Raw genomic sequence first — 71,727 nt, forward strand, 5'->3', positions numbered from 1 at the left:
CTGGACAACAGTCAGAGAAAGAGTGGAAGAAATACTCATTACAAGCCTTCTTCCCAGAGAGGCAGTACAGAGTGAATAAACATGATTTCCAGTCTAAAGCCAGTTATAGACTGGTTAGGGTTGCTTTTGTTCACTCTAAACCCCCACCAAGAACAATTTTTCTCTCTGACATACTGAAATGGAGTCAGCTAGTGCACATGTAATTTCCTTTCTCACCTTCCCAAAGGAATAAAACGTTCCAAGTTGCACTGCAACAGCTCCTTGACAGATGAGTTTATTGAAACAATTTTTTAAAAGCAGGTATTTCTGAATGTACTCCATCAATCCCAACAGTTCAGAAAAACAATTGTTCAGTGTCAAAATGAAGCCTGCATGTTACAGATTGTACATTAACATACTCATTTATACCACATGACATGAGTTTAAAATACGATGATTTCTTATGTTATTCAGTATGCCAGTTTATTGCTACGGTTCCCTGAAAGAGTAGGGCACACGTGGAAATAGCTCTTAATCCAAGGCTATTACAGCTATTCCCATGCCTTGGACCCCAACAGTGTTTGATATAAATCACCAGATTTTAAAAGTGTTTTCTTTTTAATTTACATTCAAATTAAATGCCTTTTTTTTTTTTAAGACTATTTGTAGACGGTATTTGGTGGGAAGTGTACCATTAGATTATTTACTATAAATATTTCAAATCATGGGATATAAAATTTGCGTCACCTTCATTTTGCTTGGTATCTTTAGCCATACCGATCAGAAAAAAAAATCAGGTTCCATGTATGAAGCTACAAAAACCAACCAAACCCCCCAAAACAAACACCCTCAATCCCATAAAACCCAACCCCCAAAACCCAAAAGACAAAAAAATGTGAATTTAACCAACTTGCACAAGAAACAAGTGTCCAGAGTTCATGGGTAAACTATTATTCCTAAAAAATGAAAAATGAGGGTTAGGAAGTGCTGTCATATATACTTGTGCAATAATCACAAGTATAATACAACAATCTCTTTGTATGCCTCTAGTAAAAAATAATTAAGTTATGATTGGGATTTCCTTCCTGTTTTGGTTCCAAGAACACTCTTACGTGTTCCATAGTCTGAATGCGAATTATTTTTTGGCTATTCCAATTTGAGTGCAGCACAGCTGCCTTTTAAAGGTCAGGTTCCATCTGAAAGTGTCTCTACTATTTAGTTCAAATGATTTTCACATATTGGAATGTTTTGCCAGCCCTTTTGACCAATAATATGATCACTTTATTGTCAAAATAAGTAATTTTGAGCAAATGAAAAGCTTACTCCCACAGTACAAGATCTCTATATCCAGTGTGAAAGCAATGTGGTGGTATTAATATATGCATACACATAATTGTATTACACATAATATATTATACATATTCCAGTTAACCATGGAACAATTACCAAGAGCAGATGACTACTAATCATGGGTACAAAGTATTTTTGTAAGCAAGATTTTGAGACACTTTAAGGAAAAATCTGATTTCTGGAAAAATGACAATCTTGGGATTCCATTTTTGTTTTCAAAGAAGTATTTTTTTTTATTTTTTTTTAAGGATGCTGTATATAAGAATGCACTTTGTATTAAAACAAAGATCAATACTTTACAGTTTAAGAAACTTTACATATGTACATAAATTACACATCAGGAATGGTTTTAAAGCTCAAAATGAGTTATCAGAAAAGTCTATTTTCCTTCTATTAAAATCTTTAACTCTTTTATGTTGTGATCATTTGCAACTGTCACAGCATGATCCAGTGCTCGGATACTTGCTAGAAGCTTTATGATCTGCTTTATGTGCTCCCTAAAAAAGGGGAAGGAGAAATCAATACAGGAATGGAACGATCATGTACAAGTAGTAGTATTTCAGCAGAAGACTACATTATGAATCCATATAGCAAATCAGTTTCAGATAACTTCACATCATCCTCTGCCCCGCTTGCTTAGTCTGATAAAATTAGCTGGGTATCAGCTTTGTACTGAGACTGGAAAATGTATTTTGGGAGTAGGAATTAATCATACATATGGTTTAATATGAGGTGCAGTATCATCTCAAGAGAAAGTCTTCGATTACTTGTGGTATTGTGCAGTGAGTCACAGCTCCCTTGATAAATGTTTCAGCCAAAAAAGAAAATAAAATCAAGGCAACAAGTATGCTTTAATGCATGTCTTAAAAAGGCTGCATTACAATTCAGGTCAATCTAGGAAGCTTAAGAGTGAACTAACTGTCAGGAGGACTGTACTTCTTCAGCTGTCGAGAACAATTTTGGTGCCTTGCTTTGGGGGTGGACATGAAATTTAGACTGGTCTCAGTAAAAACAACAGAAGTAAATCAATCGTAAAAATGAACTTAGCTGATCTGTGAGAAAGTATCCAATGTTTGGAAAACATAGGTAAAGATACATTTCCCTCTTGGCAGAAATGAATGCCTTTGTAGTTCAAACAACTGTCCTAGGCTTTATAAAAAAAAGATACGACATTCTTCACTTATAAAAAGTAGTATTTCTGCTGCAGACTTATTTCATCTGCTTAATGGAGCAATGGCAATAGATTTGTTAAATGCCAGGAAAAAAGTAGGAGGACATAAGACAGAAATTATATTAGAATTCACTAGAAAAAAAAATTGTTAATTGGATGTTTCTCTTCCAATGCAGAAGTTTTACCAAATTATCATTCCAGCTGGTAAAGAAAGCTCTTTCAAATTTAGGAACAGTCTAACAAAAAAGAGGAAGTTTTAATCTCTACCGGATTCTATCTCAACTCCTTCATTTCAATTCCAGTATCATGCTAGGCAGGGCATTCTGGTTTTAGAAATGAAGTAGTATTAAGTCCTTTTGGAATTTGAATAGTGGAGAAAATTAAATTGCTATGTGACACTACTGTAGTACTTTGGACACAAAAGTTCTGAGGCATAACCTGAAAGCAGATGAAAAGCAACCCAGCGTGGCACAAAGCTCAGTGTTCTCTGAAAACTAGATGATTCATATGCCACAGCCAAAAGCGGCTCTGAAAAGTGTCTAATAACCAACATGGCAACTGGAAAAAAAAACCCGACACCAGAAAAAAGAACAACCCAACCCTCTTAACCAAGATTTCTCAGCTACGGTTTAAGGGGAATTTCTGTCTCTATGATTCAGTGCTGTGCATAAGATAAAAAAGCAAAAAAGATCTAATCCCCTGGAGAACATCAGTAATTGACAAGTAATTCAACAATGGCTCAAGCAAGTTCAACTATCAAGAATGATTAATGCAGGTAGCAAGGGGGTTTGTCATTCCAAGTTTCAGGTTTGCTGGAACAACAGAACTACTGGCCTTGAAACCTCTGCTTCCCATGCCACAGCACAGGAATAAACAATCTTCCAGTCTCAACACAGTCCTGCATATCAGTGTAATAACTTGTTTTTCTAAGTTTGAGTGTAGGACGCTACACCCATAGCATTTCACGTTACTTGGCCAGCAGAAACATTTATGGATCTAATCTGAACTTTTAATTATGCTGGTTTTCAGATACCAGTAAAATGACCAGGGAAAACAGGTTCATCCAGCTGGCTGTGTAAATAAAGTCAGAACTTTTGTACTGTATACAAAAGCACGGTTTGTAATTTAGAAGCCATTATGCAGGAATTGGCAGCAGGCTCACAAGGTGGAGCAACCCAAAACCAGTAGCTACAAAATCTGCCAGAATCAGTGACACTAAGCAGCAGTGCAAAACATACTACAGATGTTTCAGGATTCCAGCAGCTGCAGTTTTACACCTTAAAAATCTCCCCATCTACCATACCATAACATTTCTTAGGTTTGAATTCAAAGAAGTTTCAAAAGACATGCAGCACTATAAAGATATTTACCCATGTTTGAGTGCATCAGCAAAATAACACAAAGCACAAGAATTTCAATTGCATTAACTCAAAGGAAGTTACCTTGCATTTCTTTTCTCCACATCAGAACAACCAATACTGTTTCTATAAATTGTATCGGCAAGATGAACAAGGTATCTACAGAAGTTTTCTAGCTGAGAAATAGTTTTGTCTCCTTTTAGATTAGTGAACCACTGTTTAGGAAAGCAGGCAATTACCTAGACATAACAGGAAAAAGAACATTAAAAAAAAATTCTATTTTTCACTGACATTTTAACTTTGGAATGTGAAAGCCAAGACATCATAGGTAACCTAGCTTTAACTACATTTTTCCTTCAGTTGAAATGTGAATTACAAGTCATTTTAAACACCGTTTGATTTTACTTACACTTTGAGCTTTCTTAATGCTGTCCTCTCCATACTCAGAGTTTTGAAAAGCCATTAGTATATATCGGTTTAGCAGACCATCTATTGACAGTTCCTGAAGAGTTTTGTTTGAAAGGATTCCATACCACTGGAGAAAGTTTCCTAATAACTGAAAATACAATACAGGGAAAATAAGTATTTACAAATGTATTGAAACTTTGATCAAACACTCTAGAGCTTTTTTAAATGCAACAGCATGGCTAAGGTAAGCAGTGGAAATATGCCTTCTGTTAGCTTCAAAACTATTCAGAATCCATAAAGTACCAGCCTAGGGTGTTGTGAATTCTCATACAACCACCACCATCTCAACTTTGCTCATGTTTTGCACAAGAAATCATAAAATAAAGATTAAAGTTTTAAGCCATCTTGTTCTCAAAACCTGGCCATCGATGGCAAGCCAAGTGATGCCCAGCATATGCCATATGGGGGCAAATTCATAGCCACCTTGTCAACAAAAGCCTTACTTCCAAGGCACAAGTGACACAAAATGTTACCAGGGACGGTGGCTAAGCCAGCTGGTACAGCTGTTATTCCCCACTGGCATGCAGCCTGTGAAGAATTGCTGCTACCCTCATACAAATGAGCCTAGCCAGGAGTGTAGAGCTGAGGCACATCATCAGGAAATGGTAAATAAGCACTTGCCTCCCAGCTTCTACTTCTGCTCATCTTTGATACTGTAACTGACTTGCTAGTGCAAGACAGCTGTATTTTTAATGCTTCTCTAAAGTAGAAGCATTTGTGCTGTTACCACTGTTTTAAGCTGCCCAGGCTTCAACAGATACTGCCAGAGGCAGACAATTTCACCCTTAAAAGACACACAAGCCCTAAACAAGCAATCTGTTTTAATAACGGCATTTTAATAAATGAACCTTGTGCATTTTTTGTTCTAAGCAGCATTTATGAAGTTGACTTTTATTTCAAAGTGTAAGAATTCAGTGCCAAATATTTTAAGTAAAGGAAGTGACTGGAAGCTTATTAGGAATACAGTCTCCCTCACTGCTGCAATTTGAATAGAAAATTCCAGATAAGATTTCTGTTTGCATGATCATGGAGATCAGCAGATCAATCACCATGGGTCTCTGCCCCTGGCATGGGGGTTGGAACTAGATGATCTTTAAAGGTCCCTTCCACCCAAACTATTCTCTGATTCTATGACTCATACTTTACTTTCCTGTGTAGTTGGGAGTTAATTTTCTTCACAACCTTTTATTGGAAATAAACTACAACAGTCACAGATTCTTACAGACCTTTGCAAACTCTGTACTGCATGTTCCACACACAGAGACTTTTTCTTTCTCACTCTTTATTGTTTCAGTTAAACTCAAGATTACAAATGCTCTGATACTTTACAAATAGCAGTAAGCTTTTGAAAAGGAGCCAAGTAATTTTCATGGAGATTCTCAGACTATATGTAAAAAAAAAACAAAACAAAACAAACCAAGCTCTCTCGTTCCAACGTAAGTGAAATAAAAGCAGCATATTTTATTCTGACAATGACATTAAGCCCAATGACATTAAAAAAAAATAGGTTGAGTATGCTAAATAAACCCACAACATACAAGTTAAAATGATGGCACTTTCACTGGCAACCTTTTGAAGAGGGCACAGTGCATTATCAAAGACTAAGAACCCTAATTTAGAGTTCTTTCAAATGTAGTTAAAGCAATTTCCATCTACCATTTTTCACAGATTTGAAGAGGATTTCATTGCTACACTGCCTAGATGAAAGATTTACCAGATGTATTTACTGACTTACCTTAACAGAGGACCAAAACTGACGTTGGAAAAACAAATATGGACCAGAGTTCTTGTTTTCTAAGATGCTGGAAAGTAAGAGATTTCTTTAATGAATAACCAAGATCACCTCTGTCTGGAGTTTGCTGGCTTCCTCCTACCCACACACAGTTCATCTCTGTAAATATTCCCTTCCATCCTGTTTGTCTTTGCTAAATCTTCACAGTATGATAACGAAATATCTCCTGTATCCAGCCAGTGAACCATACTGGGAAAAAAACCCTGTTAACTATGGACCGAAGACACCAACTTGCAAATAAAGATCTAACACCGTAGTTGAAAGCAAACTTACTTTTTTGGATATAAGGGCATGAATACATCATCATCTAGTGTTCTCCTCATTCTTAGCAACAATGCCTTTAAAAGCATCTGAAACAGATAATTTCATTTTTTAAAGTGTCCAATGCACTGCTTAGTAGTTACCCACTCAAACTGATTTTCAAAGCAACAAAGAACATTTATGACCCTAACAGTAGAAGGTAGGCATACTTAGCACATTATATATAGAAAATCTTAGAAAAACCTGTAGTAATTAACAGAGGCAATTTGACAGAGGCCATTTTGAAATTTGACTCTTTCAATAAAAACTGAAGGCAATGGAACTACTTTATAGTTAAGCCTGATCACACAGCTTCTAGGAAGTCAGGACTTTTGTAATTTTTAATCTTCCAAATTCTCCATACGCATGCACTTTGGCCTATCTCCACTATTCTAAAAGCAATTCATACACTGCATCAGCTATGGCACCTGAAGTCATGACATCAATTCCTGCATTCACAGAAGGTAAGTAAAGCAATCAAATTTCAAAGCAATACATTTGAAAAGGTTACAAAGATTTTAAAAAAGAGAAAAGCCTAACTATTTGTAGCTGGCCCTAAAACCAAAACTACAGACCAACAACTCTTAGTACATTTGATATCTCTTTTTATATCTAGCATCTATTTTGGGGAGACTTCACCAAGTTCCTCCTCCTAATTTATCACCACTTGACTCTCCATGACAAGGCTGCAGAGCATTAAATAACTGCAAAAGTCTTTCCTGCTCCTCACAAAGCATGCTGTGTTCTCCAATATAGTGTAGAAAGAATATATCCGAATTTCTTAACTTATGCAAGATACTTAAGAAAAAAACAACTTACCTGTGTATTTTTGTTTTCTGCATTCACCACTGAAGGATATCCATCTACTAGCTTCTGTACAATTGCTACCATTCTGGACGTTTGTGTTGTAGAAAAAGGATCCCATATATTTTCAGAAATCACTGTAAGAGATTAAAGAATATACTTCTCTTTGCAAATGCTCAAATACAAGTACTAACAACAGCCAGGCAACCATTTACAAAACAGTAAGACCCAAAAGCACAAACATCAGCTTCCACACCCCCGCATTTCTCCCCATTTTCTTTCCAAGACTATACCTGTTAATTTAGGAAGAACAACTCTCTCTACAATGGTAGGCAACAGTGAAATATCAGCATCATCTTTCACTTGTTCCTGTTCTTCACAGCCATAAAACAGCAATGATTCAAACCACAACATAGTCTCAAAATCTCGACACTTGCCCTAGTGAATAAAGAACTGAGGTTGGATTTCTAAATAGAGATCTGCAGTCAACACATTAAAGAAAATAAAAGTAAGAGTAGTATATGTGCAAGTATGATACACTCACAAAACAGAACAACAACTTCAGGAAGTATGCTAAGCAGGCAGGGCAAGCAGCAAGTGAGCACAATTCAAACCTAGTCCCTTTTCTTTACACGTCAGATACTCATCTGCAGTGGAAATTAAACAAAAAAAAGAAATAGTGCCTCAAGACCTGAGTGCCTCAAGTCTCTTAATCTGTCTCAAGGGCGAGTAAATTACTTCACGTGCTCCCCTACTTCTGAAGCAATGACACTACTTCCTTAAGAAACACAGGCCAGCCTGATTCCTGAGAAATGAAGAAAATGTTCTGCCTAGAACACGCATTTATGAGAAGCACACATCAAAATTTACTTTGCTCTGCAGAAGTGTGAAAGAACCACTTTGTAGAAGTTGCTTGCAGAGGACCTTACCTCCAAAGGAGTCCAGATAAGCAGCTGAAGTCTGATTAAAGGGTTAAACAGCTTTGGTAAACAAAGGCCAATATAAGCATCCTTGTAAGAAGCAAAGTACTTTGAGCGCCAAGCTTCAAACTGTGACTTAATGCAATCAATTGAATAAAAGTTTTCCAAAACATCTTCAAAAACTTTGCTGGATTCTTTCAATATACGATCTGGTGGGGGAGAAAAACAGTAAGAAGATAATAACCTATTCCCTGTAATACCTCTTTCAAGAGCGACTTTGATACTCACTGGCATAAGCAAACTCCTATAAACAAACAAAAACCCCATCATGTTTAAAAGTTCTGTTACTTCTGTCTCAGGAATACAAAGTAATAAGAACAAGAGCACATGATTAGTCTCTGATGTACTATTTTATCACAGATCTCACTTTTAAGGGTTTCATACAATCAGTGTGTACTGGGCTGTATTCAAGTGTTGACCTAACTCTGAAGCTGGCCTTGCTCTGCATGGGAGTTTGGAACAGCTGACCTCCAGGTCCCTTCCAACCCAAATTATGCTATGACTTTGTGCATCCAAGTGCAAGTACAGGAGGGCAACTCAGATAAGCTAACTGAATCAGCACGTCAGACTGAGGGGGCACTGGTAGACACCAAACTAAACTGCTGAACATAACATGGCTCTTAGCACTGGGAAAGTATAACAATCTCTTAGCACCTTCCTTATGTTGTTTTATATTGACAGTACCAGTATTCTGTGCAGTCCAGAACATTTTCTCCATATATTACTTTCCCTTCATCTTTTCCACTTCCTAGGGTTAGTTTCATTTTCATCAGTCATTTTTGCTGCAGCCAGTTTTAAATGTTTAGTTATAGTAGTAACCTGTACACAACTAATGTAACTAGTACGCTTAGAAAGTAGAAACAGGCCTAAGGGAACCATAAGATTATGTCATATAAACACATTTTTCACACTGGAATCAAGAAGAGATGCTACAAATGAAGTCAGCAGGCACAAAGCGCATCCCTCTGTTCCATATAGCTCACTGCTCATTCTGGACTAACATGAGAGCTACAAATGATTAAAAATAAACAATCTTTAGAAATACTATGCTTACTCAGAAACTGATGAAACTTCCCTCAGTTCAAGAAGGACAGGGACCTGCTGGAGAGAGTCCAGCGCAGGGCAACTAAGATGATTAAGGGAGTGGAGCATCTCCCTTATGAGGAAAGACTGAGGGAGCTGGGTCTTTATAGTTTAGAGGAGACTGAGGGGTGACCTTATTAGTGTATATAAATATATAAAGGGGAATGTCACGAGGATGGAGCCAGGCTCTACTCAGTGGCAAACAATGATAGGACAAGGGGTAATGGGTACAAACTGGAACACAAGAGGTTCCACTTAAACTTGAGAAGAAACTTCTTCTCAGTGAGGGTGACAGAACACTGGAACAGGCTGCCCAGGGAGGTTGTGGAGTCTCCTTCCCTGGAGACATTCAAAACCCGCCTGGACACATTCCTGTGTAACATTATCTAGGTGTTCCTGCTCCGGCAGGGGGATTGGACTAGATGATCTTTTGAGGTCCCTTCCAATCTCTAGCATACTGTGATACTGTAAAAGGCTTTAGTACACGTAAAAGTGCCAAGCTGCAAAGAGCAATTCAGCCATGCTGAATTTTTAATCTAGATCATTTAACTTGGCAAACTTAATTATAGCACCTAACAACCCTGAACAGTTGCTTTGTTTATGAAAGAGCTCTCCCTGCACCCCCAGTTTTGGTAACTCAGCCAGGAACTAAAGGTGTGGAAACTGTTTGCACTTCTGAAGGATCCCACTGTTAGACACTTCATTTAATTGCTTTTTTTAATCTGTTCACACTTTGGATCTCCACAGCCTCCTACAGCAATGACTTTGGCATTTTTATTACACTCTCTGTGGGAAGTGACTTGTTTACTTTAAACCAATCCTACCAATTCATTTCATGCCCCCTAGCTCTCATACTGTGAAAAGTCAACATTGTTCTCCTAGCTGAAGATTGTAAAACTGTTTAATCCTCTCTCATACACAACATAAGCAATTCTTCATGTGTGATCCTTGCTGCTCCCCTTCTCCACATTTCTTCTAAACTGATTAAATTCTGTTTAATCAGAGATAATTATAATTGTACTAAGGTTCAAAATAAGAGAATGGGATTACTATAGTGATGCTCCACTTTCTTCACTACTGGTTTCACAGCAGCCACTGGAATAATATTTTAACTGCTGCTGTAAAAGATAAAAAAAGGTTTCTAAAGGTTTCTAAAGCACTGAGGTTTTCAGAATTTCACATGTGAAACAAGCCGAGGTTTGAAGAATGATAAACCATGTTACAAATTAGAAGTATCCACTTGAAGGTAGAAAATCTTACTGCTTGCCAGAAAAAGAATATTTCAATTAAAGAATCTCAGTAAGGATGGGTACTTTGTCAGCTGCAAGCTGCACAACAGCCTGGTGAAACAAGACTGGTTTTGTCACATTGATGATCCAGCAAGGAATAGTTCCTAAACTTTCTCCAAAATATGGTGAAATATATGGACAGGGCTGCATTTGGATCAATTCTTCTTTTTTTCTGCCTTTTTTTCTGAATTTTGTTACATAAAACTTCAGAAGCTTTTCTACCTCGCTCCATGTTGAAGTTTGTAATATCTGTCGAAGTTTCCTCATCATCACTGGAAAGGCCTTCAAGGTGATCTGCCATCTTCCCAGTTTGCTCTCTTGCTTGTCTACGACGAGTTCTGAAAAAGATCAGCAACATAAACCAGTTATTACTGGCTTTTTTTTTACCCCCATGCAATGTGCAGATCCACCTAAGCTTGTCATAACTTTCAATGCAAGGAAATCCAGGCTAAAACCCCCTCCACTTTCACTACATTACCACAGCTATGTTGCTGCCTCAAACAATGGAAGGAAGAGAAACCAGCAGTGACAAGATAGATACAGAATGGGTCTACTATGTGCTCTTTTAGTGATTTTATATCAGTATTATGTCATAGAGCCTTGTTTTGTATACTTGCAGGGTAAGCAGGAATACGTAAGAAAACCCCTGCCCAGCTTAAGTGTTTTTTTCCCTTTGCAGGAAAGGAGCAAACATTGCTACTTACATTAGTAAGTGACACAGGACAACTGTATTCTGCAAGCCAGCAAAGACTCCTAACAGACAAGAAATCACTCTACCTTCTAGCCTCTCTTTCTGCAGTTCGACGCTTTACTTGCTCTTGATAGATCACTCTGTCTCGTCCAAAAGATTCAAGATTTGGTGCCATCAGTGCTTTATCTGTAAAATTAGATGGATGAAAATTAAAATGCTTACCTATGATTATATAAATGTGTTGCAGGCAGTGTCATAAGAGCCTTTTACCTACTTTAAACTAAGAGTAATTTGAAGCAGAAAGGTTGAAGTTTTAAAAAAAGATGCACCCAGAAGCCTGAATTCACATGTATAGAGGTTAAAAGAGGAAGTAGTGGGGTTTGGAAAAACCTCCACTTAAACATCAAATAGTTTTCACCATACCTCATTCTTGTCCCTCTCACAACAGTGCCCAACAATATAAAAGCCAACATTTAAAAGAAATTGCTTAAATTGAAAGTTCCACAACAGAAGGCGCTCCTTACATAAACATGCTCACCATGTATCTTTTGAAAAGAAAAGGAACAAAAAAATAGCCAGAAAGGAGTCACCAGAGAAGGAATATATGATATTTGGGAGTTCTATTCATTGTCATTTTGCTTTAGACTGCCTAAAGTTTTAAACACACCAAAAGCTACAGGAAAATAAACAATCTTCCCTCCTCTAAGCTGCATTATAGACATTCCTGATTATAGAAAACACCACCACTAACCAATGAAGCTGATCGCCAACCAGCAGCCAGACACAAAAGTATTTCCAGTTCATCCTTTTTGGGTAAATTTTAGAAGTGGATCGAGTGCTAGCCAGTGCTCAAGCCCACCCACAACAACATAAACATCAAGATTTAAACAAAAGCCTACCCAAACTTCACAGCAGCAAATTTAATGTTTTACCTAAAACTATTTACAAATCCATCATTAAAAATATTAACAATAATCTAAGTAATTATTCCAAATCCGTATCGGAACTACTAAGAGCCTTATACTGATGAAGCCATCAGTTGTTCAATTCTTAAAATGTTATTCCAAGCTCAGCTGCTTGTCTTTACAGAGAAATAAAGCAAAAGTTGACAGACAAACTTGAATCCACTTCTAGCCCTTTAGTGTTCTGACACTGCATGAAGAAAAGCAGATTGCCTGTGTCTGTACATGCACCAAATCAATTTCTGGCATCAAATCCTAGTTTCTGTGGTAATTTCAGAGACAGAACAGAACTATTTCTAGACACAGTGAAATTCATTCTCAAGACTCACAGATACTAAATGAAATTTCTCTTTAAAACCCAGCCTTGACAATGACAACTATTTCCACCCCATAATTAAATTCCAGTCCAAAATAATCTATTCCAAGCTTCTTTCAGGAAACATGTTTCTAGTACATTAGGTTTCTAATTTTTACAACAGCATTTTCATAGTAAAACTGCAAGACCTACATGTGATGCCTGCGGCTGCAAATAAAGTCCTAAAAGGAACCTGTATGCTAACCACTCTGTAAAGGCATGAGCAGCTCTGATGCCTTAGCACTTTATCACCCTTAGTAAGTTCTAGCTAACAGTATTATCAAAATTTCATCTCTGGACACAATGTGAAAGAATGGAAAGTGGCTTTTATTATAGGATCTTATGTCAGCAATAGGACAGACAAGAAAACCATTTTTAAAAACAGAAAGCTCTCCAAAGCAGAAAGATGACTACCATTAATATATTTACCCATCATGTAACATGCTGAATAAAACCTCCTCCAAGGAATGTGTATTTCCATCCAAGTTAACATTTATACTTTCGTAGTTTCACATACTGAAGAGCAATCACCATCAGAAAACTCCTCATTGAGAATCCCCCATCCACACAGTCACAGTAAGAAGGTATTTTAACTGACTAATCTTAAATTGTAGGGTCATTTTGTACTAATCTGATTTTTAACAATGGCACCAGTCTCTTCCAGTTCGTTAGTTTTACCAGTTAAGTGTCTGAAATGAAATACTTCTGCTGCCTACAAATAGAGCATTAGATAGAAATCAGCTCTAGCCCAGTGCTTCATGGCTTTGTACAGAATTAACTGTAAGTGTTACAGGAAATTTATAGATGAGGTTATGAGAAAAAAGAAGTTCTGACAAAAGAAGAAAATCAGGAGTCACATGCTACCACTACTACCACTGCCACCATGCATACATTTACAGTGCTAGGAAAGAGAAAATCCAGTTAGGAGCAAAAGAAAGGAGAGGTAAAGTCAGAGTTACAAGTGGCTCTGAGTTTAAAACAAAACAGATTAGAGAACTGTATCTAAACTTGCTTCTACCCATGTCAAGAGTAAGGATAAACATTAAGGCAGTCATACTTTAAACATTTACATTTAAATTAAGCCATACTAAGTAAACAAGGTTGTTTAATGAATAATAAAAACCTTCAAGATGGACTGACTTGAATGGCTTGAAAACTCCGAAGATTCATCTTTAATATCATCTTGTCGTCTTTGGACAAGGCGGGAAGCTCGCTGTTTGTACAGCTGGTGCATTGCGGACTCAAGTTCGTTAATCAGAGGCACCTGTAAAAATACAACACACTACGTAATATCAAGTTCTTCAGGTGCTTAGTTTCTGGGGTTCCATACTATTCCGAAGCATAATGCTGTCACTGTACTTCTAGCAGCACAAACTGTTTGCTTTAACCCACTGGTATCATTTGGACCAGTAAATAGTTCAATGTGATGAAAAAGCATGCATTTAATGCCGACAGCTTTCAACCATAGCAATAGCGTTCTCAAAGTAACTTCTGTTGATTGAGTCTACACAGCAAGACAACCATTTTAAAGAGCTGAAATGTTACTTCAAGTACCCTTGTCTTCTCTACCAAGCATGTTACATACTGTGTTACGGTGCTTACAACTCTCAGACCTCTGTTTCTTCTCTACCTTTAAACAAGAATGTTGCAGTATTCTGTGCTTTAATGAGAAAACAACCTGACTGTATACAGTAAAAAAACAAACCAAACCAACATGAGCCTAATCTCCTGAAGCCAACAGCTTTTGTTTTGCTATAACTCCTATTAGCTTATGCTGAAATACTATCATTGAAATGCAATAAGCTGCTGCGTAAACATGTTACCCCAACAGGTAAATTCAAATCAGTAGAATCATTTAAATTGTACAATTCGTGTGAGTTATGCATTAAGTATAACCTTTGAGTGATACAGACTTAAAGTCAGACCAGGCTTGCTACTTTGCCTTTGTTCCCCCTGCCAAGTGGGCTAAACTTCAGTAGCAGCTATAACAAAAACAGATGATGTTGTCACATCTGGAAATCTCCTGACATTAAATATGTAAGAATCACTGCACACTTTTGCAAAAATTAATTTCCTGGGACAAGTGAAAAATAGATTATTATAAATATTCAGATGCAAAAGAGAACTTTTCACAATCTCTTTATTTGCAAAGGCATCTCCTTTCGGTATGAACACGTTAAGTCCTTACCTCCGAGACATATGCTTTAGTCCACAGTCTTACAGCCTTTTAGATAAGTATTTCATTGCTGCCTACCAGACAGAATTAAGGTGGGGTTTTTTGCAAAACAAAAGATAAAAATCAGAAATGGTTTCCTGACGTAATTTAGAACATGACTCAGCAGCTATTGAAGAAACTCCTCCAATAAAATGTAAGATTATGAGATCAGAGCTACAGGGTCAGTTCAGCCATCTGCGAATGACACACACATCAGAGGAGATATCAAAAGGATGAAGTATTAGTGCTCTGCGGTATAAACTGGCCTACGGGGATTAAAATAAAAGCAACTGCGAAACAACCCAAACTACACACATCTTTTGGAGAAAATAGAGTAGAGAGAAATTGGAAGTCACAATATCCCAGCATGGGAATTTGGTATTTGGTATTTAAGACAATTTTGAAAAGAGAAATATTAAAAAAACCCAAACACCTAGTTTCACTGTAGTTTACCACAAAAACTACAGATTCTTCCTTACGAGTGTACAAGGAATTCTAACATGGACAAGTTCAATGAAATTTTCAAAGCATCCCTAGAAGTTTTTTCTATAATTGCCTCAGGTTTAAAAAAAAGCAGCTATGTATTCAGTTATATAAATCAACTCAAAACACTTCCTATTTAAAACACAAGAGACTTAGAAGCTGTTATTCTTCTATAATCAATACTGTGGTTGATGAATAACTGATAATTTCACTGACTCCTATAAAGCTACAGCTGTCATTTATTGTTTTATTTAGTCAATACCTTGAATTCAGTGGTTTGGGTTCTTTTTTCTTCACTTTTACTGTAAACAGTGTTAAGAGGAAAAGTGAAAACCTCTCTGAATGTTTAGACTTCAAGCATAATTTCAACCTACAGTCCCCCATCTCTGACACACTGTGTTTTGGTAATCTGCTTCTGCAGGTAAAATAACTGTTCATCTAACTGTGCTGTCAAAGACACGCTCAGAACAATTTAATCTTTCTGTATCCCTTGCATGTTGCTACATTCACAAGGTAAAGATACTGTTATCACTTTCTAGCCTTCTCAGAAAGCCTAATTTTGACAGTAATTACTTCTGAAGGAACTCATGCAAGCAGCTCCCACTTCACTGGCCTTTATCATTTATTGGAGAGAAAAAAATCATAGAGGATTTGACATTTCTATTGCTTGTTACTAAAATCTGCATAATATATATACTCTCTGCTGCACCTTACCAGTGAACAAAGTGTTTTTAACATTCAGATTTTCTTCAAAACAGTAAACATGGTTTTGCTTGGCTGGGGGTCATGAAGGGTTGAGAATGCTGAGTAGGTGCAGAAATAAGATGGGTAGGGGGAACAAAGTCTAATTTATAATGACAGCTTTGGTTCTCCAGAACTAAGCCATTAGACATACAAGAAATCTCTAGGGGAACAGACTCTTTTGGAGTGGACAAGTATATTGTGAACCCATTACTACTTCAGCAAACCACTTTTTCATTCAGATCAGCACCAATGTGAATTTGTCTAATAACTTGTCTAAAATTAAGAGAAAGCATCAAAGCATCACATTTGAAAGAAGAGGGAGGGACCTTGTTCTATGCATATTTAGGTTATGTGTTCATATATGTGCATATGCACACACACATATACACACTTATTACACACATGGATACACATTTTATATACTTATGTATATTACAACTACATACATTATAGATTATAAACATACACACTTTAAATATGTAGTCAGGGCCACAGGTTATACAAAAAAAGCTGAAGTTAATTTATTTCTACAATTGAAGAATTTACTGTCCTGCTGCACTTCATTATTTCATTTAAATAAAACCTCATACTGATTTTACTACTCTATCCCCTCCCTCTGCCTCCTTTTTACAAAACTCTGCAGTATCCTGTGAGCTACTGGTTTTGAATTTGATAGTACTTCTGTCCTGCTGAAAGCACCAAATTCTAAAATAGATGATCTGGCCAAAGAACTGAGGGATATATAGGACATCACAATAAATGAAATGCTCCTGTTAAACTAACATCACCTCCTAATTTTGTGACTCATTGTACATACAGGTAGTGCAGCAGCCTCCAACTGAAAACAACAAAACACTGTGATTGCCCCTAAGAATCACAGACTCATAAAATAGTTAGGGCTGGAAAGCACCTTAAGATCATCTAGTTCCAATCCCCCCTGACATGGGCACGGACATCCCACAATAAAGCATGCCACCCAAGCCTCTGTCCAACCTGGCCTTGAACACCGCCAGGGATGGAGCATTCACAACCTCCCTGGGCACCCCATTCCAGTGCCTCACCACCCTAACAGGAAAGAATTTCCTCCTTATATCCAATCTAAACTTCCCCTGTTTAAGTTTTAACTCGTTACCCCTTGTCCTGTCACTACAGTCCCTAATGAACAGTCCATCCCCAGCATCCCTATAGCCCCCCTTCAGATACTGGAAGGCTGCTATGAGGTCTCCATGCAGCCTTCTCATCAGATGATAAACACGCCTTAAAAGTTCAATGGACTGGCATGGCAAATGGGGTATGGAGAGGGTGGGAAGGGTGAGGAAGGTGTATGGGTGTAGAATTCTTAAAAGACCAACTACCCGGAAAGGCATATTGTAAGAAAACAACTATAACAAGCCTGTTTATTAGATTATCAGCAGTTAAATTGCCATTAAATGGCTGGAATTTATTTATTTACTAGTATAGCTAGGTAAGTCAGTAACATTTCTACATACTGAACTGAAATTGTTAACACTATTACTTAACAGTAAGTCGTCCCACTTAATACAAAATCTGAGAGACTAAAAGGCTTGGTTTATACTCAGAATGGTGTCTTCAAGAAAAGACTTGAACAAGACTATCAAAGAAAACCTCCAGACATGACTTATAGTTACTCCAAGAGAGATTTAACAAGAAGTCTTCAGAAAGCAAATGCTGAATAGAGATGCAGGTGTTTAACTTGTCTCCTGAAATACAAATTTATCTCAGAAAAGAATATAAAAAAGTATCTTCAAGAAGGAATTTAGGCATCTGGGCAACCAACACTGACACAGCTGAAAAGGCAAGTACCTTTACTACCCTTCAGTAGATAATGCCAACACAGACGCAGGACTACTGCCTCTTCAGTGAACAATACCTATTTTAACTAATCAAGAAGCTGGCTGAATTAACTGGTCCACACTTCCTGGATTTAGCTCATGACACAGCTATTCTTCAGTTTACAGGATTGAAGATGGGACTCTCCCAATACCAGTAGTAATGCTGGACAATTCCTCTCTAGCCAATCAGCAATCAGAATGCTTTCATATTCTTCTTCCACACCTAACGAGCTAGAGAAGCAACAGCTTCCACTACTCAAGTAATTATGAGAGCTAATATATTAAGAAGACACAATACTTTTGTATTCAAGTCAGACAACAATAGCCTAGGTAGTGCTACCTGAACTTTACAGCTCCTGTGTGGAATATATATGTATACATATATATAAAAAAGTATATGTAAGTATATATATACACACACATATATATATATTTATATTTTCAGGATCTCCTGTTATACTTACAAAAAATAACTAAAACATAATGAATACCACAAGAAAGGAAGACCAAGCTTTCAAGTTAGACATACACAAAAGTATCACACTACATGAAAGGAGTGTATTTTTAAGTCTGGGTGTCTTCAGACAGCTATACTAGTTTTAAAACTCTCCTTCAGACACGAGAACAGTACCAAATACATGAAACTGCCTGGCAGGAGGAAGTCTTATAATAACATTCAAAATACAAGTCTTTGCTAGTTTCTGGAATGCTTTTATGAACACAGTAACAACGCTGCAATTCGGCCCTTACTTTTGTTAACCTGATATTCAACACAAGTAAAAAACAGCATCTTGAGTAAAGCTGAAATGCCGCAATATCTACCAAAATTCTAATGACATACAATCTAAAGCTTGTTTTAGGCAATCTAAAGTCAGCAACCTCTTACACTGTGAAAGATTGGCTCCTGATCACAAGTTTGGCATGATGAAAATTTATCTTTTCAACCCTCAAATAACCAAACCTTTAGAAGAACATGTTCTCAGGGAACATTTTTCGCAAACAGAAGGAGATGGTGTTTGGCATGTACTAAGAATCCCCTTTTTTTCTCTTTTTTTTTTTTTTTTGAAAAAAGATGAATGTTTTTTCATCCTTACCTTTTCACTGAAACACTCAAGCAAGTCTTGGACATACCCTCGCATTTCTTGCAAAAACTTATACTGTTCACCAATACCCCCAGAAGACCCTTCTAATCTTTCAATTGCCTTGGTAGAGTCCTCTCGGCTTTGCTGGTGTTTCTCATATTGCTGTCGATTAGCTTTGTGCAATTCTTTCATAGAGTCCAACCTGAAGGGCAATGGATAAATAGCAAATTTACATCCAAAAGTCTGTATTATTTCAGACCATTGAGATATTAAACAGACAGTGCAAGGGCCAAGCACTATATATGGGAAATACTGCAAAGACATATTCCCTAACTTCCATTTGTTGCTTTCTCTCCTGTCTAAATAAACAGCAAGGCTAATGGTTTAAATTAATTTGCTAGACTATGCTGAGTGCCTTGCACTGCCCACTACCACAGCTTTTTACAGGATGGGTAGAATAGTACAAGGCTGGCCCAAAAGTACAACTGGGAAGGAAGGTTTGGGGCGGTGGTGGTGGGAGAACTATTGCTTACACAAAACAGAGTTATTCCCCTACTAACTTGATGCACTGTCAAAGGCTCTAACACTACAAGAGGCATACAAACCAATTTTGAAGACATGTAAAGTGCAAGCTGTTGATTATAAATGATTTCTCACTGCAACTGGGTTGTTCACTTAGTAGGATCTTTTCCGTACCTCACAAGCAGATTAGAGTGTTTAAACTAAAAAGAAAACCCCTGTATACACTATAACTGTCTCCTGAACGGGAAAAACCTGATTCACAGTTTAAAGGAATACAACTTGACAAGCTAAACACCTCACTGGCCTTTCCATTCTTGACTATAAGCCTGTCCAGTGTCCAGAAGATGCAACTCAGACCTGTCTTCAACAAGATCAATGGCCTCATATTTAAAGCTTCACTTCCATAGAAGCAATCCAAGGAGATTTTCGAACAAAATATCAATGTCATCTTCACTTTGAGCTTTTTTTGTTTGCCTTTTTTTTTTAATGGATGTGCCAGTCAGTACTTTTCCAGCGATGAAACTCTGTGTTTGCTCACCGAGACTAAAAGACACCCGAGGAACAGAAAGCTAGGGGACAAGTCTTTAAGTCTAAAAAGATGGTCTGTCCTACCTGTCTTTAAGCTGTTTCTTTACCAAATCAATAGTAACAGGAGTCATCTCATTACTGGGAGTTTTGAAAGGAACTGTATTATCTGTTTTTTGAGACTTGGTTTCCGATGATCCATACGCAGTGTAAGTGTATGGAACGCCATAGGATGAACCATAAGACAGTGTCTGGTAAGTGTTCTGGTAGTACAGATTATTCACTTCAGCAGGCTGACTTGGTTGAACCTAATGAAAGAGAAAATAAAATTGTACTCTATTAGATTTTAAAGAAAAGAGAAACTTCCTTTCACACATAAGTTATAAAGCAAGAAATGTAGGCAGGTACTTTTACAAAATTTAATTATCAAGTGTAGAACTTCCAACAGAAACAAATTCACTCAGATGCACCTTCTTAAATGGACACATTTAAGTACCTTAGTATCATTATCATATGAAATAACGATTTTAACCAGCCTATAAATCCAAGAATAACCAAGTGTTTGGGACTATACTCAACTTTGCTGTGGCTATTTAACAGAATGACACAAGTTCTTACAATCAGTGTTTTCGTTGTGATTTTGCAGAAATGTGGGGTGATGGGTTTTGTTGTTGTTTGTTTTAAAAGACAACTATCCTCTTAAACTGAGTGGCAACTTCATTATGAGTGTGCAGGCAACATATGGTGCAACCTGCTACTAATTCCAACTCTATGCTGCAATGCAGAATACAGAAACAAAGAAACACACACTGTTTACACAGACTCTATGAACCCAATGATAAACAAGAACAGAGGTGTCTTCAAAGTGGCATTATTCTAGCTCTGTCTAGCTGCAAATAAATGCCTGTTAACAGCACCACAATCAATCAGTATCTACCCAGAACAGAGACACTAATGAAACTGATACCACTGGATACTTAAATCTGACCTCTTCTCTTTGAAGAATATCAGAAGTTACATATGAACTTCTCAGATGAAACAGCCTTCTGTAAATTGCTGAAGCTTGTAATGGATTTAGCCAAAATATGCAGAAACAAACCAAAAAGAGTTCACAACTGAATACATGCCTGAGGTATGTTGATGCCTTTCCGTATCTGTTCTTGCTCCCATCTACTGAGTTCTTCATCTTGCTCCCCTGCCACCAACGCTTCGTCATCACTTCCTTCAATACCTTAATACGAGTATAACAGACAGGTAACAAAAACGAGAAGATAATAGTAAGGGCCATGAGTTCAAAACCTTGAGAGACCATGCTTCAGTGGGAACATCCCAGAGCATCTTCCTTTCCTCTTCACGAGGAATTAAGGACACTAGCCTGTGAATTATTATCACAGATGTTCCACTTAAAAAATCCAATGGGTAAATTTGCAACTAACTGCTGGTAAAATCCTCTAATGTTAAAATCCTTTGTATCTCACTAATTGTTCTTTTCCAGAGTTATTCTACCTGCTTGTCAGCAAAAAGAATGCTACACCAAAGAACTAATGTTTTTCTTTTCCAACTATATACTTCCTAAAAAACAAAGTACAGGAACAATACTAACTGATTCTTAGTCTAAGTTTCTACCAGCTTCAGAGGAGTCTGTGCTTGTAAGCACAGAAATACAGTTTGTGCTCAAAATTTTATACTTAGATTCCATTATGCAGTACTTTTCCTTAGAAACAGAATACAACTCCAGATTCATGCCCATCTGAAAAAAATGCTGTTCAAAAATGTTGAATGGGAGCACTTGCAGTGAAACAATATGAAAGGTTATCAGCTGTCCTTCTTAAAAGGTTTTACCTATTTCCTCAGCAATCTTTTGCCTTTGGGATTTTTCCTTCACTGTAAAAACTATCCTCCTCTTCTCGTCATCATCTTCATCATCACTGGCATCATTTTCATCTTCTCGAACAAGGCGGCCTTTACCTGGTTCACTGTCAACGGGGGTAAAGTCTCCAAGTTCACGAGCCATTTGACGCTTTTTCCTAGCGGCATGAATAAAAGCAGCATCTGGAATTTCTCCTAGAGATAGATGTTTGCACCATTAAACAACCGTTGCAACAAAAACTTCTTATTAATCTCTGCCACCCTAACAAATTAACTTTGTAAATAGAAAAAAATGTGACAAGAACAAAAATCCATACTCACAGAAACATTTGCAAGCAACTTATAAGCTGCATATGCAAACTTTCTGAACAGAAACCTTCAAAGCTGGGATATACCCAAGAAGTCCAGCTCTGCTTCCAGCAGCTCACATGCCGTAACAGCAGGAGCTTGATGTTCCTGTGGGAAATATTCCCAAAGAAGAGGACGTCCTTTACATGAGCTGACTATTGCAAAGGGAGGAAGAAAATTACATTCTTTACTGGGTCACTTCCTGCCCTGATATCGCTCCTGTTTTTATTTTGCATGAACAAAAACCATCAGCCATTTCAGCAGGCGATAACAGCTCACAGATTAAGAGGACACCAGACTGGACAAAGCTAATATGAGAGATTGCACAATTGAGGAAAAACAAGAAAAGCAGACATAATAAAAAAATATTTGAAATCTCTAGCACAAAATTAATCCAACTTACATACATCATATAAAGAAGTCCCCCAAAATCAATTTTTTTCAAACAATTTTTACCACTACTTTGATTAAGCATGCAAAACCAGTTAAATTTCAGGTTCTCTTTATACTTGCACGAGATACTCTATCCAAGCAAGCATTATCTTTAGAGATGCAATAATGTACCTATGCCACTAGTTTGCAATTACCCCTAAAAGGAAAAGTTATTTGGTAGTCAACTAGAAAATCCTTTTTCTCTTGAAACATGGCCAAGGCTGTGGAGAGCAGGCTACCATGAGTGAGCTAACAGTTTGTAAACCAGTTTCAAAAATACTTTCTCAGACTGATTTCTTTGGCCTCAATGCCTGACCTAGAACCTCCTGAGATACATTGCAGACCTGTAACCGATACATTCGAATTAAAGACAGAATCTTAATAGACAGCAGTTAAAATTCATGGTAAGTCGCCTCTTCCAATCCAGATTTTCTTAGTTTGTCATCACTCAGACAAAAATCTTGACATTACGATGAAACATTCTGTAGTAAAACATTTTCTCTTAATAAGGCTTGTAAAGTTGAACAGGTTTGGAAAACAGCAGTTTCCTGAATTCCCAGATGCTTGATATACTGCTGGAAAGTATTTCCTAATCTCACAAGTTAGTCTGCTGTAAAAGTTGGCTAAAGATTTTGTTAATATATTAGACATACTACAAAACCAACCTGGGCGGAGAACATTCAATGACGACAGAGCACTGGAAAAAGCCCCACCAGCTTTGGGTTTTTCTTCTTCCTTCTCACTTTCAACTTCCATTTCTTCTTCACCATGCTCGCTGTTTGCAGTCCCATCTTCTTGACCTATATCCTTAATCTGTCCTGTCTTTTCTAGTGGTGGTTCTACTGGTAAGACAACAAAGCCCATGTTTTACTCTTTTTATAAAGATCACTCAAAAGTTAGTGTTTTGATTTTTTTTTTAAGGCATAAAAGCCAAAAGTAAAAAAAACCCTCCAAACAAACAAAAAACAAACAAACAAAAAACCCCACAAACCAATAAATGAAAATGTTAAATGATAATTTCATTGTTCTAGATCTAGTAAAATATGACCTCTTACCTGTGACTAAGTCACTGACATCCTCTCAAAATAAAACTTGACAAAGCACACGCCTCATCAACCACTAAATATTCTCAATATTGCCAAGTATTGAAAAAAGTGAGGGAACTCAGTAATTAAGATTATACGTGCAACCTTCACACAGTCTCTTACGTATGTAATTAGAAAGCATTGCCTGTGTTACACCAAATCTTTCCACACGAAGAGACTCATTCCAAAAGAACCCTTTCATTTTCCTCTTGGGCTGGGTGCAACATTAACCAGCATTAGGTGGGTAACATGCAGACACAGGCAGCAGGTATAAATATTAAGTAAAAAAATGCATGAGAAATCCAGGTGCACATAGCTAGTTTGCGGACGTTAGCATCTGCTTAGAGAATCCAGACTACTGACTCAGTAGCAGCCATGAGATTTTTGCACTATAACCAAACCAACTACTGAGACTGCAAGACAGACAAACAGAAAACAAGCACGCACTAGCTGTGTGCAAAATGAAGGATCTTTGTGACAGAAGCCAGAATTAAGATACAAGTTTTCACAGATCACCTGAACATTAGCCAGAGAAATCATTTCTGGTTTGGCTCATGCCCCACACCACTGCATAGGCAACTTAAAGATTCCAATAAAAAAGAACCAGTGGGTTTCTTAAATGCAAACAAAGCCTTTTAAAAATATTTAAGATTACTTAAAAAAGGGCAATTTTCTGCATGGGACCATGCCCTAATCTCACATGCTTCAGCTATACCATTGCTATCATTAGATCATAAGCCCCTCAGCTCGTTCTCATAGTGTTGTAGGTTATTACTCTACACAAAAAAAAACAACAACAATCAAAACTGTAAAAGGAATCGCTACACTTTACCAATGAGCTTCCCAAAAAACAGTAACAGAAGTACAATGGAATTTAAATCCCAGGCTCTATTCCAAGCTCTGGAGGACTGTACATTGTTAAAAGATCCTTCTGCTCCAAAATTTTCATCCTGTCATTTTAATCAGCAAGTCTGCTCTAAGGTCCAAGTCCTCAAACAGGCAGCTGTTGAGGACTTCTTATTTACTCAGTAACAAAGACCACTCTTGCTCACCCCAAAATCTTCCTATTTCAGATGTGTTACAAGGACATTTCCCAGCAGATAAACAACAGACACACTTCTACACTAATTCCTTCCTAATTCCATAGGGAGAAATTTATCTGACGTAAACAGAGCTGCAATACAGAAAGTACTGCAGTCTACTGGCAATTGTGTAAGTAGCTGACAAGTTTCATCCTTCTACATTCATTTCCATATGAACTCTACAGCATTTGTAAGGTTTAAATGAACACACTTAATGCTTGCCTCAGTTCTAAATGCTAAATCCTCTAGAAAACTAACAATTCATCCTGAAAACAAGTAATTTGCGTCTACAGGACTTAATCTTTTCCATTACAAAAGGTACTGTCAGCTTTGCAGTTACCATCTGTTGGAGAATTGACCTCTGTTCTAACTTTTGATTTTTCAAGATCTTCTTTGTATTCTTTCTTCAATTGTTTCACAATCTTTTTGCTGTAACTTGACTTCTTCACTTTAAAAACTTCTTCAGTTTCTTTAAAAGAGAAGTTGGAAAACATTACATTAGACCTGCCAAGAAGTATACTTACCTATTAAATCTGTTAATTTTGCACCCAGAACTTAGTAAATGCCACTAACAACATAATTTAAGGTGACGTTGTATTTGTACTGTTGCAACAAAACCAGTCCGATATCCTTTCATGTGGACTCATGTCTACCCCAATTTTTTTGTGGTCATTTTCATGTGTATGCATCCCACTCACAGCACAGATACAGAAAATAAGGCAGAAGTTACACAACAGGGTACATACATGGCCTGCTTTTATCTAACTGTAGAAACCTTCTTTTTAAAACCAAAACCCAGCTGATCCTTCACTGTTACCATGCGTTTTGGAAGAAAACAACATGAAGCCACAATATTTTGGGTCAAGTCTTTTCATAGCCACACATATGCACAAATAATGAGTAAGGGAATGGCTGGTGTTGGCTGTACTACCAGTTCAAATGTCTGCAGCACTACAACCTACCAAAAGGTATGCAGTAAGTTTAAGAACTAAATAGCACAGGGAAAAAAAAATAAAATAAAGAAATCAATCAAAGTTTAATGTAGGAAACCCACAAGTGTTTGGGTGTTTTTAAGTCTATAGTGTGATTCCATGTTTCCAGTATTTCTGTCACGATTTCAAACCACCAGTCTTAAAATCCATGTCCCAATGATTACAATACAATTCCTTCTAAGAAACTTCAAAATGCATATTAACTCTCCTGCTGACAAAAGGTGTAAGAAAAATATGTTCCTCATTTTATTCATCCCGAACTTCTGGGATGCCACAAACTCTGGAGTTTGAGGAGTGTTTTTTGATAATTTTCAATATGTAGTAACCATTATCCATAGTCAGACTGAGTGTGAATAGACCAATTCATGAGTATGGTACCTGCTGGAACCCAGCAAAATTATTAGCTAAAGCACTGGACAATTATGTTATTTTTACAAAAGCTTTGGTTCAGAAACTGCTCAGCCACTTCTTCCACCATTTGTGAAGGTTAACCTAACAAAACCTCGTTGGCAGCTTCACAACTAACTGCAACAAACCACCGGTGGCTTCACATGAAGTTTGCTAAGACAACAGGCAGTCCAACCTGTGAACACCAGCACACCAGATGAAAACAAACTCGACACCAAGCTGCCAGAAAGATGCCCCAGCCAGCACTGCCGGTTCTGCGGCGGACGAGGAGGGCTGCACAAGCGATGGGCCCTGTACAGCGTACTACACAAACCCAGGTAAAGCCACACAGGTGCAACAGGCACGAACCGGCAACACCGAAGCAGGGACAATCTGCCCCACTAAACCGGAATTAAACACTCGGGGACACCACCCCGGTGCTGGGAGCACGCTGGCCCCGCAGGAGCCGGGTCGCGCTCGGGGCCGAAGGCGACTGCCGATGCTCCCTGCCCCTCCTCACCGCGTCCTCCAGGGCTCTACCCCTCCGGTGCACCCGCATCGCCCCCATCCCACACGGGGCAGCCCCACTGCCTTACAAATACATAAACCAAGAGGCCCGCTCTCCCGCGGGGTGGTGCAGGCTGCCCGGGCCCCTTCCAGCCCCAAAAGGCGGGCAGCCGTTTCGCCTCACCCTCCTCCTCATCCTGGAAGCTGAGCAGGCTGGCCCGAGGGACCTCTTTGTTCTCCCGCGTCCGCTTCTTCTCCTTGGGACGCCCAGGCCCCGGCAGCCCGTTGCCCTGCTGTTGCTGCGGCGGTGGCGGCGGCGGGGGGGGCAGGAAGGCGGACGCCGACAGAGCCCCCAGGCTTGCCCTATCGCCTCCCGCCAGGCTCAGCCCCAAGCCCAGAGCCGCACCGTAGCTGGCGGCGCAGGCGAAGGCCGCGGGGCTGCCGGGCAAGGCGAGGGGCACGCAGCCGGCGGGCAGCGGCAGGAGCCCGGGGCCCGCCGCCAGCGCCATGGAGGCCTCGCCGGCTCCTTCCTCTACCACCCCGGCCGCCGGCGCCGGTTCCTGAGACGGCTCCTCGTCGCGCTCCTCATCCTCGTCCTCCGACTCGTTCCGTTTCCGCACGTTCACTCTCCGCGCCTTGCGGAACATCCCGCCAGATACCGACCCCCCTGCACTGCACTGCACCGCACCGCTCCGACGCCGCTCGCTCCCGCCACCCCGCGCCGCGGCCCAGGCCCGGCTCTCCGAGCATGATAGCAGCCTCAAGGGCGGCCACAGCGTCCCCTACCGGCCGCTGCCCGCCGCCGCCAGCCTGCCAACGGGAAGCGGCCTCCCGACCATAGAGAGGCACCGAGGTCGGCGGATAGAGTGTGCACGGCTGGGAGCGTAGAGAGTCTGGCTAGAGCAACCCGCCTCGCTGTTCGCCACTCCTTCCCCTTGCTTTCCGGGTGCCGGTGCTGCCGCCATGTTGTGACACCAGCCAGAGGCGTTCCGTGGGGGTTGCGCCATGGCGGAGGTGGGAGGCATCGTGGCTGATGCTTCCCGGTTAAGGCACAGGGTGTTCCCCGGGCAAGGGGACGCCGAGCCTCGGCCTCCTCGTCCCCCCCTGTGTGGGCACGTTGTCCGCAACCAGCCTGTGGATGGCGGCGGCCATCCGGAGAAATCGTGCAGCACCTATCCCTCGCTGTATCCGCGGCGGGCGGGGTGCTCGCCTCAGCCGGGTCTCGGCCCTCGGCTCTTGCACGGGTTGTGCGGGACGGCCCCTGCTCTTCCTGAGGAGATCGTGGCTTCTGGCCGGGACGGGCGAAACAATGTGGGCTCGTCACCAGTTCTGAATAGTAGAGTCTTTCATGTGTTGGGCTGTTTGAGTTCGGTTCGCCTGTGCTGGGGACAGCATCAGAAGTTGGTCGAACCGGTCTCAGTGGCCACTGTTGGCTAGAAGAAAAGATACGAGCTTGGTGGAAGATGGCAGAAAATCGGTGGTATTTTAAAGGCAGCCTCCCCAAGTACAAGTGCTGGGACCTGGAGGGACTCTTCAGCCTTCCCACCACACCAGGAGGCACAGACTATGCTGCAGCATCCCCCCAATCCCTGCCAGCCGGCTGGAGGTCTGCCTAGGAGAAGATGCCGGGGGCTGGCTGGTGTCCTGCATCCTCTCACTGTGGCTGCACAGCGAAATCTCCCATGGGAATAAAAATCACAGAATGGTTTGGGTTGGAGGGACGTTAAAGCTCATCCAGTTCCAACCCTGTGCCACGGGCAGGGACACCTTCCACCATACCAGGTTGCTCCAAGCCCCATCCAGCCTGGCCTTGTACACTGCCAGGGATGGAGCAGCCACAGCTTCTGTGGGCAACCTGTGACAGTGCCTCACCACCCTCATAGGGGGGAGTTTCTTCCTAATATCTAATCACATCACTTGTGCTGTTCTCAATCTGTTCTGACTCCCCAAAGTCACACCAGAATTACTGGTAGGAAGGAAAACTAAATTTACAACTGCTATCTCCATTTTTTTTTCTTTCTGATACAACCCCCCTCCCCCTCAGTTTCCATTGATTGGCATATCGAGTAATTGTTAAAGGCTGAGAAATAGGTACAGGTTGAACTTCCATACATGGAGAATGAAACCTTTGTGTATATAAATATTAACTGCTATAAATATATAATCAAATGCTCTACAGTGTTAAGTGTGAGTATCTTACACTGGGATTTAAAACAGATTCACAAAATCACGTAATTGTTTCTGCAGAGTGATGCTTAATGTACCACTGTATGTAGTTCACAGGCAGGTAAAAGAAACCTGTGCCAACAGAGCTAGTAACATTCACAACAATTGTGGAACAGGTTGCCCAGAGAAGATGTGGCAGCCTGGCAGCGTTCAAGGTCAGGTTATACGGGGCTTGGGGCAACCTGGTCTAGTGGAAGGTGTCCCTGACCATGGCAGGGGGTTTGGAACAAGATGATCTTTAAGCGTCCTTCCACCCCAAACCATTCTACAATTCTGTGAGTCTAAGATATGTTTTATACGAACAGGGGAGTTGAAAAGATCACTGCAGCATTGGTGCTGTGGTTTTCTGCTGCACATGTAGTTGAGAGGAGGATTTTTTTCCTGATTGCAGCAAAATCTCTGCAGTGCTTAATTGGACACAGGAGTAAAAGGTCTTCTGCGTCAGTTTTACTCACAACACTACAGTGGCAAAACTAAAAAACTGTAGTTTGCAGTGTTTAAAAGCCCATGGAATTATTAATCATAAGGTTTCTTCCCAACATTCTCATTTACTAGTGCAGGTGTGAATTTTGCACAGTAGCAGCAGCCAGACTGCTGTCAGAGCAATGTGAAAGTACTGTGCTATTCAGCACATTGTTTACTAGAGGGCAGCAGAGCCTCAGTGAATTCGCTGAAGCTCATTTAGGTTTGATGAGAGCGTTGACAATATTCAGAAATCAGTAACTTGTGTGTGCCAGCTCTGGTTTTTATTTACAATAGTATTCTGTGCACGATTAGTGACTAGCCAGTTTGTGAAGGCAAGGTTAGTGTTCTTGGAGGCACTTGGAGCATGGGATGCCTGGGGGAGACAGTAAGAATGGTTTGCCTGTGTCTGTATTACATTCCAGGCATGTAACGTGCCTAGAACACCACCACCCCACTGTCACCAATCTCTGTCAGCCCAGCTCCTGCTCCTGTCATGACAGTTGTGAGAGGTATCACCAGAAATATTTATGATGTGGGAAGAAGGCTTGCAATTTGTTGCCCAGGTGCTGACAAAGGAAATAAGGCCTTTACAACAGCTGATTTAATAGTTGTCTGGTTGAGTTAAACCGAGTTCAATCTTCAGCCTTCAAACACTCATGTGCTTAAATCTGTTAATTTGCAGTTGCAAATAAACTCCGTTAATTCAGTAGTTACCACATGGTTGAGTTGAGTGGGAGAACTCACAGTCATGGAAGGTGTGCATGTATTTAAGTGTTCTGGAAGATTAAGTTTTGCTTCCTGGCGAAACTGCTGTGACATTGATTGCAGTTACAAAAGAAGTCCCTCTTTAAAGTTGTTGAAGCAACCTCATTGGTTCCTCAAAATCTTGATAGCCATTCCCTTCAGTACACATATTTTATCACAATTTCATGTAATTCTTTGCTGGCAATGACAGACTGTTAGGACTTAGTATTCCAAGGCCTGTATTGTACTGTATGGATGGTTCCTGGTCTTATTTGTACCTCACAGAATGCAAATGCTGCAGAAATGGGCAAGGAGCAGACTGTGTGCTACATCAATAGTCCCAGCATATGTTTCCCTCAATGCATCTAAAAATTGTTTGCTACATGTCTGCCAGAAGCCTCGCCTCCCTTATCAGACAAGTTATTGAATGGGATTTTTCTGCTTTCTTGTAGAGGAGAACATTGACAGAGCTTGCCATTATCAAAGAAGGTGAAGTCAAGCTCCTGGCATTTGGGGGGGAAATTGCAGGTGTCAGCACACTTCATGTGCAAGGGACAGGCATTTCCCTGGGAACACCTTTGTGAGCATGGTGTCTCACCTGTCAGGTGGCCTCCTGCCCAGTGCTTTCCCATGCTTTGCCATGGCTTGGCAAAGAACACAGCTTCCTGGTCATCCTCTAAACATGCCTTTACTGGGTGCTGAGGTTGGAGGGTGTCTGCATAGCCTGTCCCTGCTTTCACAAGAGGCTGTGTCACACAGCCCCAGTAGAGGCTTCCCAGCTCTGACCAAGTACCAGAGGGTAAGGACACCTCTGCACTCCTAGTTTGAGTAACCTGTAACCACCTCACACACATTGAACCTGCCAGCAGTGGGCTGTATCAACAGGTGCATGGCCAGTAGGTGGAAGGAAGGGATTATTTTCCTTGTCCCAGCACTTACTAGACTCCATACAGAGTACTGCAGGCAGTTCTGCCCCTCCCAGTGCAAGAAAGATATGGATCAACCGAAGCAGTCCGGTGGAGAGGCATCAAGATGGTCAGTCCGTGGCTGGTGCATGTGACATTGAGAACAGTGTGAGGGATCTGGGCTTGTTCAGCCTGAAGAAGAGGAGGCTGGGGTCCATCCATGGAAAAAAGTTTCCCCAAGAGGACAGGCAGGCAGTGGAGCAGGTTGCCCAATGAGGTTGTGCAGGCTCCATCCTTGGGTTTTGGCACCTGACTGCAGAACCCCCTGAGAAGCCTGATCCCAGAGTTGGCTCTCCTTGGGGCAGGTGGTTGCACTGGACACCTCCTGAGCTGCCAGCTAACCGCAGTGACTCTCTGGGAGGCTCAGGTTCCTTTACAACTGGAGATAACATGGTTATGTCTTTTTCTGTCTGAGGTGCAACCTTAGAACAAAACTTGTCTGTAGATATCAATTCTTAGCGTACAATATATAGAAAGAATTTGTATCAATGCTTTCTAAAACAGTCATTTCACATTTTCTTTGTTCTTTAAGAAGGCATTTACTGAATCAGTCTGAGTCTGTCTGTCTTAAAACACCTCCTTGTAGAGTGCTATCACAGAACTGTTCATCGCCTAACAGCTCCTCCTGGCCAAACGAGACAGACTTAAAGAAGTCTTGTCAGTCTCTTAGCAGTCTAACATGCCTCTGACTACTGAATATGTCAAATAACTCAGTAGATGAATGTTACAATATAGCTCTTGTTATCTGAGGTTGAGGAAACATCAGAGTACAGCAGGCTGGGAAAGTGTTCCATGATACTAGAGACGTTTTCCACACTGTATGACTTCAGCAAAGAATAGCCATTGAAAAGAGAGGTATCCAGAAAAGAAATATGTGCAAGCATTTGCCTGTCTTTGTTGTGCATTGCGAGTGAGTTTTCTTTTTCATTGTTGCTGCTGCTGTAGATGGTTACACTCTGCTCTGGAAACAGTCCCTTGACCTTTTTTACCCGCAACTTTCGAAGTCCCCAAATGGCCAAGTATTCCGTTGGGAGAGGAGTGGTGCCACAGAAGGACAGCTTCAAATCCCACACCCTTGTGAAGTTGAGAAGCATCTCCAGCACAGAGGTGTCTGTGAACCAAATGGTGAGGTGGCTCTTGTAGGTAGTTTTTTCCATGGTAGAAGGCAGCACTGTTTTGCAATTGCACATCAAGTTTGCCAGGCAGTAGTCGCAGTCATGGATATCCACCGAGCAGCTGCAGTTGCGAATTGTGTTTTCCTTGGTGAAAATTAGCGTATGGTTCTTCTGACTTCTCACAAAACTGCCTGTGATGCGTATGCCAAGGAAGCCAGCCAAAAGGAGAGCCAGCCAAAAGGAGAGAGCAGAGAAGGCTATTGGCTTCATTAGTACTGGTGCCAGGTTGCCAAGTGTCTCCTCTTACTCAGTGATTTATACCACTTGGCTTTACCTACTGAAGAAAAACAATGTCTTTATTATACTGAAGACCACTCAACGGTTAATATCACTTTGCTTTTCACACTTACTCACTATCTCATCTGTTCAGAACCATATTGCAGTTTTGCAGGTTGCCCTGCATTAGAGGGGAAGCATAGATACACTGATTCAGAAAAATTGTGACTCATGTTTGGGATTCTTCCTTCACTCTTCTTTTGCTCTAAATAGTTTCATATGCTTATAGGGCAGCTTGGACACCGTCTTCTCTATCCAGGCACCTCCTAAGCCTGCCCCATGTGAATGTAAGAGCAGGACTCCTCTTCCTCATTTCTCCTTTCTGCTTTCTCTTTGTCTGCTTCCCAACAGCAGATAGAGGTGGCAAATGATCCTGTTCTCCACTTCACCAAATGAGGCAGTCTGAGGGGGACTAAAGACGTGTTTTTTGTTTTACACCTGAATTGCTAAGTAAGGGCTGTGCCAACCTTCCCTTTAAACTGAGTGTGGGATATGCTAGGCAAAGGGAAAGAAAGAAAGAAAGGGTGGTTAAACTATATAAAGTGTAACATGTTGGAAAGTTTGTCTGATTTGACTGTAACTGTTTTGAAGCACCAAGAGACATTAGTGTCAAATTCCTACCAAAGTTGTCAAGTCCTAGTGAAGGTAGCAGTAAGGGCATGCAGTAAGCAGAATTTAGTCCTTAGCATGTGAAAAAATTGGTCCATGTACAGAATGCATATCTCCTCACCTCAGAAAACATGGCAATACACCTGCAGTTTTGGAGAAACATACCAGACAAACAGGACAATAATAGCATTTAGAATAAAAACAGAAATTGGTTTTGTCTGTTATTCAATCTCCCGTCATTACACAATGGAATCTTCTGCTATAAACTTCATGGTCATTTAAGAGACACTTAAAGGAGAGTGTCTTTAGGAGCACACTGAAGTTCTCTTGGTCATTAGCACTATTGTATGCATGGTAGTTTACCAGGTATGTGATTTAGATCTTAATGTTTTAAGCTCAGTTCCTGATGAAAATTCAAGTGAGAGTGTCTTTTGACTAATACTAAATTTAAAAAAAAACACAAAACTGCATCATGACAGAATAGTTTGTATCCTACTTTCCACATTTCTTACTTAGAGAGGGTATAGTCCTCTAGTCTACCTTTTTTCTTTGAAGTCTTCTGTGAGTGTATCTGTATAAACTGTGATGGCTTGTAAATGACCAGAGCCTTGCCATCCTTGGAATAAGGAAGAAAAGCGAAAGTTATATGCACATGCGAGAAAAATCTGCACATAAGCAATGGTAGACTTTGGGCCAGACATTGCCACCGAATCCTTTCCAGGAATGAGATCTTTAGCTTGTGATAGGTAGTTACAGCAAAACATCATCTCACTGCTTAACAGCTTCAAAAAGTAATCAAGTTATCAAGAGGTAATAGGAAAATGATGGGAGAAAAAAAGATGGTGCTGTTGAACTACTGCATAAATCACTTGTTTGCTGACACTTGCCTGTTGTTTGCAGTTCAGATCCCACCATTTCAGAAAAGATACCACAGGACTGGAGTTCAGAGAAGAGCAACAAGAGTGATGAGACATTGAAGGGCATGCCTGTAAGTAAGGTGGGACTGCATAAGTTAGAGCTTTAAGTGGGCCAAGAGGTGGTTGAGGCAGGATGTAGTGGTGATCTATTAAAGCACAAATAACACGGAGATGATGCGGAAAGATCAGTTTTTCACTGCTTGTCCCAAGAACAAGAGCAAGACATCTCAAATAAAACCAGTAGGGTCACACCTGACTTGCAGATCCTTAGCAAAAGACGTTGAGGGTGCAGAAGGTTTTCACCAACTCGAGGCAGGACTGGTTAAGCTCAGTGAGAAGTCCACTGTGATGATCATGTACATAGGCACCACACCTACATACAGAAGACCCTGTGCTCAAAATAGTTGGAGGCAAAGAAAGCTAGAGCAGTACGTATCACTTGTTCTTGTCCTATTGAAAATCTCTCCTACATGCTTACAGCTGCACATAGAGGTGGCTGCTCAACAGATGGCTATTTGGTCTGGCAGATTATGATTGTTCTTATGCGAGACCCATGTAATGTAAATGTAAACAAACTCACTCAAACATGATTTAATTCTGTATGTACTCCCTGAATTTGGTATGTTGTTTTCTTAAATGAAGGATACAGACATTTTAATGCTTAAATATTTAATCCATGTAGTGGAACATACCAGAAATACCAGTCCGACTCTTAGCTAATGTTTAACTTCAAAGATCAGACACATCCAAGCTGTAGCTGTTCTGGTATCATTAATTCTAGATTAATTTGGCCTCCAGTATCTAAGCATCTAATCATGCATCACCATGAAAATCCTACTACTAAACCTCCACACCATGCTTATTTTCTCAGCCATTAAGCATGGCTAACAGTTTTGATAAATCAGAAATCCGTAATATCACCACTATTACACATCTCAGTGGTATTATTTGGGTTTATCTGGTGTGGAGGTAATATTTGCAAGAAGAATTCCTAGGTAATGTTAACAATATGAGTCTGAACTAAAGGAAAGAAATTTTAATTGAAGACCCAACACTTCCGCATTTCAAACTCGCACATGCATCAAAAGGGGTGATACTGCTTTTTCCACATAACATGTGAAGAATTAATAGTCATAAAAACATTAGAATAAAATACTTTGATGCTTCCTCATTAGTTTTAACTCCTGTTTCCTTTGCTTTCTTTCAGTGCCTGAAGAGTAGAGAACCTTTAGTTCTCCCTTATCTTGCAGCCAGCCAAAGAAAATTCCTTTTCAAGTTTAGCTGATAGCATTAGGGTTCCATCTGTAAAATCCAAACAAAACTCTAAATACTGGCATTCCAGGAAATGTTATCTCCAGAAATACTTGCTATCCTCTTCTGCTCCCTGCAATGCAGAAACATTCCTATAAACTCAGTTCTTAGTATTTCGTTTCTGGGTGGCTTCGGTGAGTGATATGCAAGCAATGAAATACATGTTGCAGGTTGTTTCTCCATGAAGTGTCAAAGTCACCTGCAATGCACCTTTACTTAAGTTGCTAATTATCTACAGAAAAACGTTCATTATGTGTCTCTTAATCGAATTACTTTGCTGTCTGCACTGGTTAAGTCTTGGAAAAAGGTTGGCTTTAATTTTGGAGGTGGAGGGAGCTGCCTGCAAGGAAGAAATGAGCTAAAGCATAGATAAAACTTAACTGCGCTGGCTTGATGGTTCCAAGTTGTATCTTTTTGAATGATACCAGAAATTGTTGAACTTGTTCATTAACCAGTTGCAGTAAACTGACTTGTAAGTACATTTTGATTAAAACACAGAATGTCTCTGTAGCCTAAATGTGGTATTCACTATAGGAGTCTTGTGCTATTGCTGAAAGTTTTGTTTAAACTTTCGAGTAAAAGAATCTGCCAGGCTGCAAGATGACTGCCAGCAGAAGTAATACCAGCTTGGGTTAATTAGAATTAGAAGTGGGAAAAAAACAAGAGGCAAGTAAAACTAGTATTGCCCCACAGGTCTTTTCTTATGCCAGCTTTTTCTTATGCCTGAGTAAGCAGTCACTCAGCTTCACTGAGCAGTGGTAAAGTACCACCACTACATGGGAAGTAATGATAGTTGACGCAGTTTTCCTCCAAACAACTGACACTGTTTCCTCAGTGACTAGATTCCAGTTAGAGCATTAAAACACCTCAGAACAGTTTTCCTTGTAGATTCCTTTAGAAAAGTCTTTGTTGACATTGAGGGGAAGCTCTTGAATCACCCCAAATTGGAGGACTTTTTGTTATAACCAGCTCTGTTTAGCTGAATAGTTGGAGAACAGGGAATAATGGTCAGCTCTAAGCACGAAAGCTAACCAGCTCTTTAACACCTAAGTAAGTCTGTAGTAAAGCATTTCTAGGAGTACCTGGACACGGTACCTAAACCCCAGAGCACAGACTCAGCAGATGCAGGTGGGTGAGGAAGAAACAGCAGCAGCAGCCTTGATGGTGGAATAGGGAGGTATCTGTGGGCAAAGGAGGCAGCTATAGAGGGGGGGGAAAGATGGTGATAAGGGGCTGGGTGGAGGAGAGACAAGTGCAGGCCAGAGATGGGATGGAAGAATGGAGGAGGAGGAAGGAGTAGGAAGCCTTTCTTAACAAGTCAGGAAGCTCTTTAATAGGGCAGAACATACAGAAAAAGTGAACTGATGTTCTGTGGCAGTTTTTTTGATGACTTTACAAGCATGTCTTGACAGAAAGTAAAAGAGAGGAACAGCATTTCTCTAGGAGAGCCACCCATTCTGCTTCTGCTTTGGCTTCTGATTTGTGTGTTTTATAGCCAGTCCAATATTTGTTGTTCAGTAATGAGTTGTTCCTTCCCTGCAAAACTGGAGAGAAGCTGGATCACAGCAGCTGCCTTGGGAGTCCTTCCAGTCTGCAATGTTGGCTTGGGGAGGGGTAAGGCAGCCACTGCTTTGGAGCTGGGATCTCTGCAATAGGGAGGGGAGAAGAGAAGCTGCATTCCCTGCCTAGCAGCAAACAGAAATCCCAATGATTTTGGGTAAATTTTGCTTGCTTCCAGTAAGAATAGCCTGCTTCTGAAACAGTTTTGAGTGATCTAAATCTGGCAAACTATTTGTTCATTTCTTTCCTGAATGGGGGACTTTTCATGTGGAAATCACACTAGACATAGGAACCAGCAGAAAATTTTTCCAGTTTGATTGCTTCAGCCATGCATGTTTTTAGATGTGTATCCTCTTTCCAACACTGAAACCCCTGTTTTATTATATTTTATACCCAAAGTTTTCTAGCACATGATTCCAGCCATGCTCCTTTTTTCTTCACAAGTTTCAATAGCTAAAGGAGATTTTCAAAGATTATTCAGTAATAGTGCCATTTCAGGTTTCTGAATTTGCTTTGATCATTCCACTAATTTTTTTTTTTTCCTAATTACAGATCTGTGTATTAAGAAAATTGCAAAAAAGCAATAAAAAGCCTTTGGCTGTTGTGTGAGAATGCTACTGTCTCAAGGAAAGTTAATCCTATTCAATGGAAGTCCAAAGCCTATATAATTAATTTCTTCACAGGGTGCTTTCTTCCATTCTTTATTCAGAAAAAAACCTAATTAAAACCCGTCATTGATCACTTGTGTTAACATGTGCCTATGTGAAAGTGCTGTATTAAGCAAAGAGGAGCTTAAATCCATATAATCTTGTGCAGCTTGAGTAATGTACACAGAATGAATACCAAAACCACCCAATTTAGATCAAAATAACATGAAAGGCTGGGCAACGGCAAAAGCATTTAGAACTATGAAGACTGCCTCTTTCTTTTCCTCTTTCTATGCAGGTATGGGAGGGATGTGTAAAAAAAAGTAGATTGCATTTCAGAGTGAAGGTGTCAGCAAGGACATAGGTACAGTTACTCACCTGCCACTCTGGAACCTCAAAAAGAAGGCAGGGGGAGGAGTGCAGACAAGCTCCTGTTACTCTAAGGAGCAAAGCATGCTCCAGGCGTACCTCATCTGTGTACTCTTTTGGTGATGTTTAATGTTGGTCTAACCTGTAAAATGTCTGTTGAAGAAGGGGCTTTTGAAGACTGCACAGGGCTACTGGTGAGTATCTGTGCTGTGTTCTCATTGTAACTAACTGGAGGTTTTAAAGGGTACTTTCTTCAGCATTTGAAAGAGTAAACTGTAATAACGTCTCTGGTATGCAAACAGGTATGCACATGAGAAAGGGTGAGGATAGCTTTTAACATCTACTGAACTAAACAGGTGTTAAAATACAAGATTACAGGAAAATGTAAAGAAAGAGTTATGTAAAATGCAGTCAGTTCCTTCACAGCCTGAATCTTCCCTGCAGAACCGCTGACCAGAAAGCCCTGGGGAGGCTCAGGCCTTGAGGGAAACAAAATGCTGGATTTGACCTTTTTCCTCTGTGGGAGTTTTAGGAGTTAAGTGGGCTGATGGCAGAGAGAGAAGTATTTTGTTTTCAATCTCTGTTTAAACAATTACCATATTTATTTAGTTACTCCACAAATACAGGAAAATAACTTGGTGATAAAAACTGATGTTCTACAGACTTCCAGGCTGCAGCGTGATCCCTTCTTGTTGTCAATAACTTGAAAATTGTATTTTCATTTGCTTGTGCAGCAAAAGCCTGGCCTGCTGTCATTAGGCTGAGCAGCCAGTGCTGTAGTCATGATGCTGTCAAGTGTAGCAGAACAAATTCTTTCACAGAAGTGATAAAAATGCAAGACAAAATAGGCAGTTCTGTTGTGTTGAGCTTTAAAAACACACCGAACCTCGAAAATGTTCCCTTGTGGATATTTTGGTATTGAGGTGAGCACAGCCTCAGGGACAGAGAGTTCATCTAAAAACTTCTCCGCAGAATGGTAAAGCCTGTCTGTCCCATGCAAAGCTTCTGTCCATACCAGAGGCAAATGTTACAGTGGGGAAGGTTGTAACTGCAGGGAGGCAGATTAATAGGAGAAAATGCAAGGAAAAGGGCAAAGTCCTGTTCTCCCAAAGAACCGGGAGTGGTTATACCTCCCTTCTAATGCTGGATGAAGCACGGCCTTGGCAGGTCACAGCCTGATTATTCCAAATCTTGAGAGAGGAGAAAGGATGCATGTGTACAGCCTTCATTTTCACGCCCTGCTTCATGTGTGCAGTCTGCACTTTTCCTAATAAAGAGCAGGGGACCAGGATGAGTGTTAGGATTTGCTTTGCTGGAACAGGCCTGGAGCTATTCCAGCGTGGAGATGTGCACAGTACATGCTGTCCGGGAAGGCTGACCCACACTGCTCTGGGTATTCACCTTCAAATTGCACCAGGACAAGCATTTACGTAAGTGACAAGTGAAAAGAAAGCAGTATAAAGCTTTACCAGTTTGAGAGGAGAGCACTCTTGTGCTCAGCTTTACAAAGCAGCAGCAGATCAAACATGCTTTACCCACTCAAGCACTATAGACAGCATTTGTCATTACATCTGTGTACCTGGGTTGAAACCAATGGTATAAATCTGATCTAATGAAATGAAATATCAGAATTTTATTTGTAGCAGTGCCAGTATGGCACCGTGCCTCCATCCTGCCTGCTAGCACAACCTATGACTACAAGACCCAGGTTTCTATTCAGTGGTTATGAAGTGCTTTAAGAGTCTCAGAAGGAAGGCACTATAGAAAAAACAGTTTCTTCCTGCTACTGTTTAACCAGGCAGCTATTCCAGTCTGTTGACTGATATTTCTCTGCCATGCCTTCTGCAGCTTTCAAATAATGGGGCCACTGGTGGCTTGAACTCTTGTCCTGAATCTTTATGAGACAGTCCTGTATCAAAAGGTGTCAGGAATACATAATCATGTCCTGGCTTTGTGTTAAAGAGAAACCCTGGGGTACACAGTTATATATACATAGTAAAAAGATTTTACTTCTACTCTAAATGATAGATTAGTACTTTTCAACAAATTCCTTGTTTGCTTATTGAATGATGTAGCCTTTTGCTTTCCATTAGGCTCATTTTATTTCTTTTTGTAAAACAGAAGCCTTAGCAAATACAATTTACTTCAGTACCAGTGCTGACTCTGAATGCACTGAATGTATGTAAGCTACAGTTTTATGGGGATTGTGCTTCCTGTGATTTAGAGTCTGAGTACTAAAAAAAGAAAAAGTGCATATACATGTATAAAGTGTGAATCTGTATGCTCATGAATGCACTAGCACATCACATTACAAGTAAGGCTTGCAATTTTAAGGTATGCACAATCAAATCCCTGTTTGTTCATCTGTCCTTAGAAAGGGACACCTTCTGGGAAATCAGGTGTCCCAAGGATGGGTGGTCAGCACTGCCTGAAAACTGGAGTTACCCTTGGCAGCACAAGCTGAGCACTTGAACACACGAGGAACTAAGATTAATTTTAAATCCACTTTTTAAAATTCTAATATTTTCATGTCAAACCTGCTACTCCCTGGAGCAAGGGTGTTTACACTGAGTGAACTTTAGGAAAGAAAGCTGGACTGCAACTTTTTGTTACTATTTCTCTTTCTAACCTGACCTGGACAAAAGTTCAAGTTAAGCATTAGACTAAATTAAAGATTTGCCAAGCCCAAACCGTAATGCTTACTTCATGAATGAGAATGGTATAAAATGCATATTTTAACACTTCATTTTCTATTGTTCAAATCCTAAATTAAGAAAAAAAAATGTGTGTGGGTTAAGGTACATGATAGAAAGCTGTCATGAAATGTTAATGGTCACTAAGCATCTGGAGACTGAGACTCTGGAGTAGGACTTCCTGGTATCTCAGCTCATGTTCACTCACTCGCGTAGTGGATGTTGTCACTGCTATTGCAACTCCAGAGCTATATAGAGATGGTTTATTTCCTTTGTTTTGTCCTTACTGTATCACTGGCTTTCTTTATAAACGAAATGGCAGAATAAAACACAAGTCTAAACAACAGGTAAATTAAATGCCATAATTAAGCACAGGTCCTAGCTTCTCTTTACCCAGTCCTCCTATTCCAGTGCTCTTCTGCAGTTTTAACTGAATAAAATGACTCAACTCCTGTCAGCTGGAATAACTCCTGCCAACACTCCTGTCACCTTTAAAGATGTGCCTGAAGAAGTATTAGCAAAATGGAACAAAATCATTCCCCTGTTCTTCATGGTTATTATTCATAGAGCTATTAATTATTACCTAAGGCACACAGATACAGCGCATAAACAGTTGCAACATATGAAAGACAAACTTTGCAGAATCTGTTACTTCACCGTGATTACAAAACAACAAATGTGAAAAAAAAAACAAATGCAAAACCTGCTGGGACAGAATTACTGGCAAGGAAATGATTGTGCTGGAAGAGAAATGGCCTTATTCCTAATAATACAAGTTATTAAACGTTCCTCTGTCATTTACCCCTCTTTTTAGAGCTGAAACAAAGTGACTTACTCGTTCTCCGGATGCCAGTGGATGGGTTTGTCACCGCCCGGCTTCCCGCTTGGCCGAGCTTGCTGAGGCAAGGATGCTCGGCTGTGGCTGGGAGCAGGGTCAGCCTGCGAGGCAGGCGGCAGTGCCGGCTCTCCCACTCGCTGCTGTTCGTTTATATTTTCGCTGGCTGGCAACCCATGCCGTTCCCCTGACTACCTGGAGAGCAGTCCAAGGTCTGCCCCTATCCTTAATGCCATCGCAGCAGGATCCCTACCTGTCTATAACCTCTGCTCCCTTGCCGTCGGGTGTGCTGTCCTACACAAAAGGCTCGCCTGGCAATGCTTAGAGGTGACTGACAGCCTCCCTGCTTGCTCTAGAAGGGGAGCTGGGATGTATCCAGGCAGAGGGAGCTGGTGTTCACGGGGCGGTGGCCAGCCTCGGCACAGGCAGGGAGTTGGGACCTCTAGCGTGCTGTGCTCTCCTCCCAGCACGGCGCTGGCCCTCCCCTTGGGGAGCTCCGTGACCGTCCCCTTGGGACATATGCTGCCCTGCCCGCTTTCCAGGGACTTTGTGTGTAGGCTTAGAACAACAAAACCCCACGTCCAGTTGGAAAGCCTGCTCGCCCAACTGGAAAGAGGAACTCAAAAATTTCAGGCACAACTTAGCAGAGGCACATTCTGGCTCTCAACCACAACTTAAACTCTCTAGATGCTTCTCTATGACCCAGTCTGGGAAACAACATCTTTGTAACATGTTTTACAATGCTGTTACCATAGGAGTACCTACTGAAAGCTCCGATACCAGGCTAGCCTGAATAACCAGGGGGATTGTTTGTAAGGACAGGCCAGTCATAAGCAGCTTCACAAGGAAATGCAGTAGGAATATCTTAAAAAGTAAGAATTGCTGCGATTCAAATGAAAAGATATTTTCTGCTTTATCAAAAACAGTGCCTGGCCTTTACATGCCCAAGATCTCTTTGGGAACTACTGATGCTGTTACCTCAGAAAGGGCATTTGGCCAGGAGTTAGTGTCATTTAAGTTCAGTTCAGATTTGGGCATTTTATTATCACTGAAACCAATGGAAGTTAGACACTAAAATGCTGCTGTGATTGAAGCCCTGCCTACTCATTTATGAGACTTATTGCTTATGCAAATATAAAGGAAAACATCTAACTGATTGTACTACCAATATTTCAGGCAAGATGTCTGGGTTATGAACATGGGATTTCTGACTGCACTTTTTCCTGGAAGAGCTCTGTGTGAGAGAATTCAGCCCACTCTTGCCCCTATTCAGAACTGAAGGAGCAGTATTTCTCTCTGCCCATCAGAAGTTCATTCAGAAGCCTGAATTCCCAAGATGCCCGTTCAGCTCCTGAAAGAGAGGTGCTCTGGGGAGCCCTCTTTTGTAAGAAATGCATGGGCTGTGCATCAGGCAAACATGAGAAGCACACAGGATCTGTTTGCTAGAGTACTTCTCTGTTGTTAATGTTACACTATAAGAGATACTTTGCCTTACTTGTGTCTTGCATAAGTTAGTGATGAATTTATCTCTATATCCACTAAGCAGAAAGTCTGTTTATTTCAGGATAAACTCTACTTTAAGCCTTCTTGGATGCATCTATTAGGGGAAGACCATCATTTGCTCCAAACCATCCTTAGCTTCATGTTTTCCTAACATGTCTTTATTTCTGGTAATTTCAGTTTTCTTCTTGGCTGTTGGGTCTTGTCAAGTAATTTAAGAGAGGGTCTGCCTGGCAGCCAGCCCAGTAGCCCAGCTGTGGAAACTGAGTGAACATGGGTTTGACACCTGTATGCACTTCCACTGCAAGAAGCTGTTACCAACAGGTTCGGAGCAACTCTGACTGGACATCCTCAAAAACAAGCATTGTCATTCAACAGTCCAAAACATAAGAAAAGGGTAAACCAATAACACATCTTCCTTAACCAGACTGTAATCTTTTCTTGCAAAATATTATCAGGCAGAAGCAATACAAAAGAAAATGTTAGGTATTAAGGCTGGCTCATCTTTCCTTTGTGCAGGGCTGAGGTCCCTCTGAGTGACAGCCCTGCCCTTGAGCATACCAACTCATCCCCCCAGTTTGGTTTGTTTTATATTGAATTGTTCAGCCCAGTCTTTGAGCTCAGCACAGTGTTTGCCTCACGTTGCTGTATAGCTTCAGCTCTAGAAAAACTCAAAGCATTTGAACAACACTGATAGCTTCAGCTTTATGCTGAACATGCTGACAGTTCCTATGAAGTGAGATTTCAGTACCTGGCTGTAGCTACACAGGGGAGGCAGCCTTCAAAGTCTGTGGTTTTCCTCAAAAGACTCTTTTCCCAGCTTCTTACCTAGCAGGGGGAGAGGGCGGTGGAGATGGTGTCTGCAGTTCTGCTTGGTGCAAGGCTGCCATCCTGTGGCACTCAGCCTGTCCGTGGGCACAAGCCAAGTCTCAAACATCTACTAGTACCAGTTATTAATATATGAACTGGAGTAATACCTGGGCGCAGCTAACATCATACTGCTATATATACAAGCTGCAGCACAAACGGAGAGGAGCCCCTGCCTTGAAGGGTCCAGAAAGAAACAGGAAGCCAGAAGCAGAGCTTCTGAAGTCACACATGGGGATGGGGTGGGAGAAACCAGTGGGCTCTGTCATTTAAATGACAGCACCTTTTCCTTCCTGTCTGCCTGGAGTATAATCCGTGCTGACAAGCCTTTCCTGGCTTTTCCAAGTCTCCCTATTCCAACTGAGTCTCTGAACTATGTGAAAACTACAAAACCCCAACTGGTGAAGAGTTCACTGTTTCAGTTGTAGCTTCCTTCCTCACAGAGGCTGCTCACGGCACTGTGCTCCAGCTGTGGGTGAGTTAGCTGACTCTCCTGGACACATTAAGCACTGAAACCCAGGAAGGCAGAGCTCGAAGAGGTCTGAAACCTTGTATAGTACATTCCCTAAGCTGGAAGATGCTCCATAAGCAACTTCAGACCATCTTTTAAATCTTCACTGAAAAAGATCCCAATGCCTTCCAGTTTAACTCATTTCAGTACTTAATCAGACTTAGCATTAGGAAACATTCCTGAGCATATAACCTGCAAATAAAGTAAACTGGTTTTCCTCTCACTCTTAGTGGTACACGTATTTTAAAAATATATTATTAAATGGTCATTTTGAGTCTTCCATTTTCTAGAACAAACAGCTCTGTCACCTGTGCTCCTAAGCCAAGTTTGTGGTTTGACTTTGCCAAGATGAGAGCTGAAATCCAGCCCACTCTTAAAGCCTTCCTTAAGCCTTTTCCTTCTGACTCACTGCATCTAGTGGGGTCACTGCAGCAGGAGTGTGCCCTCTTTTCTACCTGTGGTAGCTGTCTGCTCAGCCGAATTGCTACCACAAGCAATCAGCAATCTCCGCAGCACCGTAGTCCATTAGCTGGAAATTTCTTCTTCTCTTAATTGGTAAATTACTTCCCTGAAGACCAGACTCTGCAATATGCTAGGCAGCCCCATCCCTGTCATTTCAGCTCTCACAACACTGCAGGATCTCTGACAGGTTCAGAGCCAGGCTGAGGGATGGATATGAGCCTTGCCTGGTTTCAGCTGTGTTTCATGGGCTCATAAGTGAGCCAAGTGGCTTTTATCCAGCACTGCTCCTGCTTATGTCCACGTCTCAGTATGTCATCATGGGGAATGGTAACATGTTCCCATTTGTGTGTAAAGTGGACAGCCGCAAAAGCAGTTGCATAAGATGATTGATGCCTTTTGCCATTTGTCTTTAAAGGAAATTAATCCACCTGTTAGCTCTTCTGTGTATGTGCATATGTGCACATATACATAGCTTCTTGAATCATGAAATTATTCTGAGTTTCAGTGCTCCTTCAGGAAGAATGTGAAGGTTAGAGACTGGGATGTTTTTTTCCCTTGTTCTAGGCATTGTTCTTCTGTAAGTGTGAAGAGAAACCCTATAATGCATCAGAAATTCTACAGCCTCAGGTGAATAAAAATAAGCAGCAATTTGGCAAGAGGCTAAGGAGTGGACAGGTTTTATGGAACAGAGTATACATGCCACAGTGTGGCTTAGTATAATATCTCATATGCTGACATAAAGTAAGAATAAACACATTATATATATATACATGTTACAGTAGTATTAAAACCATGTGAATTGATTGATGATTGAATGTGATAAATTGATGCTTACTTCTGAGTTGCTCAGGGTTAACTGTTAGGGTTGGTAGTCACTGTTCAGTATCATCCATAAGGTGAACTGGATGTTTTGTCCTGTTGCCAAGGGATAGCATTTCTAAACAAACACCAAAGAACCTCACTTCCACACTTGGCAGCAACCAGTGCTCATCTGAACCTACAGGCCAAGAACTGTGTACACATAAATGAGATTCTCTCCATCTAAAGCTTGAGGAACCTGATGGAAAACAAGGAAAGAAGCTAGCTGTACTGATAGCCAGATTATTTCAGAGGACGTAACTTTGGTTGTGTTCCTTCTCAGAAGGAAGCCAAAGAAATGTGCCTAGCCCAAAATGTGGAGCCCACCTGACACAGTATTTTTTCTCGAGCATAGCCATGTCTGCTCCTACTGCTCTACGTACAGTACAAGCAGTTTTATGGCAAATAAAATCTCAACAGAAATAAATCTACTCCTGTTGAAAGCAGTTGCTTTGAAGACCTTTGTCGTGGTTTAAACCCAGTCAGGTAACTCGTTCACTCACTTCCCCCCTTCTTTTCCTCCCCCTACTCCCGGAGGGACGGAGAGGAGAATCGAAAAGAATGCAACTCCCACGGGTTGAGATAAGAACAGTTTAGTAACTAAGGTATAACACAAATCACTACTGCTACCACCAATGATAATAATGATAAAGGAAATAACAAGGGAAGAGAATACAACACCTCACCACCAGCTGACCGATAACTTGCCCCCCCAGCCCCAACCAAGCACCGACCGATACCTCCTCCAACCCTGCAGTCTCCCAGCCCTTCCGGCTAACTCCCAGTTACATCCTGGGCATGACGTGCTGTGGTATGGAATACCTCTTTGGTCAGTTTGGGTCAGGTCTCTGCTTCCTCCCAGCTTCCCTTCCTCCCTGGCAGAGCATGAGGCTCACAAAGTCCTTGGCCAAACCAAAACATCGCTATCAGCTCTGTTCGCAGGCTGAAAGTCAAAACACTGCACTGCACCAGCTACCAAGAAGGAGAAACATGACTGCTACTGCTGAACCCAGGACAACCTTATACTGACTTCATCAAGTCCAACAGGTGATTTTGAGGAGTGTAATCCTGTACTTAACTGTATTTTCTCATTGCATGCCATAGAAAAAAAATTTAATTTTATTTTAATGTTGCTTGAAAAAGCTGAGCAGAATGGGCCTCACCCATAATGAGCAGGCATTATTCTGCTGCACTAATATGGGGCATATGCTGCACTAATATGGCACTAATATGTAGGCCTGGGCTTACATTACACAGAGTGACTGCAATATTATTTTGTTTAGGAGCTATACGTCATGACTTTCTTGTTGGCCTGGAGTTAGTCATGTCCAACAACATCTAGAGGAACTGTGCCATCAGTTATGGATGTAATTTTTACTGTGGAGACAGTCATCTGCTAACAGCTAAAACATCCAGCTGATTTCATGTGTGGCACCATTCAGGTGCTTGGTTGTTATGCCTAGATTTCAGCTGGCATGTGGCTCTACTGATCACGGCTTTGTGTCTGGGTGGAGATTCTCAGTAAAGCTCAGCTCTCCCCATCTCCCTCTGAATGCAGCATGGATGCATTTCCCCCGAATGCATTTTAGAGATCATTAAGATAAGGTTGGTGGTGTTCAGTGATGTGCTAGGCCAACTGTGCCATTTCTCCACGTCCTTTGGCCACAACAATCTGTCACTGGAGCCACTGATTTCTGATGGCAAGAGAGGGACTGGGCCCTGCTGTTCCTCAGGGAGATGCAACCTATGGCAGGTCCATGAAAACACCAGTGTATGCTTGAGGTACAGGCTGAATTTCCCACCCCACAGACTTCTCCCTTTCATTCCTCTTCCTCTGGTGCACCAGCTACTCCCTCAGGCAGCCTCTGAGTCAATTCTACAGCAATAAAAATAGCAAATAACAAACCACGTCTCATAATCCACAGCCTGTTTGATCTCTAGGAAGGCACACTACCAGCTTATCTTCACTGTCTAAAAGCACCAACAGGGCAGGAGAAGCTCCCGCATGCAGGCCCATCTCTGCCATCGTCCTCAGGCTGCAGAGAGGTTACACAGCCACTGTGCCAGGCTCTGTTGGGGGACATGAGGTGGGAGGAGGGGGGCATAGGGCAGAAAGTGTGCTGCCAAATTCCAGCTTGGGGCTGGCTTTTGTTTTGCAGTCTCAAAGTGAGGGCAGTGGGAGCTTGTGCCTCTCTGTAAAATGCTACCTAGTCATAGAATCTCATCATCACAGAATGGTTTGGGCTGGAAGGGGTCATGAAGCTCATCCAATTCCAACCCCCTGCCATGGGCAAGGACACCTTCCACTAGCCCAGGCTGCTCAAAGCCCCATCCAGCCTGACCTTGAACACTGCCAGGGATGAGGCAGCCACAGCTTCTGTGGGCAACCTGTGCCAGTGCCTCACCACCCTCACAGGGAAGAATTTCTTTCTTATATTTAACCTAAAATCAGTGTGGGGTTTGAAAAACCTGCTAGTGGCAGACATTGGGAAGATCTGAGCAGCAAATTAAGGAATTAATGTCAGCAGAGGGATTTCCAGTGCTGTAGGCGGGATTTATGTTTTATATAAACAAAACAGATGTGAGAGCAAAGCTGAGTGGGCGGGGGAAAGCAATCAGAAAATTCGGTTTGCCAAAAGCATCCAGGCTGCTGTTTTCAGAGGGACAGACTGCGTGTCTGTGTGTCTGTCTGTCTATGTGTCTGTGTCTGTGTGTGTGTATGCTGTCTGTGCGGTAAGGTAGCGGCCGGCTGCCACCTGGGGGCGCTGTTGCCCTTCCAGCCGGCAGTAGCTTCTGGACGCGGTGGGCCCTCAGCGCCCTCCCGCCCGTGCCGACAGGAGGCGCCGGCAAGCCCCGCTCCCGCCCGCGAGCTGCCCGCCCCGCGGAGAGCGAGCGCCGCCTGGCGGCTTGGCGGGGCTGGGGCACAGCGGGAGTGGGGTCATTCGCGGGAGTGCGAGCAAGCTGTCGCGATAAGGACCTGTCCCCCACCTCTGACCTCCTCCAGGGAGAGGAGCTCTCCCTTCCCAGTATTGATCTGGTTGTGTTACAGATTTCATCTCTCCAGCTTAATGAGCCATTTGAGGCAGCGAGCCTTGGGCAGCAGCGCTGCTGCATCATTCACGGTGCAGAAACCCCGCAGGCTGTGGAGAATGTGTGAATTTGTGGCATGGCTGCCCCAGACCGGAGGGAGGGAGACCCTCAGCAGCAGCAGTGCAGATCCAGCAGCGCTGCTCTCCTCCAGCTCAGCCCCTGGACCAGGGGCACACATAGATGGCTGGTAGAAGCCAGAGACAGCTGGAGTCTTCCTCCGTTTGGCTGTGCCTGGGGTTTCCCTTCAGCCCCTGCTGTTGTCCCCAGGCAGCTCCAGTTCCTGCTGCAGGCAGCTCTGGGACTCAGCTCTCTGTCATCACAAACTGGGAGGCACTGGAGAGGCCTGTGTCGATGAGAATGGCTGCTCGAGGAGCCCAGGGCGACTGCTGCCCTTCTGCGGATCAGATCCCTGCCAGAGCCTCTCTGGGCATGGAGGAAGAGGGCAGAACACAGGGGTAATCACTGCTGATGCACTCTGGGGAGCTTTGGGCACAGGCTACTGAGCCACTGGTGTCTGTAGCTGTCCCAGCTCTGGCAGGGGTGCCTTGCCTGGGATTGGATGTGCCTATTCTGAGCTAAATGCCGCCAGGGGTTCCTGAACAATACCTGTCTCCATGTGTCCAGCTGCCATTCGCACAGCTGAGGCCAGAGTGGCTGGTGGAACCTTGGTACCCTGTTTCGAACCACTCAGGTGTGCATCATGTTGACCACTGGGGTTCACTGCTGATCATGTATCTTTTCCTTCCTTGTTTTTCCCAAGGAACAGGGACCAGCTTATATATTAGGTCTGGGGAAAGGTGTTTGTTACGGGAGGGTAGGAAGGAGGGAATCCTGTTACCTGTCTCTTTGCTGTAGCTTTTGGAATTGCTCTCCTAAGACTCTGGTTCAGGGAAGATGCTTGCTTGGTTTGTATGCTTGAAAGTAACATGGAATGTAAATAAAAGCTGGATTTATGTTAAGGATGCAATGGAAGGGTGTTATGTCTTGATGAGGAAAACAAAGAAGAAAGTGCTTAAGACTCAGTGGTTTCAGTGGGAGTTAAGAAGTTGGCTTAAGCAAAAGCAAGATATTCTTGACTGCATTTTGACCATATGCTCATGGGAAAATTCATGGCCCCTCAGAGACAGGGATGGTAGGAGAAAGCAAATAGTTTTCCTTCCCATTAAAATCCCTTACAAAAAAATCTGATCAAAGCCAGGCTTAAAGACCAAAACTGTGTCACTCGTACATACATTTGCCTGACATTTTTTTGAGACCGTTTCTGCTCATCCTGTCTCAATTTTCCTAAAGTGCCCTAAATTCACCTTTAGAGTAATAAATCTCATTACTGCTGATCTGAGTTTCCTTTTAGGACATTTCTGTGTTTGAAGTGGAACACTGGAAACAATTGTATCTTTACTGCTGATCGGTGTCTAATCATTTTTAAATGTTGATGCAGTACATTTGCACTGAGTATCATGCAAGATTTCTGTAACGTGTCCTTCCCTTTGTGTCACACCTTTATCTCATTACCCAAGGTAGGAATGGCACATTTATTTCTTGCTAAAAGTGCCTCTTGTTTCCTATGTAAAATGTCCCTATTTAGGATCCTCCAGATTAATTGCTTTTCTCCTTTTCCCATACTCACTGACCATCACAAAACAAGGCACCGTCCTGTGAAAAGGATAGCTCCTTACACAAAATAAAGGAAAGAAGCCTTACAGTAGAGCCTTTAATACGCCAGCCCTAGAGAAAAATTTGTTCAGACCTCATTCAGGGCTGTGTATCAGATGAGTCGAGTGAGGATGAATGAACTCAGTACCAGCAATCTTCCACTTAATCCTTATCCTTTTACAGAAGGCAAAAGGGCTTTCGTTAACTTTGTGTAATCAGGCTTTGAAAGAGCAGACAGAGGAGAGAGGTGCGAAGCATTCAGTGAAGCAGAGCCTCTGGCAGTCATCATCTCTTCTGATCTCTGTCTGCTCCTACAACATATCCATACCCATGTCCATTCTGCTCCACATCCATCAGCGAACACTGGAGGCAAAGGCTTGAAGCTTGTTCTTAGTTTAAGTGTCATTTTTACCAGATGTGCCCATTTTTATACACTTAGAGTAACAGACTTGGGTCTATTACTATTTATTGGATCCCACTTGTGCTTCCAGCATTAATACCCAGCTAAATAACAATTTTGATCAGCAGGCTAGTTTTCCCCTCAGCACTCCTAATAACCCTCCTGCCTACCAGGCTTCTGGTATAAATCCACCCAGGACAAAAAATAAGGTGCTCAAATACAGACTGAGGATGTGAAAACTAATGTGTTCCGTAGAGCAGGTGGATCTTCACAGAGCAGGAAGCTTTCTGTCTAAAGGGACATCACCTCTGTGCTTTACTCAGGGAAGTCAGAGGGCAACAGCTGATCAGTTCTAGAGAACCATTCATTTTACAGAATTAAGAAACCACAGTAAAGGAATACAGACACTTTAAAAACATGGGATTTTATTCATGTAGTCTGTTGAGAGTAAAATCACTAAAAAGTCCTCCACTAAAAACATCTCAAGACTAAGCATGACACTTTATTACAATTACAGGTATCAAGTGTGGAGACTCCTAATGCTGTTGCTACTCTACTGTCATATCAATACTTTGAATTTCATATAGCCTTCATCAGCTCAGTTATTAACATGAAAATGACTTTTCCATTTCATTCCTTCTGATAAATTTAAAGTTTTATTGAAGGTTTTTTTTTTCTTTCTAGGATGAAATCTCTTCCCTATTTACTTGGCATGGGTGGATCCAAATGCAGTAGTAAGAATTGTCTCAAAACCAGTAAATTCTGGGGATTGGAGAAGAAGTGTAGGATGGTGCTCATATTTGGTATTTCTTTCAAATTATTTCCTAGGAAGTATATACATAGCTATATTCATATAAATCTCTTTAAGTTGGTTTATATTGTCTTAGATTATCATCCTTTGGGAGGCAACAGCCCTTTACATTTTTACTTGGCAAGCTCTGTTTAAAGGTGATTCCTTTAGCTAAAGTTTACTGTCCTGATAGTTATTTTGCCATGAGATGGTATACTGCCCCTAAGCATGTCTGAAGTTATTTCTCTGAAATCACGGAAATCTATTTAACTTCATACTGTGAAGTCTGCAGAGGTTTGGGCTTCTTGCGGTTTGAGGTCATCGTGGAGCACATATTTCATTGTCTTACCCTTTTCTGGTTGAATCTTCCTGAGTGTCTGCCATGGCTAAACTCCCCTGGGGGCTCTGCACTTTGATTTCCCCTCACCAGCGCTTCTGGTGTCTCCAGCAAAATGATGCCTGGACAATGGGGCACCAAATGGGAGATTTTACAGGGATGTCTGGGGTGTTACAGAGCATGAGAAAAGAGCCTAGGGAATGGGGTCCATCATCACAAGGAAAACAACTACTTTTCTCTCAGGGTGAAGTATATCTCATGGTCTAAAGGCCAGTGAGCCATCCTGGGCATTGCAGGACCTCAGGGACAGCAAAGGGAAAAAGAGAAAGGGGAGACAAATAAGTATCTGAGGGACCTGCAGGCAGTGTTGACCCTCTGCAGACAGCAGGTACAAATGACCATCGAGTGAGCCCTTTCTTTTGAGAGAAAGGTGCTGTCTGCCTGACAGCAGCTGTGTCCTTGGTGAGGTAGAGCAGGATGGAGTTGAAGGAGTCAGCGTGGTTGAGTTGCCTTATGTTGACAACACAGGAGGAAGGAGAACAGGAATACTGTGGTGCAGGGTTTATCTGATACAATTAAATTGGCCAACGTGCAAGTGTCAGGACAGCCTGTTTTGGCATGGTGCAAATGCAAATAGGATTGCTCAAGTCAAGTGCATAAAGCTTGTCTTTCAGACATACCTTGTCAGCACATGTTACTGGCAGACTTGGGCAGGCTGGCTGTGGTGAATCGCATCCCATCCCAAACCCAAAACTCCTTCAGCGTGTAGGAAGCTTGGGTGCCTAGCTGAGCAGTGTGAATTTTATGTTAGGACCCAGGCATCTAAGGGTTTGGTGTTGAGTTGATGGATGTCATAGCCCTGAAGGATTTGGCCTCTGGCATCTAGATGGGTAATGTTTCTTCATTCTGTGTGCTGGAAATAGTTACTGCTTAGCTTGAGAGCTGAGATCACAAGCCATACTTGTGGCTGGAAGCTGAATCGTACAATATTTTTATATGGCTTTGGAATAAGGCTTAATAACTCTTCAAGATGTATACCAGTAGATGCAGCTTTTAATAATATCACTTTCAAGAGAACTTCTTTTACCAGTGGATATTCTTACAAGTGTTAAAGTCACAGGATTAAATCCTGCTTTACTTGAGTTGGTGAGAACTTAACCCACAAAGAGATTTAAAGCCAGTTCAGTAATAGACTAGAAGGTATATCAGGACACAGAAAAGTGTGCTAGTGCTTCCAGTGAGTCATATAATTGATAGTTACCATGAAGCTCAACAATTATCTAAAATGCTACCCTGAAAAAATGAACATTTGGAAAGGTGCCAGATTGCCAACTCTAATGTTTATGATGAGACAATGCAGGCGATGCTTTCTTTTAGAAAGTGAGTACAATGAGAAACAAATGACAAAAGCATTTGATTTTATGTGTGTGGTCTTCATCAAATTAGCAAAAAGTCCTTGGAGGGCAGGATAAGAGTTTGCAGGCATCATTAAAGAAATTTACTTTTAAGGGACCTTGAAAGAGGACAGGATGAATAGCTGGGAGAAAAAGTCTGATGGGATGGTACACAGGCAAATTAGAGGAGTTATTACTAATTTTTGTTTCATCTTTGGTAACCAGTCCTAAGACATTGTGATTTCCTGGAAGGACTTGCTACTGCAAAAACAAGATCTGTTTAAGAGAGTCCTAAGTGCACCATCCAGAAGTGGAGTCCCCACACATCCCTGTTTATATGTGGAAATCTGGGCCAGCACTAAGGCAGTGCTTTTATAGTGGTTTCTGTGGTTGTTTTCTTGGTTTATTTTGGGTTTGTTTTTGATCTTTTTTGTCTTGTTGGGATTAGTATATGCTATTATCTAAACTTTTCTTCTTTTCCTGAGGTAGGAGTAACCTGACACTGGGGCTGGGTAAAGTTTTTTGCATAAATGAAGAAGATAAATACAGACGGACAAGTAAAAAATATATGCTAACAGGTGTTCTCTGCGCAATGTGCTGCTCAGTGTTTTACGCCTAGCCAACTATACACATGCTAGGACTTTTCTTTTCCAAAACTAAACCTAATTAGTCCACTTCTTCTCCATGCAGCAGGCATTTGAAGAAATATCTAATGAACATGTCATCAGCTCTGGTGCTGTAAATACAAATGAGAGGTCACAGGCAGAACAGCTTCTGCTTGTGAAGTCTCCTGATTTAAAATGTGCCTCCAAGGCTGATGATCACACTGATCTTTTACTTGTTCTTTTGGATAATAAATGCCTGCCCAAAACAGCAGCAGCCAGTCAGATCTAGCCACTCTTCAGGTGAAGTGTCAACCTCACCACCAAATAAAATAAAAATGAAGTTAAGAATTTTATTTCTTCCATAGTCTCCAATCAAAAGCTCTTTTTGAAGAAACACAGCTCTCCAGAAAAAAAAAGATGATAGAGGAGAGGATAATTTTTCCAGTTTCGAAGTATATGGAAAATGGCAGTGTTATACCCTTTTGTCATCCAATTATGAGAAATAAAATCTTCCCCTTTTCCAGTTTTACATTTGCATTTATAATAGCATGTTGCCATGGCGAAATCTTATAATCCTTGACTTCTTTGATGGAAATACATTCTTATAGGAATATCAGGAAAAAAAGACCAACCAAAACTGGCGGCATCCAGGTTTCAATGCTCTGCTGGCTGAAGCCCTCCCTGCAGGTAAGCAGCTTTGCAGGCAGTGATGGAGCCGGCAGCGCGGGTCTGGAGGCAGAGGCTGCCCAGGGCTGTTTCATCTCGGTGACACTCAGGGCGGATGTCCCGTGCGGAGCACGCGGAGGTGGTGTGTCCTCACCAGGGAGACAAAAGAGGGCTGGATATGTCAAACGGAATCAAGCAGCAAAAAGCTGGAGAAGCTGCCTATTGTCCCCAGCTCGTGCTATTAAATGTGGGATTAAAGAGGAAACAGCCCCCCGGCTCATTGGGCCCATTCAAGAGGAGCTTGTTCCAAAATTTTTTGACAAGGGTGGCTTCTATTCAGAGCCCCAGCTGATATCACCAGCCGCACAAAGGGGCTTTAGGGGGTTAATTAAAACCAGGTAATGGAAAGAATTGAGTACTGACACTTCACAAATGACACCGTGGATCCAAAGCAAGAGAAAAGACATATGGTAGGAAGAGCAACCTCCCTGCTGCCACCAGCTCTCTTATATTCAGATGGTGATTGACACTTGATTATTTTTCGGGCTAAAATGAACATTAGCAGTTAGTTCCCATTCTTCTGCTGTGAAACATGAGCAGGATTGGTTCACAGCCAGCGTCACAGGCATCAGCAGCCCATACCAGCCTCAGAGTATTCAGATGGTTCCCTCAAATACTCCTGTAAGAATCATGCTGCACCTCCCTCACACTCATCTTCAGGTTATGAAATGCTCACCATTGTTTCTTCCCTTGTCACTCTGGTGTGAAAGTATGCAAGGTGCCATGAAAGTAATGATGTGCTGGTTTCTGAAGGCTGTGCTTGGAGCATACCCAGGGCCCCAAGGTGTTTGCCACAGACCTGTGTGACAGCCAGGGTGCTGGGGCAGAGCAGCAATTCTGCACGATGCTTGCAGTAACTGCTGTTGGAGTACATAAACATGACAAAAAAATACCTAGCTCTAGAACTTCCCAAAACAGAGCAGATGAAAAGAAAAAAGTGCACAATTTGGACATCCACTAAATGTCATAATCTTATGCCAGGCTTACCCAGTTGTGAACTTTGTGGTAAAAGCAGTCAGAAGTGTATATATATGTGTGTGTGTGTATGTATGTGTATATATATATATCTAATAGGAGATTGTGGATGTGCATTACTTAGGCATTTCTTGTATTAAATGTACTTGTGTTTTATTTTCTATAACCAAAGTACCTAAAACCGGGACAAAACACTTCTATCCAGACCAAAGCAAAAGGTTTAGCTTTGAGGTTCAGTTTCTTTTTTTCTACCATTTTTTTTAATACCTATTTTTGTGGAAATCTCTTTTTTTGATCCTGTAGGAGGAACAGAGCTGTAGCTAGCACTGAATCAGCAGCCCCAAACTTTTCTGATAATGCCACTATTTACAGAGCAAGTGCTTTCTGTAATTTAACTGCTGAAGGACATTGTATTTCAAGTGTGGTCTCAGCTCCTAAATTCAGAAGTGCTGCGCTAACTAGACATGAATATTACAGCCTGGAGAGAGGGGTCTATTCTAGAGATATTGGCAGATGGACAATTTGCTGTAAATCAACCTGGGCCACTAACTTGCAGTACAACAGCTACTTCATGGCAATTTGTTTGCAAGTGGGCTATTACTCAGCAGTAAATGTGAAACAAATGTCCCTTCTCTGAAGGAGCAGAAAGCTTCCCTCTTTCTCCCATGGGTTACCAGGGTAAGAGCATGGCTACAAGCAGTTAATGCAAACATGTGGGGATAGAAATGGTCTTAACTCCATGGACCCCAGTCCGCAGTGGTACCACAGGTGGGATGAAGTTGACTTTGGTGGATTGGGGTGCACAAAGTGTACCCCACACATCAAGGATGCTGTGTGGTAAATCTAACCCTTGCACATCTCTGCGTCTTCCCTGCCCTTCAGAATGGGTTTGCTAGCATTTCACTGTTTCACAGATGCATTGTAAGGATAAATCAATTCATGCCTGGAAACCATTCCAAGACTAGAGCTGTGGGGGATGCTGGAGGAAAGAGATGGGCACATTAACACCAGATAACCTTGTTTCCACAAAAAAAAAACCCAAACATTTCATGTGCTTTATTTCTTAAGTTTTGGAAAATTTTAATTTAATCTTAAATGTAAATTTGAACAAATACTTATCTGCCCTTTGCGAAATGGTAGGGAGCAAATGTTTCACAGTCCTGAAGGCAGAAACCTGTCATGGAAGTCTTCCTGCTATTGACCACACACACCAAACAGAAACTGAAGTACCTTGGAGGTCTGGGCAGCAAACTGCTCTTAGCCTGAGGTGAAGACTTCCTTTTTTCCCTGGAGGAAACACCCTAGTCCATCCCTCCTTAGGTCCCTACCTTAGGTCCCTCTTTTGGTTACTCCCATTCCTCTTTCAGAATAGGATGTACTGCAGAGACCCAAACATTGCAAGCATCCTGTTTGTCTCCTCTCCCACCCTTGCCTTCTCCATCCTTTTAGAATAGCAGAAGGAAAAGAAATACTTCAAACCCAAGCAAGGGTGAAGATGAGTCAAGTGGAGATCTCAGTCAGGTCTCATGTCTCCAGAATGTCTCACCCCTAGGAGCAAGTCAAGTTTTAATGAGTTTTTGCATGAAAAGACAAAATATTCTGCTTATTATAATCTCTTCTTGCTTAGTGCATGCCTTCACAGCACCGGGTGTGTAAAGTAGAAGGCTGTTTTTTGCCGTGTGTCAGACTGCCAGGAAACAGCTGATGAAGGATGTAAATCAGGCACATCCAGCAAGGCATGTTTGTCAGAGGTGCTGCAAAACAAGGCACATGCTGTGGGTATACTGGCTCTGGAGCAATCACCTTGGGGTTTCTATGGTTAAGCAGTGACCAGTTCCTGACCTCTTAACACTCTGACCTCCATATAATATTAGTAATAATAAGGTGAAAGCTAACATGTGAACTCAAAATATAGTTAAATACATAGAGCTTTTATGTGGTTTAGAACTACTGTCAGATCCTGCTTGATATGCACTTCTGTTGTTTACTCGTACAGACTGGATAAGGGAGAACTGAAAGGACAGCCCATATGTATCCTGCTGTGTAGTAGTAGCAGCAGTATCAAAATCTTAAATAAAGATCTTTCCTCTGAAATAAAGCTTTCTGATTTTTCTTATGGCTGAACAAATAGGTACCAAGGTGTTGCAGGCCCTTTTGGGGGCTGGAGTTCCACTGATAGAAGAAACATTTTCCTGGGGAACACTGTGCTGCTCTAGTTTGATGTGTTTTTCTGGTGCAAGGAGAAGCTGTGCTGCAGTGAAGTTTGTTGTGAACACTGCTGCCAGGCTGAAAGAACAGGAGGTTGAACATCATACTGAAAAGCAGAGATCCAGAACTAACATTGCTTTGGCCTAGCACATATAACAGCAGTGGGGTCCTACGAGAGCTGAGCATGATTACTTGTGAGGAACTCTACTTCTTGACTTTTGTAAAATTAATCTCTAAACTGATGCCTCTTTGCAGAATTCAGTCCCAACACAGTGACAATTTTCAATACATAGATACATACAAACTGGCATGCACCACTACCGCGGAATGCAGGCATTGCTCTACATCCTCTCCTGGAATTGGTGCTGCGGGGACTGTTAATGCAAGAGAGAAGAGTTTGCAGGATTTTACCTGCTCTTTCTGCCCTCCCACCTCACTGTCTCCTTTCCCCTGTTTCCCACAGATGAGGCAGGGAGAGGCCAGCTTCAGTAACTTGGACCTGCTCAGCCTGGGAATTTGCTTGCTGGGGAGCAGCATCCTGTGACGGGGAGGGGAAAACCTGAGGGCTGACCCAAAGCACTGGATCAGATGCTTGCTGGTAACACCTTTTCTTGCAGCTTTTGCTAGTAGGTAACCGGAGGCAAAGAGGCAGCTGCTGTGTGCTTGTGAGGGGTATCTAATCAGACTTTGAAGTTGTTTGACTAAAGAGGATTAGTCATGGTCCAGCAGAGACAGGGTAAAGACTAACTAAATGAAACACAGTTCATATGGTTTCATGGGTCTGTTAACAGAAACACTGCCTTCTGGTAAAATGGGCATTTCATGAATTGTTGCTCTCTGCATCAGTCCTTTCCAGCCCTTGTACTTTTGTATGTAAGAAAGATGTTTCCTTATTACCCTGGTAGCACGTTCAAGGTAGGGAGATGTGCTACCCTGATGGGCAAATGGACACGACACTTCCAAAAAGCCTCTGTTACAGATGGGGCTTGGGTGGATGGGTAGGGACTTAGGGGCAGTGGATGGTGTGCTTCCTGATGCCCTTGCTTACCCACGTGGAGGTCTCGCATTGCCTCAGCAGCTGCTTCAGCTGCAGACATTTCATAAGAGTAAACTACATTTCCACCCTTAGTTTAAAGCAGATCCTGCAAAAAATTCTACTCTCAGCAATTTTCATATGAAGTGTGTTAAAACTACAGCAAAACACAGTGCTAAAGAACATTAGTGTTTAAATAACAAGCTTTTTTTACTTCATTACAGATGCTGGGGGATGACCATCTATTTCAGATGCCATCAGACCATCTATTCCCCCATCTCAAATGAATAAACAAAAAAGGGAGATAACGAATAAACAAAGGGAGCTAAATTGGTCCCTTTGGAAGAGAAAAAGAGAAGGGAGCAGATAAATTTACTCTTTTTTAAGTTTTTTTTCTGCATCTTTGTCTTGACTTCTTTAAGCCACCCTCTATCCTAACATCACCCTCCGGACAAGCTCAGTGTGCTGCTCCTCCTCCTCCAGTGGCCAGATTGGAAAAGACAGAAGCTTCTGCCCTATCTTGCCAGCACTATTCAAGGAGCTTTGGAGTGTTTAAACACTTGCAAAAAGAACTGAAAGCTAAAAGTCAAATTATTTCTAATAATGTCTTTTAAAAGAAGGAAAATACAGAAGACTTTTTCTGTCTTTCTGTTTGTTACGGGCATCAGCACGGACTGGAGATCATGGAGTAATGCCTGCAAAAAATGTCAATCTTGTATTTTTATTATGCAGTTGCTGGTAGGAAACACAGTAATAACTTTTGACATAGTTTCCACCCTGACCCCCCTTTCCTGTTGAGTAGCTTTTCAGGGAAATTCCTTTGTTCTAAAGCTTCCTGTTTGATCTCAGCTGGAAGAGGCCATTTTGGGAAACCTTGAAGAAAGCCTCCTCAAGACTTCTTTGAGTGACACAAATGAGGGGAGAATTTTTCTTTACATTGGGATGGCAATGCTACATGAGAATTGTGGTTGTGATTAGCCTTGCTTATTTGTATTTCCCTTGTGAAGCAATACAAGATCAAGGAAAAATTATTTCATGCTTACAAACCTCCAGATTGTTTAAACCAGAATGGAGAGAGATGCGGAGGTCACAGTGGTGTGTATGTGTTCATAGTTGGCTTAAAAATTCCTGTAACAGTTTAATAATGGAAAGGCTGAAAGATACACCAAAGAAAGACATGCTATAAAAATAGCTTAATATCTTTTCCTCCCCAGCTTTTCTCCTATTTCTATTTTTCCTAGAAAACAAGGGAGAGAGATAGTATCACAATTATTAGTGACAAGGTTGCAAAAGCAAGCTGGGAAAGTGAGCAAATTCAGATGATTGGGTATTCTTATATCAGAGCAAATTAGCCATGTTATGTTTAAAACTCATTGTGTTGTTGCTGTCCTAAACTTGTACATATTTTGATGGTGTCCTAAACTTAGCATTTTCTTTCTTCATTTAATATCTTTGTCTTCACAACAGGAGCACTGAGTGAAAAAGCAGCCCTTGATACTGTGAGTTCAATGTATTACCCTCCCTACAGCTACCATTAACAATACAAAGCCACAGAGGGGCCCAGCTGATTTTGGAAGAACTTGAAGCACCAAAGCCACCAAGGTTCAGCAGTCATCTGGTGGAATCAGTCAAGCAAAATCCTTCTTCACCAAGCCGGTTCCCAGATGGAGCTTACCAAGGCAAGGAGGAGATCCGACTGCCTGTGACAAGGGAGTATGGAGCGACAGAGAAAGCTATGCTCCTTTTTCACATTGTTTTGTTGGTAGCGATGGTAAGCGAGGTCCGAAATTGGTAGATTGGTGAAAATGAGGTTGGTGGCTGAACATTCACTTCCAGAGGTCAAGAAGCCGTATTACAAAAGCAATCCCCAGCATAACCAAGCATCATTGTCTATCCCACAGGTTGGACAGAGATGGCAAAAGAGTCAGAGGGACGGGGCTGAGGAGCTGTCAGCAAGATCCTCTCCTCAAACTCTGCTTTCATGTAAAATGACTTAAATTGGTTTTACGCGTGGTAATTTCCACAGTGCTCGTGTACAAGGAAAAGCTATTAATGCCTTTCCCTATACCAACCAAAGTAGTCTCACTGATCTACAGTTTTGCAACTGCTCTCAATTAGCAGGTGCCCCTTTGCCAGGCCAGCTGCATGAGAAATTAATTAAATTTAATGGATGCCATTTTTTATTTGAAACCAACTTTTCTTTAAAGCTTCAGAAGGAAGCAATTAATTGCAGTGTATACCATGGATTCAAAAAGAAATGAAAATCGCATAGGAAAACGTGATCTACTCTGACTTGCAAAACCAACATAAAGCTGTTTCACATAGATAGGAGGAAAATATTTGCCTACTGTTGAAGGATTCTGGTTCCCATTCTGCTCATGGGGATCCCATAAAGAAACATTTCTAGCACAGATAAGTTCCTGGAGGCTGCACATGCCTTGATTTAAAAAGAAAAAAGAAAAAAGCGCTTAGCTTCTGTTTTGTAATTAAACAACCAGGGCACAAAGCCACTTAATTGAGGTAGACCTGGCTGTATCGCAGTTCATCCAAACCTCAAGAATTGCCACCAGTTTAAATAATTTTCCAGCTCTAAACAAGAACAAAAAGTTGAAATGTTGACGACTTCCATAAAGCAAAATCCAAACAAGTATCACCTCAAATATCAGATGTCATGTCACTACAGTTGGTTCCCAAAATTTCAAAGACTTTATTTTAGTGGTGAGAGCTTTTACCTTTTTAATGTATGTATGACTGTACATTAACTTGACATGAGTGCCATTTTCCATCCACACTGCGTTTACATGGTCCTGGGTTCCAAGTGGGTGACTGCAGCCCCAGAACAGCCTGGCAATGCATACTTAATCACCAAAATAAGAGGGGGAAATGACCTCAAACAAACTGAGTTCCTGCTGTTTTCTTTAGCTGGGTACAAACCAATGAGAAATTAAGTCTCTGTCCTAAAACTGGACAGAATGGCTCTTCTCCTTTATTTATATTGTTCCTTAGGAAGAATAACTGATTATCGTTTCACTAAAGATAGCAAACTATAGCAAAAGAAGGAAAGCGTTATTATTTATAGTTTGAAAATCACCTCTGACCCTAATAGTCTGAGAGTATAAAGCATCTCTTATATTTTGGCATTCTACCTTTGGCTATTTTGATGATTAAGGGCCTGATAGAACACATGGTGAAGCCAGCAGGAATCTCTCGTTTTGACTTGAGCTGGCTGTGAGTGGTGTCCCCCTAATTACAAACGTATTTATGTGGACCTGCAAGAGGGAAGCTCTAGGCTCTCCTGAGCCTGTACAATTATCTCTCTTGACATGTTTGTGGGATACACCATTTGTCCTACCACAGCAGTTGCACTGGCCACCCTCTCCAGCAAGAAGCTATTTGTGTGCAGCCATTTCCATCCTGACTCCTCTTTTAGCTGCGAGGCCATTGCAGGTGGCACCTCCACACAATCCCTCTTGTCACCCAGAAGGGCACCTCCCTGCATCCCCCCACACCCCTCCAGCTCCCTATAAACCCCCAAGACGCCCGTCTCTGTACTTGATAAGTGTGTAAAGCCTCACTCCTGCTTGGGCACAGGGTGATGGTTAAATTCAATCTTTCCACCACAGAGTAAAGAAAACTGAAAGCTGAGGCTTTGCCTTCGGTACAGGGAAAAAATTATCTGCCCTGTCTTTTTTTTTTGCAGTGAGTGACACTGGGAGGGAGGAGGAAAAGGGTCTTTTGGAGGCTCTCTTTTTTATCTGAGAGCGAGTCAGCAATTAAAGCTGACTCTGCCTATTCATTAGATCACATTAAAGAAAAAAACAGCAAAAGTGGAGGGGGAACTCTCTAAATAAATTTGGTGCACTCTTCCCTCATTCATCAATAGTTATGACTAGTCAATGTGCTCAATTTGTAAGCTAACTGCTTCTGAAGTAGAACCATATGGTTGCTTTAAAACATCTTTTTCGTGCTTAATTTGAGGCAATGATGCACCCTAATCAGCCGTGTGCGGATGAGCCCCCTAATTGATGAATAATGAATCACATGCTCTCGCTCTGATTGCAGCATCACCAAATTAATCCTGTTAATCACTTGAAGTTGAATTGTTTTGCAGGCTGAGGTTTGTTTTAATGGCCAAATCGCGGCGCTGCAGGTGGAGGGGATGCCTTGTGAGATGCTGTCCTCCACTTGCTCTGGCGGTAACACTGCTCCTCTCCCACTTCTCCAGGGCACAGAAGGCACTTGGGGGAGGAGGTCACAGTAAGACCTGCAGCATCAGAGCTTCAACCATGAGGATAGAAAGGGCTTTGTTTTCCCCTGGTGTCATCATGTCGCTGTGGTCACTGTCCCTGCTTGTCCCATGGTGGTGCACACCTACTTGGCTCTGGAGCTGTCAAGTGCCAGGGCAGCCTCAAGGAGACCGAGCCTATACAACTTCGAAGACATGGGCAACACAACACAGCACGAACAGCAGGCACGGACAGCAGTGTTGCTTCACATCATTCATTAGCATCCTCCTGGGAGGCTTTTAGGACATGGTTTAGGCTGTGAAAGGATCTCTCAGCTGCGACAATAGCTTAATGGTGTGAGTACAAGCAAGTGACAACATTGAATGGTAAATACCAAGCCCAGGCAAAGGCTGACAGTGCTTCCAGTCCACATTTCTGCCTCTACATAAGAGGCTGTAAGGTCCTCTTCATGGAATGCGGGCATGAAGCTTGGCCTGATTACACAGGAAAAAGTAAGCAGGAAAGAAAAGTCACTGTCCATAGCCATAACCCCAGGGCTACACGTTTCTTTTCCCCTGAATGTGTGATCTCTGATTCCTGCCCAGGGCCACTCTGGAGCTTATTCTGACTCTGGTGTCACAAAAGCACACACACAGAGGGACAGAGTTTTAAATGAATTTAGATGTACCCAAGTCTGGATGCTTACCAACTTGAGGAGAGCTCAGATGCTCACTCTCCCATCAACAGCAAAGCAGGACAGGACATCATTGAGGACAATTTTCATGGCAGTTACCTGTGCAGACACTGAGACTGCAGTGAGAAGGCTTCATTACAATTCTAAATTAATGTCCTTGCTTAGATCAGGACAGACACTGAACTGAAAGCAAAATTCTAAAGTTACATTTAATCAAAGAAGATGCTTGTGTGCTAGTACTTAAAGTAAGTAAAAAAAAAGTCAATAATGATTTGTCTGGTGTTCATTATAACACTGAAACATTTGTGCTGTGTTGTTTTTGTATTGCTACCTCTAAGCCTTTCATACAGAGGCTGAATTGATTATCCAATCTGTCAGAAGCATCCAGCTCTGGCATTATTGACCTCATACAGTTAATTGCACAATTATCTTTCAACTCTGGAATGAAGTGCCGCTTATTCTTATGTTTTAAATTTTTGAAGTCTTACTGTTGAACTCCTGTGCGTGGACCTTTAGCTGCAGCTGAATAAAAATTCCTATTTCCCCTTCTTCCTCACACTAATAAATGTAACACAGCCACACTGGGCTGTATTGTCTTTCCATTTTTAATGAAAACACAGTGCACAACCGAGTTAGTAGTACAGTGCATAAACAGTACAGATGGTGGTAGTGGTGCCCAGTGATCTCAGGAAGCCTACAAATAAGAAAACAATTTACATGAAGAGGATGTGAATGCTTTAAATTAAAAGATGAAAGGCTCAACAACACCAGCATGGAAAATTGTTCCAAAACACTGTGATGACTCCGTGTTACCAGGCTGCTTTGGTGCCCCCTTCCTTCTTATGCACAAAATGAACTTGGCTTTCTCTCATTGATGTGATACTAGGCAAAAAAAAAACCAACCCCACAATGCTATTTGCCCCTTCAGTGTCTCTACAAATGCCGGGCACACATAACTTCTACCCTCCACAGTATGTTAAAGGATGACCAGGTGTCTGAAGGCTGAGCTGTGCTCTTTCAGCTGGCAAGCCTCTCAGTCCTGTGTTTCTGAAGGGCCCACAAGCAGGGGGAGGAAGGGCTTATTGTCGGGGCAGACAATTTTAAATGCTGTGCACTGATTCTCAGAAATTCTGCATAATTACAGCTGCCACCGGAGATGTAAAAGAGTGGGGAGGAAGAACTTGTTTGCAATACTTTAACAAAGTGCATTCCTCTTTATTTTTCAATAGATAGTTATCAGTAACACTATAATTTTGTTAAAATACTTTAATCCAAAACAGTACTGCAACTCCATTAAACCTGTATTTCCCCTATTAGACATCCATGCAGTCTCTGCCTTCCGTCCTTTCTAATATGCAAAAGTTCCTTTCCTACCCCACTGCAAATTCCAGCAATCCCACACACCTCCAGTATCAGGGCATCAGTAAACTTTTTTTCTAGTTTTTCTCTTTTTGCTGTACTCATTTCGGGCACTCCCATCTCCACCTCCTCTGTTCTTCTGTCTTGGTCCCTGTGTCTCACCTTATGACTGGTCCACCTTGGGATGCCTGTACCCTGCAATCGCAGCTGTGCAGTCTAGATACACCTAGGTCAATTTTCTAATAAGTGATGTCTGGTGGTCGGCTCGCTCCAGGCTCAGGATGTGGCCAGGTGGGCAAGTGCCAGAAAAGCAGGGCTGCAAATGCCACCACAGGACCAGCTCTGTGTCCTTCTTCCTCCTGGTGTGGTGCTGGCTGGAAGCCAGGGAGCTACCAGGTGCTTTCGCCATTTCAGGGGATTCAGGCAGAGACCTCCTTGTCTCCGTCCTCTGCTGCAGTTGCAGCAGCAGCAGCTGTAACCTGGATCTCTGCAGTCACCTCGGGATACGTCAAGGCATGACATTTATCTTACCTCCCTTCACCCATCTGAGCTAGGTGCCCTGCCTGAAGGTGTTCTCCAGGTTCTCTCTGTAGTCAGGGGAGACCAATTTCTCCAGAGGGGGGGGTTGACCTGTAACAGACTCCAGGATGCTCAGTTAGGTGCTGTGTGGCTGAGCACAGCTTGAAAACTCGGGCTTCAGCTGCAAGACTGTGGCAGTCCCATGGTTTCAGGTTGGCAACTCCGCAGCAGATGCAGTGGAGATATGCCATGTGCATCTAGACCCAGGCTGAAGGATGCCTGCTGTTACCTGCACCACTTGCAGAGCATCCTCAAACTGACTTGAAAAAGCAAGCTAAAAATTCCTTGTCACCTGAAAAAAAGTTTCTGGCTGACCCAGAAGCACACGGTCTTGCAGCATACACCGATCATCCCCCTCCCTTATCACTGTCCTGTAAAAGCAGAGGCAATTGTCTCAGCTGGAGAGATCCTTTTGCCATTTTCAGTCCCCTGCAGAGTGGGGCAGTGGCTGCCTGGCAGGTTGAACAGCCCCACAAGCACAGGAGGGGAGGACTGTGTCCCTCCTGCCCTTGTTTCTAATGAGGAAATTACACCCACTGCAAATAAACCCCTCGCCAATAGCCCTGAAATACCACATCAGGTCTTGTGAGAATGGGGCTGAGAACCAGAGCCTCCAGCCTCAGCTCTCATCAGAGTAACAGGGATGTGGCAGAGGTTTTCTATTGACTCCTGTATGGCTTTCAGCATAGAACAGCAATTTCCCACGGCTGTCGAAAGAAAGCTGTCCCTGTTGTGCCATGTAGTCACAGTAACACCCCAAAAAGTGATGTGAGAGGACCACACTACATCTGCAGGGTCATCCCTAGCAGACATCTGATGCGGGGCAGCTGAGGCACCTGCTCACCCCTGTGCATCACTGGGGATGCAGCTTTCAACTCCTCCAAATTTTGAGGGAGTGAGGACCCGTGGTGGGGAATCCAAGTGTAACCCACAACCCTCCGGCTGCACTTCTGCGGGAAAGGGAGTTTTTTGACCAATGTACTTGTAAGCAAAACCTGTGTTGGATGAGGCCGGAGCTCACAAGTTTTTTCAAGCACGTCCTGAGATTATCCTTGTTTGTTACTCGAAAACCATATTCGGTGGCTATTTCGGGGCTTTGCAGAATGATGGTCATTATGTGATATTGCAGACAGCTATTATTCCTGTTCCAGCTTTAATAAACACTTGGCAGACTTAATAAAACTGATCCAGATTTAAAGTGTCCCTCTGGTGATAAATCACCTGGTAAAAATTTTCCAGTCTACTCTTGCTCTGGGATTTCAGCTTAGTTCAATTTATTAGGCAAAATAAGTCAAGCTGTTTTCATCTAGTTCATGCATAGCTGCCTAACAAAAGAGCTCATAAATCTAAATAATTATAGCTAATGATTAATGCAATTAAAAATGTAAAAATTATTGCAAACAGTTTTAATCTGCAGGTATTAAAAATCATTGAAATGAATGCTGCAAATCTTCAAGACTTCTAAATGATCTCAATAAGGCTTTCTAATCGCTCTGTAAAGAAAAGGGGAGAAGCAGCTCAGGGGCTTCTGGCAAAACCAGGTTGCCCAAGCAGGTTGCCCTTTGCCGAATGTAGGAGTAGGTGCTTCCCTGATCCACCTTTTCTTTTTCTTATTCTTTTTTTAATGCTGGAGATGGGAGGAAACAACTCCTAAAACAAACTAATTTTTTGGTCATTTTCTTCCCTTTGCAAACAGTTTGAAGACTGAGCGATTTGTACTTACAAATCTGTGCCATTAAGAGAGACCCTAAATCCACATGCACACAAGCAGTAACTGTTTGTATGCCAAGCTGTTTGTAAGCCTGATTTGACAGCATTGGGCTATTCATTCCTTTGTCAACCGTCCGTCGCAAAACGTTAACCTGCATGGGTCTTGGGGTATGGGAGAGCTAAATCTTCCTTCGACAACTGTATAATGACCAGACTGTTTCATTAGGAGGACAATTCACTCGACAAATCCAGCCCAAACAACTTATTTCACAATTTGTGAGTAGAATTAAATTTGGGGGGAGCGGCGTGGGGGGAAGCGGGAGGCGGGAGAAGGTGAGTGGCACACAATGTGCTGCGGGATCAGCGCATTAGGACAAGTGCTCCAACCCATTGCAGCAGCGGCCGTGGGCCTGAATCCTGCAAGGCTTGCCGCATGCAGATCAGCGGATTAGGGGGTCCCCGGCACCAGGTCAAGTGTCTAGAGGGTAGCTGATAAACACCCCAAACCTGACAACAGATTTTTCTTTCTTCCTGCTCCACTTGTTAAGTGCCGGAGCAAATCTTCTGAATGGCAGTGGAGTTTACTTAGGAGCCTTTTCTTCCAGAAGACACTCTATCCATTTTCTGAAGCCTATTTCAGGCAGTCTCTAGAATAAATTTGTTACGCATCCCACACAAAAAAAAACCCACCCTCTTCCCTCCCCCTTCGCCGTCTTAACTATAGCCTTTGTCTCAAGGTGTGTGAACGAGGGGGGAAGAAATCTGCACTGAAAAAAGCAAAATCGAGTCCCCCACGGATTAAGTCGAGCACTTTGAAGATTGTCTGAACAACTGACTTTTCATCTTTAAAAAAAAGTTAATTTTTTCCCTTGGAGACGGCGCTACTTTTGGGGAAACATAGCAAATATCCTCTTTCCAGTGCTTTGAGAAAAAGTGCCAGTTGTTGCGCTGAGAATCTGGTGGAGGGATTCTCTGAAGAAGGGACTCTCTGACAGAGAGTAACTGTTTGTCACGATCACCTGCCGATCACAGCTCTCGCTAAGGAGAAATGAAAGGGGGCTCTGCCAAGAGAGCATGAAGTATTTTTTAAATATTAAGAATCAAAGCCATCTCATACTAGGGAAGTGGAATGCCTCTTCAGCCTGACCCGTGGAATCAGAGGTGGTGACAGGCAGTGGGCAATCTGCGTGTTTCATGGTCTGTTAGACACTGCAGGGTCCTAGCATTGCACACACACCTCCAGAGCCAGGACTGACATGCAGCCTGCTAATGAGGTGAATAACTGTAAAGAGAGTACTGCTGGGTTTAGCTACCTTGAGGCTGGGGGCAAGAGGGATGAAGACAGCAGCTGATAACAACCTTTATCCTGTGTCTCTGCTCCCAACAGTGCTGTCACTTGTTCTCCAGTCTCTCTGCTACTGCCTTTGCCCTCCTGATGGTTTTGGTGTGGGAAGATCCCAGCTTCTGGGACCAAGCAACAGACTGCTCTCAATTTAAGATGGCAGTCACACTGCAGACTAGTTTGCAAAAGCAAAAAAAGGTTGGATGGGATGAAAACTCCTGACCCAAGAGCATGGGTCCCAGGCCATGCACATGCCTTCCACCATCCCCTGCTCTGTGTAAGAAGGCTCTGGCCTGAAGATCTGAGATTTTTCTTATCTTCATCTTCCTTATTCTTATGTATGGCAAATCTCTGTTTTGTTGTGCCTCTCCTTTCCTGGGCCTGGGCCTTGGCCCTTCCTGTAGGTGCTAGTGTCTGCAAAGAAACCCTGGAGGTTTGAATGGAGACCCAAGCCTGCAGAAGGCTTCCACCCTTCAGAGGTGCCTGCAGCTCCAGGGAAGCCTAGACTTCCTTACACCACCCAGTTGGGAGATTCCACAAGAATGACCTGACTTATTTTTCTGTTTTTCAGGTGAAAAAAGAAACACACGCCCCTCATGGTGGCAGAGACCAACAGGGCAAACTACCCCGCTATGAACACACCCTAATGTTGCCCCACAGCCACTGGGGTAAAATTTGCCACAGCAGCTGTGGGGCTTTCTCAGCACCAGGGGACTGGTGGAGTGGATGTTGCCTTTCTGGAGCTGTGGATGCTGTGGACATGTGGATTTTGTGGACACCATCCATAACTCCAGCAAGGCAGCATCCACTCCCCTGGTACTGTCACAGCGCTTCCCACTGTACTCTCCTGCAGCTTCTGTGAAGCTGTCATGCCTCAGGACCACATGCTTGGTCTGTTGACCAAACGGCCTGATCCAACTCCATGTATGCTGTTCGCATGCTCAACATCTTCCTTTCAAGATACTTCCTTTTCTTCTACATGAGATATACTTTAGGAGAGGTAGGATATGGACTATGTGATTGGCAATAAACCTCCTGTGCTGTCTGCAATGTCATCATAGAATCATAAAATGGTTTGAGCTGGAAGGGACCCTAAAGGTCATCTCCTACCAACTCCCCTGCCATGGGTAAGGACGCTTCCACTACACCAGGTTACTCAAAGCTTCATCCTGCCATCCTTACACATGTATTGCTACAAATAGTGCCAATCATCCCCAAAACTGCAAGCATGCAGATTCCCTTGACTTCAAAGCACTTCTGTTTCAGGCAGTGCTCTATGGGAATTTCACCTATTGCTGCCTTGTCAGGGGTAGAGGCTTCAGGATGGCTTTGGAGCTGGAGCATCAGTAGTGACAGATAGCACCAGGGTGGCAGGGTAAGACTAACACTGCTGCTGTGATGATTCATTTAGTGATCAAAATTAATGGCAAAGCTGGGGGTTGCTATTCTCTGTTTATCCAGAGACAAAGGGAAGCAGAAGCAGCCAGTATGCAATTGCTTTGTAGGATCTGGTAAGTAACATACAGCTTCATTGAAGGTTAACAGTGTTCTAGAGTGAAATGCAATTCCTCCTCCTCATTAATTCAATACAACCTGTTTTCCCAAAGAGACAATTATGAGCAGATTGGTCTCAGCTCACTTCCTGGTTTGGTGTGATAGGAGCATGGGTGTGCTTGGACAGGTGACCCCACCAAAATCCCTTGACCAGGAAATCAGGGTGGCCTTGACCTCCATGCTCCTGATGAAAAGGCAGTGGTTTACCCAGAGGAGAGCTTTCCAGCTTTCCATGTGGTGAAATGTGGGACCTCCTCTCAACTCACTTCCAGTAAGGACCAGGGGAGGAGTTTCTGCATCAGAGGCAGGTTTCATACAGCTAAGTGGCCTAACCCTGCTGACTGCATTGAAGAAAAACCATTAGAAGAAATCAGCTTTTGATGGGAAGTGTGAGATGGATACAGGTCAGAGCACATAATGAGATAAACTTTAACTTGAAACTAATTTTTGAGCTTATTATACTGTAATAGCTTTTGGAAAATCACTTTGTGTGCACACACTACATTCTCTAAGATAGAACTTCTGCTAGTACTAAGCCAACGAGGTTATTTTCGTCTTTATTCCTAAACGTACCAGCTTTGAAGGATGCTTTCACGGATTAGGAAAATGTGTTTTGGTTAAATTGTGCTACCCATGTAGAGGCTACATGTAATTGAATTCTATCATTGAAATTGCCAGTTATTAGATTATATATGTATTTTTTAAAAAAGCAAGCATGTTTTTTCTTGTGTGACAAGGGGTGATATGAAGAAAACCAGTAGTATGTGCAAAGAATTGCTAAAGAACTGATAAATAGGCTTAAGTTATTTAAACTGGCATCACAAGTAGCTTAAGCAGTATGTTTTGTATCATCTAAATTTCTAAATACCTGTAGTATATTTGTAAACATGGCAATCTAACATTTTGCTGAGCAGCACATTCACATTCAAATTAACATAAATGAGGATTTAACAGCTGATTGCACAGTGTGAATGATAGTAACTAATCGTCAGAGAGGGAGAGTCGCAAGATGATGGTCCTAATGCGATCAGCGAGGAATACGATGCCTTGCAGGACGAACGCGAGAGGTTTTTAAGACTGCTGCCTGCCTCTGGGGGGGCGAATGCGACCGAGGAGCGATGTGGGCAAAGCGGGCAGTCAGAGGAGGGAGGCTCGGAGAGCTGGTGCGAGGGGCGCCGTTAAACCTTGTTCCTGCGGGCCCCCACCTCCTTTATGGCGGGGATCAATGGGCTCCCTGGCTATTGAATGCTGGTCCTCCTGGAGGAAGCAATTGTTCAGAGGTGTGGCTCATTTCAGGCATTTACTCTCCGCTGAATGGGGGCTGTGTTACCCGTTTTGCTTTCGGTCGGGGGAT

At 42.1% G+C, this 71,727-nt stretch overlaps 2 protein-coding genes across 8 annotated transcripts; both read right to left on the bottom strand.

Annotated features, from left to right (window-relative positions):
* Positions 1 to 258: 258 nt before the first annotated feature.
* On the bottom strand, positions 259 to 27,413 carry PAXBP1 (PAX3 and PAX7 binding protein 1). 4 transcript variants are annotated; one of them, XM_062622214.1, is made up of 18 exons: positions 26,893 to 27,412; positions 25,163 to 25,291; positions 23,321 to 23,494; positions 21,849 to 22,070; positions 21,134 to 21,237; positions 20,094 to 20,314; positions 18,972 to 19,161; positions 13,723 to 13,846; positions 11,352 to 11,451; positions 10,797 to 10,912; positions 8,152 to 8,351; positions 7,516 to 7,660; positions 7,238 to 7,359; positions 6,392 to 6,468; positions 6,062 to 6,128; positions 4,268 to 4,414; positions 3,943 to 4,097; positions 259 to 1,826 (listed from the first exon to the last, which is right to left on the bottom strand). In XM_062622214.1, exons 1-18 carry the CDS (start codon positions 27,353 to 27,355, stop codon positions 1,709 to 1,711), a joined length of 2,874 nt encoding a protein of 957 aa, XP_062478198.1. In that variant the 5' UTR covers positions 27,356 to 27,412; the 3' UTR covers positions 259 to 1,708. The 4 variants fall into 4 exon arrangements, with proteins under 4 accessions (XP_062478198.1, XP_062478199.1, XP_062478197.1 ...); XM_062622215.1 differs by having other exon boundaries at positions 21,975 to 22,070; positions 23,321 to 23,497; XM_062622213.1 differs by having other exon boundaries at positions 23,321 to 23,497.
* A 2,569-nt stretch (positions 27,414 to 29,982) lies between these two features.
* On the bottom strand, positions 29,983 to 41,923 carry EPCIP (exosomal polycystin 1 interacting protein). 4 transcript variants are annotated; one of them, XM_062622220.1, is made up of 3 exons: positions 41,501 to 41,923; positions 34,056 to 34,104; positions 29,983 to 32,560 (listed from the first exon to the last, which is right to left on the bottom strand). In XM_062622220.1, the coding sequence occupies exon 3, from the start codon at positions 32,491 to 32,493 to the stop codon at positions 31,819 to 31,821; it is 675 nt and encodes a 224-aa protein (XP_062478204.1). In that variant the 5' UTR covers positions 32,494 to 32,560; positions 34,056 to 34,104; positions 41,501 to 41,923; the 3' UTR covers positions 29,983 to 31,818. The 4 variants fall into 4 exon arrangements, with proteins under 4 accessions (XP_062478204.1, XP_062478205.1, XP_062478203.1 ...); XM_062622221.1 differs by lacking the exon at positions 34,056 to 34,104 and having other exon boundaries at positions 29,983 to 32,557; XM_062622219.1 differs by lacking the exon at positions 34,056 to 34,104 and having other exon boundaries at positions 29,983 to 33,311.
* Between the last annotated feature and the right edge of the window lie 29,804 nt (positions 41,924 to 71,727).

The sequence above is a fragment of the Pezoporus occidentalis genome, unplaced genomic scaffold (genome assembly GCF_034315485.1).
Source record: "Pezoporus occidentalis ecotype Australia unplaced genomic scaffold, CSIRO_AGI_Poc_V1 ctg24, whole genome shotgun sequence".
In the NCBI taxonomy this organism is placed as follows: Eukaryota; Metazoa; Chordata; class Aves; order Psittaciformes; family Psittacidae; genus Pezoporus; species Pezoporus occidentalis.

Excerpts from the sequence above, each read along its gene's own strand:
- EPCIP (XM_062622221.1), bottom strand. The coding sequence starts at position 32,493 with ATGAAGCCAATAGCCTTCTCTGCTCTCTCCTTTTGGCTGGCTCTCCTT.
- PAXBP1 (XM_062622213.1), bottom strand. The coding sequence starts at position 27,355 with ATGTTCCGCAAGGCGCGGAGAGTGAACGTGCGGAAACGGAACGAGTCG. Across the intron at positions 22,071-23,320 it reads ATTGAATGTTCTCCGCCCAG|GAGAAATTCCAGATGCTGCT; the intron begins GTTGGTTTTGTA and ends ATCTATCTCTAG. Across the intron at positions 4,098-4,267 it reads GCATTAAGAAAGCTCAAAGT|GTAATTGCCTGCTTTCCTAA; the intron begins GTAAGTAAAATC and ends TGTTATGTCTAG.